The sequence below is a fragment of the Cnephaeus nilssonii genome (genome assembly GCF_951640355.1).
Source record: "Cnephaeus nilssonii genome assembly, chromosome: 13".
In the NCBI taxonomy this organism is placed as follows: Eukaryota; Metazoa; Chordata; class Mammalia; order Chiroptera; family Vespertilionidae; genus Cnephaeus; species Cnephaeus nilssonii.
The window spans coordinates 18838301-18910389 of record NC_137084.1 but is presented as its reverse complement, the minus strand read 5'-3'; the positions used below and the strand labels follow the sequence as shown (position 1 = coordinate 18910389).

Below are 72089 nucleotides of genomic sequence, written 5' to 3'. Positions count from 1 at the left end.
AGCATTGTGCATTGGAAAGGAAACAGGCTGACTTGAGTTTGAATTCCGGTCCCATCACCTCATAGAAGCAAAGGATGCACTTCCTTTTGGCCTCAGTTCCATCCTCTATAAAATGGGATCACACAATTGCTTAGAAGGTATGACTGTCATTGTAACACTATTTGCAATAACAGAACTTCGTAAATAGGGTTCAATAAATCAGAGTAGGTTCTTATTATGGATCAATACATACTCCAAAAAGAATGAGATATATACTTGTATGGAAAGGAGCACATGTCATATTGTTAAATGAGCAAAGCAAGTTGCAGAATGATGCATAAAATGTGGACCCTTTTAGAAATAAAACGTTCACTCCCATACTCTTTTTTTCTCATTTTCTTTATCTATGAAAAAGCTCGGGATGGGCTCACACTAAACTTTTAATGGTTATCCTTGGGCATGGGAATGGGGAGAGAATACCTTAAACTTATAAACTTCTTCGCCTTTTCTTTTAAAGTAGCTTAATTGTTTTAAAAAGGAAGAGGAAGAAGCAAAGTCTGCTTTGTAGTGATATGACAAAGTGAGGTGATTTATGTAAACTCTCTGGCATAGGGCCAGGCATTGCATGGGCACTCAAAATTGGTCATGATAACTCATGCAAATAATACACTAAAGACACATAATATCCATCCATCCACCCACCCACCCACCCACCCACCCACCCACCCACCCATCCATCCAATCTTTCAATCATGTGTTCATTCATATCCTTCCCAGGCAACACTCAGCCAATTTAGTTCCTTCACTCCATTACCATTACGTCACCAGGGATAAAGTGATAATTCCTGGTCTTGGGGTGGAACGTGTTAGAACTTGGGCTCTGACCCTATTGTTCCCCTATTTCACACCCTGGGATGATACATGGCTGCAGGTTACTTACATCAGAGTTGCCTCCAGATTCTCTTTCTGCAATTGGTGCAGGCTGACTACCCACCAATGTCTTTCTGTGTGTTTCCTTCTAATTGGGGGTGTTTATAGTTGGGGCCCCAGGGATCAAGACTTGCTCCCTTGAGAATCTGAAGTTCCTGGGGCTGAGATGGGATTAGAATAAACAATGTTCAGTAGTTATTTTCTGCTGAAGAACATTTAAACTTCCTAGAGGGGATACATTTAATTTATGTTACTGTCATTAGGGACTGTGTGTGTGTTGCTTTCTTAAAGAGTAACTCCTTTTAAGATTTCCCTGGTTTTGGATCAGGTTGAGCATCTTTTTATAGGTCTAAGAATTTGTGTTTAGGTCTAAAAAATTGATCTTAGCACCATAATCTGCAAAAAGCATGCCTCTCTTAAAAACAAAGAAAAGAAATCCAAAGCTAATCTAAATTTAAGGGCAGATGGTCCCTAGTGTGACAAAGAGAGTTACTACTATTTGGGCATATTTTATATTATCACTTTAACTATTGTTTATTTATTTAAATAAAAATTACTCTTGATTCTTTTTTCTAAAAATGTATATATATTTAAAATATCATCCCTGGATAAAGACAGCTTCTTCAAGTTGTGCCTTACACTCAGAATATGTCAGAGAACAACCTGTGGAACAAGAGACTGAGTTAATTGGCTATAAAAATGCTATGGTTAAAGCTTTACTTTCATCAGTGAAAGGACCAAGCCTGATGAGTCTATAGCTTTTTGATTACCCAGCATACCCAAGAAGGGGAGTTATTGTAAAAAGGCAGGTGACTTAACCCTCGGCATTACTTGCTGCCTGATCAGGGTCTGAGTTAGGAATGTGTTCCACTGCTCATGAAAGAAAACCCAACTTACTTAGGCTTAAAAACAGGGACTTATTTTTCCTACACAACAATAATTTGGAAGTCAAGACCTGCACTTTTGTGATTTGCTTAGAATTCCCATGTGCTGGTCGAATCACTGTCTAACCTGTAGACTAGATTGCCAGATACCACCTTCTCTGTCAAAGCAGGAAAGGGGATCCAGGAGGGTAGGCGTCAACCACATATATACTCTTGACTGGGAAAACCAAAGTTCTTCCCCAGTCCAGCGGACTTCTATTCACACCCCTGTGGCTAGAAATGTGTTAGAGCAGCAGAAACGTCTGGGTGTTGCCCCTCGTTCCTAAATACTTGATTTCTGTGCATCACGGTAGACAGCATTGGCTGGGCTACCAGTGGCAGGTTTCTGGTGCTATCTCTCTGCTTCTCTAACTCAGGGATATCTCATAAGCTTTGGAAGATCCTGGCAACCCCCAAGCAATGGGAGAGGGAACTAAATAAATGTCATCATCTCTTGTCCTTCAGAGGAACAGTTCTATGGGACATTCTACATAGTTGATCCAAGTCCCCTGTGAGACTGAGTTCCAGGTCCCAGGGGATAAGCCAGCTAAGTTATCCATCCTTTGTTTGCTTTTGTTCTTCTATATCTCACTCTTCCTGCTCCTTCTCTGCTGCTTGGGATAATCCCCTTCAAAACGTTCAGCAAACTGTACAGTCTGAGGGAACTGTTTTCTTAGAACTGATGTTGCTTTAATCACTGGTCAAAAGTTCAAGGGCCCAGAGCCATTCTCATTTGTATTAGACTATCAGTTAGGGGTCTCCAAATCACCTTCAGGTTCAATAATTCTCTAGAATGACTCCATGTTATGAACTGAATGTTTGTGCCCTCCCCCCCTCCAAATTCACCAGTTAAAATCATAACCCCCAAAGTGATGGTATTAGAAGGTGGAGGCCTTTGTGAATTAATTTAGCCATGAGGATGCAGCCTTCATGAATGGGACCTCGCACCCTTATAGGAGAGACGCCAGAGAGCTCTCAAGCCCCTTTCCTACCACGTGAGTGCTGAATAAGAGGCCAGTAGTCTACGACTCTGAGGAGGGCTCTCACCAGACCCAGCCATGCTGGCAACCCAATCTTAGACTTCTAACCTCCAGAACTGTAAGAAATAAATTTCTGCTGTTTGTAAGCCACTCGGTCTATTGTAATTTGTAACAGAGCCTGAGCTAATACATCCGGAAAGCACTGTACATACAGTTACAGTTCTATTATAGAAAAAGTTTACAAATTAGAACCAGCCAAAGGAAGAGATACATATGGCAAAGTCTGTGAGGGTTTCAAACTTGAAGCTTCCATTGTCTTCAGGATATGCATTACCCTCCAGGTGTCAATGTGTGGTAACATGCATGGAATATGGCCAGTCTTGGAACCTTACCTGAGCCTTTGGGATACAAAGTTTAAATTAAAAAAAATCAATTGTAGTTTACCTTCAATATATTTTGTATTAGTTTCAGGTGTACAGCATAGTGGTTAGACAATATATACTTTACAAAGTGTTCCTCCTGATATTTCCAGTACCCAGCTGGCACCATACATAGTTATTGCAATATTAACTATATTCCTTATGCTGTACTATTCATCCCCATCACTATTTTGTAACTACCAATTTCCAACTTTATTTTGGAATTCTGTGACATATTGCTGATGTGGCTGATTTTTAGTTCCCCCCCTCTCCCCCCGTCCGTCCCCCCCCCCCCCCCCCCCCGCCGCCTCCAGATGTTCTGGTAATCCCTTAGGTCTGCAGTTCCCTCTGGAGGTTGGAACTAATATGGCAGTATCCCAAAGCCCCATCATAAATCACGCAGAACATCCAAATAGCCAAAGCTTCCAGGCAAACAGACAATCCTATTAGGAGGGCATTGCAGAGACTTAGAGAGCAATTCCCAGTAGTTGAAAGCAAAGGACAGACATTTGTTTAGGTAAGGTTAATTCTTCACTATACTAGTACACACCCACCTACATTACCTGTACCCAAAACCATATCCCAGGAATGCAAATTAAGACACATATCATCCTGGCCACAATGGAAACTGAGAAATTAGTACCTACTTATCTGGTTACATTACTTTCCACATTACATTAGAATCTTTTTAGAATGGAATAAGAGGAGAATGGACAGTGGATAGAAAAAAAAGTACGTTTTGCCATTGCTAGTGAACCCACATAAGAGATAGTGCATAGATTCTTTGCCTTTCAGCTCCTGTATTGCTTTCTTCTCCATGTTATTCTTATTGGAATATTTTATGCTTGGTGCCATATGCCCTCCCCACGCCCCCCACACACCTTGGTTTAGAGTCTAAACTTTAGACTAACATTTTCTATAGTCAGCCATCTTTGCTAATCCTTGATTTCAAATTTTGGTTGAAGAGTTAAGAATCTATCATAATGTCTTAGAGACAGTTGCTGTACCTAAAAAGCCCCTATAAAACATGAGCTGCTATAAGAATAGTTAGCTGTACTGGGCTGCAGCTGGTAGTTGTTTTTCTTGTAGTGACCACAATCAAGTTTTCTGTGCACATTCTCTGTTCATTCATTCATTAAGCAAGCATTTAATGAGGATCTAATATAGTCCTGACAATTAATAGATGCTGGGGATACAATAATGAGCAAAATACAAATTATCATTGCGTTTGTAAAGATTAAATTTGAGAGTTTCTTATACATACACCTATGGCAGTATGAATCATATCCTGATTAGGGTGTTACTTAGAGAAAACAATTTACTCTGGGCAGGAACATGGTGTGCTCAATTATAAAATGGCCACAAATGCTTTCCTTAGATGCATCCACACCATTATAATGTGATGTTACAGATCTTTCCGACAAGCAGTGGAGTCAATTACTCCAACTCTTTGAAACTAGGTTGGTTGTGTGACTTGCTATGGTCAATGTGATATCAGCAAATGTCACAGAACACCCACCACTTAGATACTTCTGGCACTCAGTGTTAGCAACTGATACCCAAGCAAGACAAATTTATTCCTGATTGATTGTAGAGCTTCTTTTACTTCCTTATTTCATAGGTGGTAGATAAGAAGATTTAATATAAGAATTATAATGCCACAAAATATCGATGTTGCATTTTTCTATTCTTGAGACTCATTAGATCCATACTGTAAGAACATGTAAGAGAAGGCCTAAAAGAAAACAGTGAGAATCGTTAGGCAGAAGACATCTATGTGGGAGCCTTTTTCTTCCTTTGTAGCACAAGGTAAGCCCAGGATGGTGTAAGATATGTTTGTACAAAAGATGAAGAGCAACACAGTTGAAAATCAGTTTAACTATAGCACAGATTAACAAACATTTCCATTAAATGTATTTTCAAAAAAAAATTTTATTGAGATGATTATAACTTCATGTAAAGTTGTAAGAAATAAACTAGAGAGATCCCTTGTACACTTTCCCCAGATTCCTCCTATAAGTAGTTCCCCCCAAATGTCCATATCCAAATCCCTGGGATATGTGAATATGCTAGATTGCATGGAAAAGAGGAACTAAGGTTGCTAATCAGCAGAACTTGAGGTAGAGAGACCACTCTGGATTTTCTAAGAGTCCTTAGCATTAGAAGAGGAAGGCAGAAGAGTGAGGGTCACAGAGAAATTTGATGATGCTCTGATGTTGGCTTTGAAGATAATGCATTGATCTTATTCAGATTTCTTCAGCTTTACTTACATACTCATTTGTGTGTGTGTTTGTATTAAGTTCTATAAAATTTTATCACCTGTGTAGGTTCCTGTGTTCATGACCACAGTAAAAATACTGAACAGTTCCCACCACCAAAACTATAGGAATATCTTGTATTGGCATTTTATAACCATTCCCACCACATTCTTTCCCTCCTCCACTCCTCATCCCTACCTCATTCCAAACCTAAACTCAGGTAACCATTGAGCTATCTTCCATTTCTAAAATATCATCATTTCAAACATGTTGTATAAATGAAATCATACAATATATAACTTTTGGGATTGGCTTTTTTCACTCAGCATGCTTCCCTGGGTATTTATTCAACTTGTTTGTTATGAGTATCAATAGTTTATTCTTTTTTATTCTTGAGTGATTTCACTTTTTAGAAGGGTGTTCTCTTGATGGTTGAGCTTTAGGCTTCTGCATCATGGATATTTGCTTGGTCTTTATACTATGTTGGCCTCTAGCTACTCTTCCAGTTGCTTCTCTCAGACCTCTGGGCTGCTATTCCGAGCTGGGAATGATTCTACATCTGTATCCTTCTCTTTCCTTGGGAAGAAGGCCCCCCTCTTTTTTTTGGGGGGGGGGGTAAGATGCCTCCTAAATCTTTTGCTAGAGATGGTATCTGGTTGAGTTGTAGCTGTCCAGTGATTCTATAAATGTTTGAATTTGCAAATAGATAAATAAATGGATGTGCGAAGTGCTCATTCAGTCAAGATTAGGGTCCATAGCTCCCTGTTCTCCTCAGTCTAAATTGGGCTCAAACAGCCTAAATGGTAGCTGTTGATTTATGAAACAATGTATGATTATGCAACATCAGGCCCTTACTACTCTTTATGACATCAGAAAGGAAGGTTGTCTCTTGCACAAGTGATAACAAACCCAAATCATCCATTTCTTCCTTCACATATGTCTCAAGAATTTCACTCCTATTGTCCATTTGTCACAGAGTTTACTTCTTTTTGGGATTTCTTTCATCTCAGTATTGAATGTGGAATACTAATGTGATGCTCCACTTTGTGCCCTCTTTCCAATTAGCCAGATAGAGGTCCCAACTTGTACTAAATTTTTCTCCATTTTATTATCTTTCCCCTTCAGCTATGAGATACAATTGACAAAATTTATATATCTTTAAGATATACAAGTTGACATTTAGATATAAGTATACACTGTGGAATGACCACCACAATGAAGCTCATTAACATACCCCTCACCTTACAGAGTCACCATTTTCTTCTTTCCCTCCCTCCCTCCCTCCCTCCCTCCCTCCCTCCCTCCCTCCCTCCCTTCCTTCCTTCCTTCCTTCCTTCCTTCCTTCCTTCCTTCCTTCCTTCCTTCCTTCGTTCCTGGTGACAGTGCTTAAAATTTACCCTCTTAACAAATTTCAAGAGTTTCAACTATAGTCACCATTAGTCTCCAATTTCTCCCTCTAGGGCCTCAGGATGTCTTCTGTCTACCTTATGATGACCCTCCAGCTATTGTCCCTGGGCCTGATCTTTGAGATAATTGGACCTTCCTTGTATAGAAGATCTCTTCCTTTAGAAAGAGAGTCTTTGCTGGGGAGATTCTGGTAATCTTACACTGACTTCAAATTATTTATCTTCTCTTAGAATTTAAGTAGGATAACATATTTGAAAAAACATATCTTCATCTCTTGCCCAATTCTCCCATGCTGTTATTTAACAGTACATTTTTCTCATCAGTGCATTACACTGGCTGGTGTTATTTAATGTGAAGCTTGCTCTTTCATCTTGTTAGCATGGCATCTTGAGATTCATGTGGGAGTTTCCATCATTTACCTTCAATCTATCTACTAAAGCTTTTTTTTTTTTTTTTTAGTCAACAGTCTATCTTCCTGATTCAATGGGCTCTTTGCCTCCCTTCAATTTTTCATTGAATTCCTATAGTTTAAAGTTATTCATTTGGACTAAAATGATCAGGCAAGCCTTTCATAAATGACCATTGTTTAGGTTTTTAGATCTATCTACATTCTAGATTTTCTTTTTTTAAAATATATTTTTATTGATTTCAGTGAGGAAGGGAGAGGGAGGGAGAGACAGAAACATCAATGCTGAGAAGGAATCATTGTTTGGCTGCCTCCTGCAGGCCCCCTACTGGGGATTGAGCCCACACATAGGCATGTGCCTTTGACCTGAATTGAACCCTGGACCCATAGACTAACGCTCTATCCACTGAGTCAAACTGGCTAGGGCCATTCTAGATTTTCTACCTCTAATGGAGACAAATATTAAAAATGTTTCTAGAAGTTTCCTACTTTATGCAAGAAAGAGATACATTAAGAATAAAGTGGGTAACAAATGTCAAAAATAAATCATAAAATCATATAAAAATGTGTTTTTAAGTGCTAGAGAATGTAACTAATAGGGGATTATTAGGTAGAAAGCATAATAGCCTGAGACATAAGGTGTTTTCAAATCAGTTTATTTTATATTTGGATTTATGCAATAATTGGAACAGAACATATGTGAAGCCTCTTTGTAGACAAGTTAGGGAACTTGTTAAAATGAATGGGGAATAATGAACTTCAGTTTTAAAATTAATTATATACAACACTGGAGTTTTCTGGTCTTTATGAACATAGCCAACATATTTGAAACAACTAAGTATTTTGTAAAGTCCATACACACTTCTTAATATTTTAAATAATTTCAATAAAGCCCTTCCTCATGGGTAGTATGAGATATGTTTCTCAAACTATACTTAAGGGAAAATTAGTCCCATGAGATGTTTATATATTTTTCACATTCTAAGAACTTATCTATTGAAAGAGGTAGCATTGTTTTAAGTTGTGAATGTGTTTCTAATTTCAAAACATTACACAGTGATCAAACATCTCTACTGGATGCCTTGATGTGCTGAATTGGGGTCCAATCTAGAGGATCTTTTTCCCTATCACTTTTAGAGCTTCCTTTACTTCCTTATTCCTCAAACTATAGATCAGGGGGTTCAACATGGGAATCATAATGCCATAACATATAGAAGCCACTTTCATATTCTCCTGGAAATTATTAGAATGAGGCTGTAGGTACATGTATGATAGGGTTCCATAGAAAATGGTGACTGTTGTCAGGTGGGAGGCACATGTGGAGAAGGCCTTTTTCCTCCCTGTGGTAGAAGACATCTTTAGGATGGCAATCATGATAGAGATATAGGAAAAGATGACAACCAGCACAGTGGACATCAAGTTAAATCCCACAAAGACAGCAAGTAGCCTAATGTTGATGTCAGTGTTGGAGCATGAGAGAGCGAGAATTGGTGGAACATCACAAAAAAAGTGGTTGATGGCATTGGACCTGCAGAAGGACAAAGAAAATGTAAAACCTGTGTGCACAGAAGCATTTATGGAGCCCATGACGTATGAACCAGCTACCAAGTGGATGCAGACTCTTCGGGACATGACAATGGGATAGTGAAGTGGGTTACAGATGGCCACATAACGGTCCACTGCCATAGCAGCCAGGAGGTAACAGTCACTGGTCGCAAATGTTGCGTAAACCAATAATTGCATAACACAGCCCCTGAATGATATTGATATATTTTCTACTATGAAGTTCTGTAGCATCTTGGGAGTGATAGCAGAGGTATAGCAGATATCAACGAAAGCCAAATGTTGTAGGAAGAAGTACATGGGTGTTCGAAGTCTGGAATCTGTCTTGATGAGCAGAATCATTCCGATATTACCCACCATAGAGGTCACATAGATGACTAGAAATACAACGAAGAGAGCATACTGAAACTTGTGTTGGGCACGAAGTCCCAGAAGAAAGAACTCAGTCACTTCAGTGCTATTTTCTTGGGTCATGGCTAGAAAGGACCAAGAGGAGGATAAAGAAAAGAAGGAAAATGTTTATGACTTAGTGAAAGAAGAAAACCTCTTGCATTTCATGTCACATTTTTTTGGTATTGGATTTTCAGACAAACATTCACAACAGGATTTATTGCTTAGTAAATAGTTCCTCTATTTTCTTGAGAAGAAACCACCCCAATAAAAGTGATAGCTCCGCCATACATTCATTTTCTAAAGATTTCATAGAAGACTGACCTCTAATATGTGTTATTCTAAGAAACATAAATTAAAACATGTTTTTACCAAATTAAACAGATATCCACATTTAATATTGTAAAGCAATATTAAAATAGGACTTTGAACCCTTTCAACAACCTATAGTTTTTCTCAGTTGTTCATCAGTTTAATCCCGGTTCAAACTCTTGAAATTTGTCCATGTGGAGATAAAGCAAAATGAAAAGAAAAAGAATTGGTTAATCTAGGTGAAGGGTATATCAGGATTCCTTGTAATATATTTTTAATTATTATGAAGGTTTTATATTTAAAAATCTAATGAAAAACATAGATTATAAAGATGTTTTCATATGGACAATGGCGAGAGTTTACCATCAAGAGTTGTGCACTGAAGATGCTTTTAAAGACTGTTATTCAGAAAAGAGGAATATACTCTCTGAAGAAAGTCTCAGAAGCAAAAAGAAAGGAGCTTAGACATTGAGAAACATATGGAAAAACAGGAATAAATAGAGACAGTATAACATAATAATAATATTGTCCATGTGGAAGTGATAAATTAAACATATCAGCAAAAATTAATATATTAAATTGGAGGGTTCATTATGTTTATCATGTTCTAAAATTCTTGTCCTTAGACTTTTACTTATATGCATATATTTTCAATAATTACAAAAGATAAAAATGATTTTTTTTAAGTTTAGGGGAATGAATGAAATTTTAAAGTCAACCAATCCAGATTAACACAGTAGAGGAGATGATATGAATAATAGAAAATACCAAGATAAATAGAAATCACCTGAGAAGGCATAAATAAATCAAAATAAATTTGTAAGAAAAATAAATATAAATGGACTAAACTCATCATTAAAATTCAAAGATTATCAAATTGGATTTTAAAATGATAAGTTGAGCCATGTGATTACATAATAGACAAACATTAAAAAGAAATTAAACAACTAATGGTTAAATAAATAATGTTATAGAAAACAATATAATATTATGCATTAGGAAAAATAAATTACAAGAACTACATTTCTTAACCCAAAACTTAGAAACATAATGCTGAGGAAAAGAGCTATTGACTGACTGATTACATTACATATACTACCAGGACTTCAATGGTATTGGTGGAATTTTATATCCACAGCTATTTGTTACATGTGTTCATTTTATATGTCGTGTGCCTTTTTATAATTGTTAACTATTTTTACATGTAGTTTACACCCATAGATTGTTGTTAAGCGCGTTACAGACATACCATCTCTCAGCAAGTCAAAATGCTGCCAGTTTTATTAACTTGAAGCCTTACCTTCTTGATAAGACATTAAAGAAACAAGAGTAGTACTATTTTAGGTGTTGGAAGAGGTAAATTAAGTCCAAAGGGAAAAAATAAATTGAGCATTTTGGGTGTTAAAAACAATGTTCAGAGACTTATGGTCTAAAATAGTGAATTAGTTATACCCACAGTCCTCAAGTTCAAATGTTATAGTGATTCTCTGTGACAAAGTCAGAGTGAATAGTGTCCAGAAGGAGATACAGACCAAATGCTGTTTGACTTTAGAGGAAAGATCTCATGTTGTTAGAAGAACCTTGCCAGAGAAACTTTCCTTGAAATAAGTAACTTTAAAATTGGATCTAGGAATATAAGTTGGAGATCTATATAGCCAGGGAAGGCAACGCCAAGCAGAGAAAGTACTTTGAACAAGGTAAGGGCAAGACACAATAGGGACTTACATTATATACACTTAAGGAGTGTTGCTCTAATTAGCAGCATTTTCTCTATTAAATCACAACAGGCTTTTCCTGTATCTCTTTTGGATATATTCTATTTTCCCCCAGCTTTCATATTGAGATGTAAGTGACATATAACATTGTGTAAGTATAAGGTGTACAATGTGATAATTTGATACATGGATCTATTGCAAAATGTTTAGCATGTTAAAGTTCGTTATTACATCCTTTACCTAACACAGTTGTTGTTTTGATAAGAACAAAAACTCTACTCTTACAGCACTTTCAAGTTCACAATACAGTGTTGTTAATTATAGTCACCATGCTGTACAATAGATCCCAGAACTTATACATCTTATTACTGGAAGTTTGTATCCTTTGACCAAGATCTTCTTATTTTCCTCACTCTCTGACCCCTGGCCACCACTGGTCTACTCAAAGATATTCTTAAGCAAAGTAAATCCTGAGTCTAGACCTGACTTCTCCCTTTCCCAAAGTGTTAGCTGGTAACTGAGATGAATAATTTCAGTTGCAAAACTTTTACTGAGCATTGGCAATATCTGAGACATTGTTTTAGGACATTGTTGAATGTCCCAAGTGCTCCCCACTCACCCTTCAGCAGCTCCTGCTACTGTTTCCACTTTTGAGTTTCTGGAGGAGGATTTTCTGAAGTCTGTAAAGAACCAAAGATAAAATTCCTGGTTTATTTTTCCAACTTCCAGGCATCGATTGTCCTTCCAGACACGATAGTGAATGTCTGCTTAGAAAAATATACCAAGAGTTACGTTTCTAAAACGGTAATATTTATGTTAGAATATCCCCTTCTACATTTGCTTCAAGGTAATATTTTTGCTTTGGCTATAAACGGGGGATTTAGTCTTGAGGGCTGTGGGATTAAGACCTATTCCCTTGAGAATCTCAGACACTGGGGCTGGGCTGAGTGTGTGCAGTATTGAGTGTCCCAGTTGAGACTAATAACAAAAACAATTTTTTCCCCAAGTTTCTGTCCTTTAGGGACATTTTGCCTTGTTTACTTCCACAAGCTTAGGGACCATATCTCCAACCCGGGGCTGATCTTAGATTTTGCACACAGGATCTTCCGCTTACTCCAAATCTCGGTTTCTTCATCTTTAAAATAGGGCTAATGAACCAGATGTGGCTGCCTCAGTGGTGTTGGAAGAGCAAATGCATATGCATGTACTCATCCTTTGACTCTTGGTTCAGAGAAATTGGCATCATTCCCTCCCCACTCCCTGTGACTTAGATCTTTCCCCCTTTCTTCCCATAGCCTATGGGCATGTGTCTATCCGTTATCCCATGGGCTAATACTAATTTGAATCACTAGTTTGCTTTGCATGATGAGCTCCTTGAAGGCAAGCATACTTATTAGTATTTGTGTAGGCCATGCCTAGCATGGTGTCTGGAACTAGTTTGCATCTAAATCTTCATGGAATAAATAAATGAATGTATGTAAATGAAAGGCATGATCTCTGATAGAGAAATCTACCCCTTCTACTTTACAGTGATGACTTCTCAGAGTACAAAACCAACATCAGTAATAGTGATAATGTTTATTGAGGGTTTGCCATTCCAAGGCATTGGGCTGATAGGTTTTACATGTATTGTCTTGTTTAATCCACACAGAACCCTATGGAGTAAGTACTGTTATTATGTGAATTTTATAGAGAAAGGAGCTGAGGCTCAGAGATGTGAAGTGAGTCAGGCATGAATACATGCCTAGTACAACATGGAATTCAAATAGTAAGTCAGTTTGAATACAGAATTTGAGATCTCATTCATTAGGCTGAGCCAGACCCAAACTTTAAAAAGAACCAGAATCTTCTGTCTTCTTAAGAAAACACATAAATTCAGTGATTCTATGTTAAATGTTTTATGTCAAGGCAATAGATATTATTAGCACCTACTATGTGCCAGGCACTGTTCTAGGCACTTGAGACACATAGGAATCAGGAACATATGGGCGTGACTCATGGAATTTGCATCTTTGTTTGTGTTGAGAACACACTGCAAACAAAGAAACTCTCTAATAAACAAGACAATTTCTGTTATAAAGAAAATACAATACTGTGAAGTGAAGGTGCCTGAGAGGAGACTACCTCAGCCAGGAAAAGCCTCCTTAAGAGATGATATAGTAGGGAAAGCAAACCCGACTGAGGGAAAAGATGGCAACTGGCTGGAGCTTGCTTGTGTGTGCCAAGAACAAGAAAGAGCAGCCTGGAGGGACTGAAGGGGAACATGTTACATACACACTGGATCAGAGACCCAGCAAGGATCTTACCATATAAGGCCTCGAGGTGTGATAGGGAGTCATTGTAGCTTAAGCAGAGGAAGTGATATTAGATCATTGTACTGGACAGACTGCTCTTGTGCTGACTGGAGTATAGATTAAAAGAGCAAGAATGAAAATCGAGAGCCCATATATGAGACTCTGTGGTTTTTTGATTGAGGGATAATAGTGGCTTGACTAGGGTAATATAAAGGAAATGGAGACAATGGTACTTTAATTATGCTATTTTGAGAAGGCAGCCTTTAAAGGAATTGATTTTGGTTTGAATTTAGGAAGTAAAAGAAAGAGAGAAATAAAGTCTGACTCCTCAATTTTGGATCTGATCAATTGTGTGAATAGTGGTGCCGTTTAACTGATAGAGAAGACTGAATAGGTTAAAATGAAGTGCAGATAAATCAGATAAGACATTACCCAAAACCAACAGAAACAATCCTCGGTGTAACTGAAACATAAACATAAAACGAGTTTCAAAGGCTTTGTAAAGGACTTTGTCAAAACTGAAAATGCTGAAAAGCTGCTAACAGGGGTACAGAGGGGCCTAAGGAGACAAAGACTGGATTCTTTGGGCCTCTTTAGAGAACTTTTCAATAGCTGATAACACAGTAAACATTCCCATGGAGCCCTCTCAGCAGCATGGGCACATGGTGACGCAGGGAGCTTGCTGCAAAGGCAAATGGAAAACAAACAAACAGAGCTCCCATTCCTTGTATTTCACTCATCATCAACGAATAAAGGAGATAATTTCTTGAGAGGAAAGGACAATCTCATGATCACATGGTTAGTTAGAAGTAGATGTGTAACTATTAAAACCCAAGTTCAGGGCTATGGAAACTCCCCATTGTGGCTTAGGGCAGCCTCAACTTTCTTGTCTCTTCAGCCCTGCCCAGTTCTCTCCCCAATAAATCACGTATCAGAATGCATGTACTAGAATTCTCTTGGTGTGAGTCAGTGTTTGGGTCTGTCCCAATGAGAAGGGGATCCAAATTGCTCTTGGGCAACCTTTTTCAATTGCCTGAGCAAAGCGTTTCAAATTACAGGCCTTAACGATACTATCCACTTAGGCATTTTTTTGGGTCCTCATACTGAACAGAGAGCATCACAAAGACACTTGGCTTCTGGGCAACAATTACCAAAAATTTTTGGAATGCTTGTCATGAGGAGAAAGATTATTTACTGTTTTCATTACCAGGTAGTGACATTTTGTGATTTCTGTTGTTGCTCTTAATTGGGAGAGTTTGTAGGCCACATTGAAATCATCAAACTCAAATCAGCCCAGGGAGGTCTCGAGGTTAAATATTATTTTGTCTTTTGTAAATAAGCTGCTTTATCATTACATTGAACAGGACTTAAAAGGTATAAAAAGTCCAGCCAATGTGGCTCAGTGGTTGAGTGTCGACCTATGAAGCAGGAGGTCACGGTTCAATTCTTGGTCAGGCCAGATGCCTGGTTGTGGGCTTGATCCCCAGTAGGGAGCATGCAGGAGGTAGCCGATCAAGGATTCTCTCTCATCATTGATGTTTCTATCTCTCCCTCTCCCTTCCTCTCTGAAATCAATAATTTTTTTTAAAAAAATATACGAAAAAGTACTCCCTACCTACCAACCCAGTTATCCCCATTCTGAGGCAGTGAAGGGGTGTGTCCTGGCAGAGGGGCTGGGCATCAGGGGGACAGGAACCTAAGGAAGAAGGTAGTGGTTATTTACCAACTGATATGGTGGATTCTGTCTTTTAGTAAATGATACAGCTGATGTGGCTGGTTACTATCTCTGGCTGTAGGACTAGCAGTAAAGTCCAGACATGTCCCTTGAGGTGGGGTAGACCAGAACTTTCCAACGTGTCTTCTGGGACATCCTGCCATGCTGAATATTAATTTCCTCACTATTCAGTTTAGCTGGATGGGGCTTGGGCAGCCATAGTTCTGGGTGGGTCATCTTGTGGGATGAGCATCCTGTTCCATTTATCCTTACCCTTATGTTTCATATAAACATTCTCATTTTATGTTTGTGTCATTACAGAAATTTTTTCATGGTATCAAAATATGAAATCCTTCTCTCTGTTTATTAAAATGACACATTTTCAAACATTAGCAATATAATGCTTTCAGAATATGGTGATGACATGTCCAGTACATATTCTCCAGCCTGGATGTTTAGTTCCTTCTTGAGATGAACGCAACTCAACTTTTGCAAACCAAACAAAGCAAAATTAAATAGGCTTTGTTCTATAATGCGTTCTTTCCATATTTGACTTTGCTCATTAGCCACTTTTCTAACCCTTCTCCTCTCCCACCTTCTGCCTCATATCTTCTCTTGTATTTTTTTTGCTAGGACTCAGCTAACCATTATTTTTTTCTGGCTCATTTTCTACCCCCCACCGCCCCCCAACTCGACACTGGGAACATTTTAAAAATTCTCTGTCAAATCAAGCCTCTCCCTCTACTCTCTTTCTTGGTTATCGCTCTGGAGAGTATGTCCAAGTTAGTATATTTTTTCCTTTATTTCCTTTACCAGGTCCAGAAGGGATTTTCTCCAATTACCTGCTTGGCATCTCCACTTAGGTTTTCTTTTAATGTCACTACCTATAATATGTAAACTTTGCATTGTCTTTAGGTTTCCCCAATGTTGAGTTACTTACCATGTTCCATAGATCCAGGCTCCACACCTGTTTCCATCTATTTCTTTCTGTTTCATGTTTGTACCACCAGTTGAACTTAGGTTCTCATGATCTGTTACCCAGGTTGCTGTAACAGTCACCTTGCTGGTCCCCACCCCCATGCCACCCACTTTTCAAATCTTTCTTTTGTATGATGGTTCTTTCCAGAGACCATTTCCAATCCCCCCTCTTTCCAGCTTGAAATTCTCTGTGGACCCATTTAGTTTACTAACCAAGCATATACTTTCCAGCCTAGCATTGCAGATTTGTTTTCAATATACACCCAATTTAACTTTCCAAGTTTACCTACCATTATGCTAAATAATTAATTATTTATTAAAACATCTGTTGGACACTCACTTAATGATAAGCAATGGACTGCTGCTGGTGATAAAATGGTGAATAACAGCGTCAAGGTCATAGTCCTCATGGAATTTTCAGTCTAGTGGGTGTGAAGGCAGAAATCAATAAAATTTGTGAGGTGCACAGGCCATAAGAGCTTATAAATGGAGAATTAACCTGGTCATTTAAATCTGGGAAGACTTTTCAGAGAAAACAATGCTCACACAAATAAGAGAAAATTACTTTTGAATGCTGCTGAAAAGCCATGGCAAAACATACTTATGAAGAAATGATGTTAATTGATAGTGAGGGAAAAACCTGCTGCTTGCAAGTTTCCCTAGTCATAAACACCTTCTGTTCTGTTCTTAGCACAGAATCTTGTTCCTGTCTCAAGACTTTGCTTTTAATGATCTTGCTCACCAGAATCTCAGGGCAGGCTTCTTCACATTCTTCTCATGTTCACCTTCCCCAGATCCCTTTACCCAAACTAGTTCTCTGCTTATTATTCTCTCACAATATTCTTTTATTTTTTTTACTACAGGTCCGATGCACAATATTCATGCACTCAGGGGGATCCCTCAGCCCGGTCTGCACTCTCTTGCAGTCCAGGAGCCTTGGGGGATGTCTCACTGATGGCTTAGGCAGTCGGACATCCTTAGCACTGCCACAAAGGTGGGAGAGGCTCCCACCACCACTGCTGCATATGCCAGCTGTGAGTCCAGCTTCTGGCTGAGTGGTGCTCCCCCTGTGGGAGCACACTGACCACCAGGGGGTAGCTCCTGCATTGAATGTCTGCCCCCTGGTGGTCAGTACGCATCATAGTGACTGGTCATTCCACTGTTTGGTTGATTTGCATATTAGCCTTTTATTATATCGGATATGTAATAACCTTGATTTTTCTTCTATTTACTTGTTTATTGACTGTCTTCTCCATTGAAATGTAAGCTTCAAGAGGCTGGCTCCTGTCCCTCTTGTTCATATCACCAGTGTCTGACACCTGGTAAGTGCTCAATAAATGTTGCCAGATGAAAGAGAATAATGAATATAAATATAAGCATAAATAAAAGATGATGAAAAATAAATGTATAATGAGAAGGTTTATTCTATTTTGAGTTAATAATTGATTTTGCAGAAAGTTAACTATGTTATAGTCCCATAATGTAGCAAAATTTCCTAAAAATTCCCTCAAAGATGAAGCTGCTACACAATTTTCACCAATTCTTTATTGAAGAGAAGTGATATATTTTGTTGTTTGCATAATCTTAGGTTTATTTTTAAAAGTCAGCTCCTAGAAATTTATTTTCAAATGCATAAAAAATAAGGGGATTAATAGATAAAGAGACAGGTGGTTGGATAGTTGATAAATGAAAAAAAGTTTGCTAAGACGTTCAAGTTGAAATTTAGGTGATGGCTATACTGATGCTCACTGTAAAATTCTTTCAACATTGCTGTCTGTTTGCAAACTTTCATAAATAATGTTGAGAAAGGAAAAATACCTGAGCATATTCATGCCCACAATAGAGTTTAGGTTCAATCTCCTATATTTTTCTGCATCTTTAGAGTTAATGATTAGGTGATTAGCAGGGAGATAGAAAGTTCTTTATAATATACTGATTATGCAATACTTATTGCTTAATTTGTATACTTTATATTTGGCATCATTTCCAACCAGGATAATTGTGTACTCACTTGGTTCATCAAAAGTTTGGCAACTAGAACCTTTGGCTCTTTCCTGTTCCTCCAGCCTGCACTCTCAAAGCTGGTCCCAGGGGGTTGAATACAGTCAGACCTTGAGGGCGACTCCTGGGTCTTAGTTGTTGCAATTAGTCTCGATTGTGACTAATAAGCCTCTCATTTGGGGAAAGTCTGTCATCCTTTCATTTTAAAAATGCTTCACTACCTCTCCTTCTTGTGTTTCTGTGTGACTCTAAGGCTTCTCTTGCTTTTGGTGGGTCTAGGATGGGAGGAACCCTCACTATAATAACAATAACCAGCATCAGATGGGATGGGAGTTCCTGGCTTGTGAAACTATTCCATTTGCCTTGCCTCGTTTAATTGTTCTGACTATGCTGTGATACATGTAGGCCAGGTAATATTATGCACCACACCTGTTTTACACTTTGAAGTATACACATGAAGTGTATACATGACCTGGCCAATTTCATTGTAGAGTATTAAATTAAAGAGCTGAAATAAGAATCTAGGTCCCTGACTTCTAACGCAGTCACCCTTACTTAATGCCTAACTGAAAACACATGCAATTTCTCAGAGGTAAATTTTGCCAGGAGGAGTACAGCTTTAAAGGAAATGGTATTCATACATTAAGCCTAAACAGTGGTCATGGACAACAGGGGGGTGGGGGTATACGTGGGGAGGGGTTCGGGATGGGAATAGGGGGATGAAGACAATTATGTGATACCATAACCAATAAAGAAATTTAAAAAAAAAATTAAAAGAATGAGAAAAAAAATAAGAAAAAAAATGGGATTCAGGTAAGGCCACATAAAGACAGCCATAGGGAAAGGGTAATTTTCCTTGGGTTGAAATTATGCTAAGTCATCACAAAATCCCAAATGCATGTCTTTATCCTGTTCTTCAATGTTTGATGCAGTTAAAGGTTAAGTGAAACTTGTCTGAACTGAGTACTCTTTTAGGATTGGTGAGTAGAAGTTTGTCAACAGGAACTCTTTCCAAGTGGCCACTGTGCCTTTCATGTGCCCCTCCCGCCTTCCCCTTCCCAGGTACGTGCTCTTGCTGAGGTAGAAATACTTCTTATTTCATTAGCTTCTGGGAAGCTATTAGAGATATTCCAGAAACACCAACTGCCATGTCTTCTAATGCCACTTAATTCCCCATTACTTTGAATTTTCTGGCATGAAAATTAATGAGCATTGACTATGGAGTCAGACATCTCTGGGCCTGAAACTCTACTCCACCACTTTCTACCTTGTGACATCAGGCAAGTTGCTTGGCCTCCCCAGGCCCCAACTTTTTCTTCTATAAAATGAGATTAATTATAGGACTGTGTCATGGGACCATTAGGAGGGTTAAATAAAATAATGCCAATGAGGGGTACAGTTCAGTACTAAGTGGCTGGTAGATACTCTTAAGTGTTGGTAATAATTTTAATAATTCAGAGTTAGAATATGGAAGTGCTTTTCCTATATTAGAAAAAATTCACCTTTCTATGTAGTTAGAAAGAATTACATTTACATACATCCCTTCTTTCCTTCCTCCCTCTTTTTTTCCTTCCTCCCTTCCTCCTCTCCTCTCTTCCCTCCCTCTCTTCCTTCCTTCCTTCCTTCCTTCCTTCCTTCCTTCCTTCCTTCCTTCCCTCCCTCCCTCCCTCCTTCCTTCTTTGCTTCAGTACATCTTTACTGATTCTGCAGGCTAGGGTGGAATAAAAATTAATTAAGGAATCATACAAATGAATGTAAAATTATACCTATAGTAATTGCTATAGAGCATATCACAGTGGAGAAGCTTCCCTGGGGTGTGCCGGTGAGTGACAGCTAACCAGAGGAGAAGGAGTGAGAGCAGCGAGAGTGACAGAAAGGTTCCGACACTTGGTTCACGAGCAAAGATCCTGTTGCAGAAGAAATTGTGAGGACTCAAAAGAAGCCATGGGGGCTGCAGCAGAGAGAGCACGTGCCAGAATGTTATAAGGTGGGGCAAGGTACACGGGGAAAGGCCAGTGCAGGCAAAGTCTTAGGCATTTTTCCAGGTTGTTCTTTATTCAGAGAGCCATGGGAATCCATTGAAGTGTTTCAGGTAGGACTGTATTATAACAATCAGGAGTCATTAGAAATCTACGGTATGAAGGGCAGAATGGAATGCCCTGCAGGCTGGATCATCTAAATTCCAATTTAGTGCTCAGAGATCTGGGAAACTGTCAAAGTAACAGGCCTTGGTTCTCCTCCTCTGGGAAATTTATTGGAACAAGTAATATAAATATAGTCATGTGTCTCCCCAGATGCAATCACCAGTCACAGCAGGGTGAGATAGAGAAATCAATTGAGAGACTGAATTCAGGAAAAAGACTATTTTTTTCCATTTTTTCTTTTTTTATTGTTTAAAGTATTACAACTAGTAGTACATATGTCTCCTTCCCCCCCCCTCCCCCCCAATTGACCTTCCCCCAGCCTCCGCTATCCCCTCGGCACATGCCCTCACCCCCCTCCCAGTGTCTTGGGTCCATTGGTTATGCTTATATGCATACCTATAAGTCCTTCAGTTGATCTCTTACCTCCCCTCACCCCCATTATTGACTAGTACTAGTAAGTTAAAATGTATTCCATTATAAACTTTTGTTCTTACCTAGCACCTATTTTGAACTGTATGTGAGAGCAGGGAGAGTGACAGAGAGGTTCAGTAGCTAGTATAGTGTGTCTGTGCTTTTGCTCATATATTCATGGGTGGGGGTCGGGGTGGGGTGGAGAGCAGCTTACAGATGACCTCGGCTGCAGGGAGAGAAAGCAAATGGCATGACCTCTATTCAGCTTTCACGTTTCCTTTACATCATCTGTCTAAATCTCCCAGATTTGTTCAGTTTCACAGTAACCAACTCCATTTGGGGAAATGCAACATGGGCTAGTTTCCACCTTGAGGAAGGAATGTCTTGAGGTAGTAAATGTGTCCAGGGAGAGGACTGGTTGCTATTTCTAGTGACTAGGAGAACAAATCATGCTTGAACATCTCTGGGAGTTGGATAGAGAAAGCAACCACTGTGCTCCACTCCCACTTGCAACCCCGATTTCAGACATGAGTAATCTTCTGTAGATCCACTGGCAGGAGGATTCTTGGCTCTTATCAGATCCACCCAGGGCTTACATTATGAAGGATTATGAAGTCAACAAAACTTTTCTCCCTTTTCATCCCCTACCCAACTTCCCAATTGAATATTACTAGTATTTAAATGCTCACTCCTCCCAGATAACCCCTTCTCCTTTCTTAGCTTTGGCATGCATGGATTACCCTTAGGACATGTGAGTAATTTAATGTATTTTCCGTCATTGCCCCTCTGTGGCCCCTGCTCCCTCTGCTTCAACCCCAGTGGCTTCTTTCAAGTCTCCACACTTTTTTTTTTTTCCTGCCACAAGGTCTTTGCTTCACAACCCAGGGATTAAATTAAGAAAAAAACAAATAAATAAACAACAACAACAAAAAAAAAACCCCAAATATTTTGCAGAGTTTGGAAGAAGGAGATGTAATACTTGCTGGTAGAATGTCAGACAACAGATAAACCCCTAACGCTGAGGATGGAGGTCATGCCATTTGTTTTTGTTTTTCCCTGCAGACAGGTCATGTGTAAACTGCCCCACCCTCCGTGAATACATGAGCAAAAGCCAGACATTAAACATCACTATACTAGCTACTGAGAGTGTTGACTCATCCTTCTAGTATTGAAACTCCCTCGTCCTAAAACATGCTTCAGCAGGGTGTTATGTAACCATAAAAAATGCCTTGACATAGCCTGTGGTCTAGTTTATAGAAAACATATTCCTCTCTTGCAGTAGGGTCACCTAATAATGAGGTTTGGCAGCTCTGTTTTGGTGGGTAGGGATTAGGCAAACAAATCTTATAACCAGGGAGAGTCTATTCTTTACCAGTTGCTATTGGGACTAAATGTAGGAAGCACTTTTAAGAAATGTTATAACTTGGAAACAAATATATATATATATATATATATATATATATATATATATATATATATACACACCAATTACACATGTGCAGTACAATAATGGAAATCTGAAATGAGCATTTAAATATTTAGAGATTTTAATGTTAATTATACTCAACATTTAAAGAAAAAGAAGTTCAAGTGTTTAAAAAAGAAATAAGCAAAAAAAAAAAAATTGTGCTTCACCAGGAACTTCTTAAATGTATGATTCCCTTCAAAGAGCAATTGCCCGGTTTTTCAAAAAGTGCTCTATCTGAAGTCAGTCCTTGGCCCTCTTCTGTCTATGTCCACATTGTCAGTGAGACTTTTACCTGGCTCCTGTACTTATGCCCAGAGACTGAGATGATTTGAGTAAGGCCTGTTGGTAGGACTAAGTTAAAGATCTTTTGGAAAAAATAATAACATTGGACTCCATTTCCCATTTGACACTCTGGTCAAAGCCATCTTGTGTTCCCTCTGCTTCTTATTTGCAGAGGAAACCTTCAGAGAGAGAGAGTTATCATGTATCCTTGGAGTTCACACTCCTGGCACACTCCGGTATGCCAATGGCACTGACAGGTGAGTGGGAAGTTCTTACACATTCACCAGCCTCCCTGAGAGATGCAATTACGTGCACATCAAGGCGGGCATCTGCATCATGTTTCATAGTATGCATCCATCCAGAGGGCTGCGGATTTCTTCAAGGACCTGTGGGAGGAGTGAAAGAGATTATCAGGAGGTGAGACTCTAAGATAAAAGATGCTACTCCATGGAACATAGGCTCTTTTAATTGGTTCAGGGCCATGTTGTCATTTTCAGTGATATGTGAAAAATATCTTCTTCTGTTGTCCAGTGCGGGGAGTCAAATATACTGAATTGTGTTTTTAGCAGGTGAGGTCACCTTTCTCTTATGGAAGAGATTGTTCTTCTTTCATTTACTCTCTTCTGTATCCCAAACCATCACCTACCCTTTTCTCTAGTTTTTTTTAAACTCTTTTGAGATTCTACAAGATAAAGCATGCAACTGTATAACAATCCATCCAATATACACCTACCCATCTTATTTTATAATGTGAAAGATACTTTTCAAGGCTCTGGGGATGCAACAGTGTATAGGGGAGGGGTGGGTCCTGTCCACGTGGAGTTTCTGGTCTAGTGGGAGACACATATTAAAGAATTTATTACCCAATATGTTATTTAGTCATGATTATGACACAAGTCATGAATGCGGCAAGAGCATGTGACTTAGTCATAGGCGCCAGGGAAGACTGAGGCAGAAAAGGCATTTGAGATGAGCCTTGAAAATTGACAAGGGCAGGTTGGAAGAACATTCTAGGCAGAAGAAAAGGTGACAAAGGAAGTGAAATGGCAAGGGCAGGGGGTTATGTAACAGATGAAGGGAGGCCAGGTATCTGGAGGGCAGAGAAGGAGGAGGAGAGTAGTAGAATCTGACACTGGAGTACTAGGCAGGGATCAGATCAGAACAGGACTGGCCTTGTTGGCTTCTTTCAAGATACTGTTATGGTTTTGTTTGCTTGTTTTTCCCCCCAATCCTAAAAGGAAGTTATTAAACCCAGATCACTGGCTGTTAGTCTGATTAGCACAATGCTTTTTAGGGAATTGAATGCTTCAGGATGGGTATGAATTTTCAGTTCCCTCAGGGCTTGCCATTCTTGGTCAGTTACCCCTGGGGTCAGTCTATAGGGGATCAGTTTTCCCTGCCCGATTCACACATTTATGTCCTGCTGGACTCTGCAAGTATCTTCATTTGCAACCCTGGACCAGAATCTTCGAGAGTCTCTCCCACCACTTAAGTTGTCAAGCATGCAAAGGCTCTATAGGGGACACAAAGGCAAATAATACGCAGCCCTGGTTTTAAGAAGCTTAAACTTTTGTAGAAAGGCATTTCCACTAAGAAGTACCTAGAAGGCAGAGGTACATGGTAAAATTATTATTATTATTATTATTATTATTATTATTATTATCAAATCTGCAGTTGATGCTATTCATGTCCATGCCAGGCATACAGGAGCCCCTTAATAAATGGTTCTTGGGTGAATGAATCACAACCCAGTGAATAGTCTGGGGACCTGAAAAAAAATGAGAGCTGAGTTGAGGAGACTCTGTTATTACCTGACAATATCTCCAAATGCTTTCAATATGGGCTTATTCACATACTGCAATCCATGCTTGGCACACAGGGACCTCACCAGAGGTGCCACCTTCTGATAATTATGGCGGGGCATAGTGGGAAACAGACTAGGGAAACAGAAACAGGAGGTACAAAACTTAGACCTACAGAGCAACCGGAAAGAGGTTTCTTTCCCCATTACTAAATAAAATTATGTCAGCAATGCAGACCCAACCTTGACTTTGCACAATACTGCTGCAGGAAGTTAAAAAAAACAACAACCTCTTGCCAAACACTCTTATCTTATCTCTTAACCTTCTGTGAGCCCTGTGGTTGGCAATGTTTGGGAGGAGCTAAGAAAATAAATATTAGCATCATAAAAAATGTTTATAGTTGGCAGCTCAAATGAAAGTATGGATTTTTTCTTTTCTTTTTTTTTTTTTACCATTCTAAATTATCTAGAGAGCTGGAGATATTCACCTTCCATCTCTCTCCGTCTGTCTGTTTCTCTATCCATCTAACTCCTGCATCACGAATAGATAAGTTCTAGTAATGGCATGTAGGGAAAAGTTCTAGGATAGGAGTAAGAAGTGAGGACAGATGGGCTTTCATCCAAGGCTTTAACTAATCAGCCAGATGACTTTCTTGGGTTTTTATCTCCACTTTGATAAAATATAAATAATAATTATATCTTGTTTTGCTGGGATTTTAAAGAACTAACATGAAAGAAAGGATAAAAAAAACCTATGAATAGGTATAAGATCTCTTCCTTCACTATCACAGAAATGGCTTCGATAAAGAGGTTGTGGAAAGTCTCTCCCCTGAATATTCTGGGGAGATTAACTCAAAGGATTATCATTTACTCTTTCTGTAGGGCACGTTTGCCTAACTGACCCTTTGGTAATGTATTTCCAGATGCCATTTGGAAATTGCAGCAGAGACTGGATTTCATTGTTGATTATTTTGTAACCTTAGCTCTAAAGATATAGATACAGCTAGGCATTTAAATTAAATTACAATTAAGTTTCAACACAACTTGGTTACCCAGGTGTCATGATTTTTCTTGGGTTTTGCCAACAAAACAAATGCAAAGAAAACAATCAACAATTTCTAAATCCAAGGGAATCTGGAAATCAAATCACTGGTAGTTTCTAAGATTTCACTCTATTTACTCACTATTGTTGTACCTCCTTCTTTTCTTTTTCTTTTTTCTTCTTTACCCTTAATGTTAGTAGAAAGATAGCAGTCTTTAAAGAATTCTGGTTCATTTTTTCCCCTCTGAGATCCCAACCCTATGGCTCTGCTCTGGACAGTATGGAGGTTATTATAAGTCAGATCCCCTTCCCCTTCATGGATTGTTTCTATTACTCACTGGTGCTCGATTTGGAAGTTCAGGTGCCCAGTGAACCAGTCATTGAAAAAGGACTGTTCAACATTACAGGTGGCCAAGACCTGAAAAGAAAAAGTTTACATTAGATATAAATAAGCTCAAGTGTCAAACAGAAAATGTTTAGTTCCCCCCTCCCCCAGGCAATCATTCTACAAGTGCTCATTGATTACCTCTTTTGTGTAAGAAACTATGAAGAATAAAAAAAATAGGTGGTCCCAGGTAAATAAATAGCTTACAATTTAAAACATAAATAAGACATTTTGCTAAGAAGTATATATAAGGCAATAGATATGAAAAAGTGCATAGAATTTGAGGGGGCTAAGTCACAATCAGCTCTTAGATACAAAAGACTAAAGTGTCACCAATGAGGACCTTGGCAGATAAAAAAGTGAGAATAGAGGAGTTTGGTAGAGATTGTAGGGGTTAGAATCCATTTCCATAGAATGGAATTGAAGGGCTTCTCAATGGGGAATAAGGCATTCAAGGATTTTAACCAAGGGTTCAGTGCATAGAAGTACATTTATGTAAATATTTTCCTTTGTAATCTAATGTATTTTATTTTATACATTGAAAAGTATCATCATGAGGAGTTTGTAGGCTTCTTCAGACTGCAAAGATTAAGATCCTTTGTGAATGTCATTTTATTCAATACCTTTCTAAGGTTTAATTCCAGTTGAGTTGACATTTTGAATATTATTTTTGTGGTTGTTCTATGTCAGCATTTCTCAAAGCATTCTTCAGAAAACCTTGGGGTTCCCTAGGACATTTTTCAGGGGATCTGCAAGGTCAAAATTATTTCTGTAATACTTCTAAGACTTTTTTTTTTCTTTTCATTCTCATTCTCTCATGCTTGTACAGTAGATTTTCCCAGAGGCTATTAATATAGGATGGCACCATCACTCTGATGTGTTGCTTTGATTCTTATATTAATTAATAATGAATTCATAATGAATTCATAAATGTTTGAAAGTGTTTTAATTTCAACTATAGTAAATATCCATGAATATAAATAACCGATATAAACACAAGCTCTTTCAGGTTCGCAGTGACTTTTAAGAATGTCAAGTGGTTCTGTAACCAAAAAATATGATAACCACTACTTGATACCCTATGGAAGGTCCACTGAACTTGGAAGTGAGTTTGGAGAAGGAAGTAGAATTATGACTGGATTCTCCAGTCAATCGTGGCTCAGCAGATGGAAGGCCGAGGAGGTAGGGCTGTTTTGCGCTGGTTAAAACTCTGAATCATTCACAGATGCTTGGAGAGCATGTCGTGTCTCCTCACTGAGCCTCTCTACCTATACAAAGAAATGAGGTGCATTCCAGTGTCCTCTTGGGTGTTAAATTTATTCTGTAATTGAAAGGCTGTGTCATGTGGTCAGCAAATCTTTTCTATAAAGTATCGAACTGCAGATATTTTAATTCTATGTCAGAGCTACTTAATTCTGCTGTTGTAGCATGAAAGCATTCATAGATAATATAAAAATGTATGAACATGGTTGTGTTCTAAGAAATTTTTTTTTACAGAAATAGAAAGTGGGTCAGATTTGGCCCTTGAACTGTAGTTTACTGACCCTTGGTTTAGAGCAAAGGCCCTGAAATCAAACTGCCTGTGTTTAAAACCTGTTTGTACCACCTATTAACTATGTGATCTTATGCGAGTTACTCAACTTCTTCATTCCTCAATTTTATCATTTGCAATGTGGGAGTAATCATAGCACCTATCTCATGTAGTTAGATGCACAGTAGTTGACAGGGCTTAGTTTCTGGCAAGCATTGGATAAGAATGAATTCATATTACTGGAGGTAACCAGACTCTAAATCATTATGCTTTGAAGGATCCTCTCCCAGGAACTTCATTACTACCTGAGTACTGAGCCAGTCTCTGTTCTCCTCTCTGCTCATTTTCATTGGTATGTGGCTCATCTGCGTAACACATGCAATCCAGGGACTTTCAAGAAACCTTTTGGAGAATAAAAGGAGGAATTGATGACTCCTTGAGGTGTTAAAGTTCCAATCACTGGGCTTACATAATTACTGACAAAGTTGGCTGAGTATTGGAGGAAGTAAAAGTGACTCCAAGGTTCCAGTAAAATAGTGGTCATTTATTTTCCTCTTTAAATCTAGAAATGACACACTAGGTATTTGGTCACAAGACCTACATTGCTGCCTAATGTGCAGAAGCAGTGCCCCAAAGTTTGCTGTAGCATTGGTGCAAGGATAAAAAAAAATACCTAACTTAAGGGCATACACAGCCTGGGTTTTGTCATCAGCTAGAGCTGGGTTCAAGTTCTGGTTTAGTACTGCCATTGGACCGTAAAAGCTCTGTAGCCTTGGGCAAGTGATTTAATCTCTCTGAGCTCCAGCTTCCTTAGCAGAAAATAAGATGATACTATCTACAATACAGGATAATGTGAGGATTGCAGCAAATAAGAGAATGCCTATTAAGCCTTTAGCAAAGTGCCTAATGCAGAGTAGATATTATTATCTTTATTATTATGTAGGATTTAGAATAATAAAGTAAAATAATGAGGGGGGTAAATTGGGAATTTGAAGAGTGCTATTCAGTGGGAAGTCATTTTGGTTTTGGGAAAATTCCTAGTCATAAAATAAGTTTTAAAAATTTCTTCTCTTCCATTATCTTTGGAAGGATTATGATGTCCAACTGGATTACAGTTTTAAAAGATTTTGGGGTCAGGTGAAATACTTAATTGGGAATTAAGCAAGTGGGAACAAAGAGAGAAGATGGGGCCAATATTTTTTTCTAAGGAGCACTTCTTACTCAAATATTTCAACTTTTGTTTTCTTCACAGTTACAGAGAATGGGGCATGGTGCCATAATCTTATGCTAATCACAAATGGATTAGATAAGGAAGATAAGAGAATTATCTAGGGAATAAAGTGGATATTCTTGCTTTCTTACTTGACCAAATATATGAGCAATATTGTTCCGAAGATTCCATAGAAAGGGCCAAATGCGATGAAATATCGGATGTAAAAACTGCTGACCCAGACAATGTCCTGCAGAGAGAAGTGTTGAAAGTTAGATGCTCTGAACACAATCTCATTTCCCCCTCATGGGCTAGGGTCCCTTCATGTACTGGCTAAATCTTACGTCTCTCTATTCAAAGAAGCTCTATCTGAAAGAGACTAAGCATTTTCATTTCCCATTTTCTACTTGATTTAGCTTCAGAGAATGAGTTGTTACTCACCCTCCAATATCTTCCGAGGTACATCACTTGCATGGATTGCAGGTTGAAATATACAGGCATGAGGAGGGGAAGTGCAACTGAAAACAACAACAATAACAAAAAATATGTTGAATAAATGAGTAGAATGTGTCCTCAGTGCGAGTCAACAGGGCTCTATCTCCTTAACATGCCACCCTGCAATGTTGCCTCTGAGAAGGGCAGCAAGCTTGAGATCCAAAATGGGATTTTTGATTCTATGAGGCAGGAACAGGAATTTGGTTCAAGCTTCCTCAAGAAGACTAGGGAAGCACTCAAGATTTGAGTCATTCTTGATGGAGGCATCCTAAAAGCGCTTTTACTGTGAGCTTTCAAGTTAGCTTAAGGTCTATGGAAACCTTCCATCCTTCACAATCCTTAGGATAGGGCCTGGCCACAATATGTCAAGGTGGCAGAAATAAAGAAGCTGTACTCCTTTCTTGGCTTAAGAATCATTTACCTGCCTTTCACCCAGGATCAGTGAGGCCAGAGCACAAACAAGTCTTATGGAGAACCTTTGGGTTTTGACAGACTCTCTCCTTGACCACACTTTAGTCAGGTCCTCTGAGTCCTCTTCTAGAGTAGGCTTGTGTCTGCCTGCAAAGTCTCAAACTATGTAACCCCTCAGCACAAATGACTTCATCCATCCCACATACTAAGAAACTTGAACAAATACTAGCATACTTTCTAACAGCTCAGGGCCACATCCCTGGGATGCCTTTCTTTTCTTAGAGCATTTATGTTAGAAATCTTACAATTGTAAATGCTTTCTCTGACCCACTGAGATATATCTTAGATGACCCAGAAATGGCTTCCTTAAGGACTTGAGAATCATCCATTTGAAATATAATAATGAAGGTTAGGGCCCTGTCTCCTAGTTGCTGTGGGAGGGTAGGAGCCTAACTTCCATAAGCACCAGTAGCAGACACAGATGGCCTAATCACATTGACCATTTTCTCATCCCCTCAGCGTCTTTCAGTAATATCCATTAGCATGCCCCCATGTTTTAAAAGTGCCCCACTTTTTGTTCTAGCAGAGTTGAGCTCAGTTTACATTGAAGCCCTCTCCCTTACTGCAATAGCTTGAATAAAATATGTCTTGCCATCTCTAACAAATGTCTAGCTCTGTTTCCCTTTGACAGTTTTAGTATGATTCATATGTACCTGAGATGCTAAGTTGGCATTTGAAGGGAAAGGACACAATGAAACAGCCCCTGTGGGCAGTGTGGTTTGGGAGGGGGAGATTCTGCAGTGATTCCACAGCATTCATTCATTTTTCATACGCTAAAGGCATATTGCCGCATGAGAGATGGGGAGAATTCAGAAAAGAAATTTTTATATGAACACACATCTAGGTTGGAGGTTAGCTACCTTTCAAAATGGGGCACCAATGTCCTCCTTCTTCTTTTTGGTTGTGCAAGAGAAAGAGCAGGTGATTACTATGGGATGGGCTGCAGGATTCCAGCAGTGGAAGGGGCAACAGTGGAATTAAGTCCCTATGTCTCTAAAAAATTGGACCACAGGCCATCTGTTCAGGCATGTTACAGATGACCACTGGCAGCAAATATTTGGGAAAATCAGATAATCTGCAACAGAGTTTCTTAGCTTTGGCCCTGTTGGAATTTTGGGCCCAATAACTCTTCGTTGTTTTAGGGGCTGTCCTGTGTATTGCGGGATGTTTAATAGCATCCTTGGCTTGTACCTCCCAGATCCAGTACTATCTCTCCCCTTCTGCTGTGATAACCAAAAATACCTCTAAACATTGTCAAATGTCCCACTGGGAGCAACATTGCTCCTGGTTAAGAACCCTGATCTACAGAAAATGTTTGTATCCTTCCCTGATTTTGGTTTATTTCCCAAATGTTTTAGATGAACATTTTGGGGTTCCACAAAACCTTTTTATGTGAGCTGTCATGGTTTTGATTTTGGTTAGGATCAAAGCATTTGGCTTCTGATGATCTTTATTAGTATTAGCATTATTTAGCTACCCTGTTTTCTTTGTAATTCTCACCCAAGGAGTGAGGATATTTTTCACATTGATTTTTAGAGAGAGTGGAAGGGAGGGGGAGACAGAGAGAGGAAAGAGAGAAACATTGATGTGAAAGAGACACATTCATTGATTGCCTCCCACAAATGCCCTGACTACCCTATTTTCTTTTAAGCCTGGACCCACATCCCACATTTCTATCATCTATCTATCTATCTATCTATCTATCTATCTATCTATCTATCTATCATCTATCTATCTATCTATCTATCTATCTATCTATCTATCTATGTATCTATTTATCTATCTATCTATCTATCTATCTATCTATCTATCTATCTATCATCTATCATCATCATCTATCTGTCTACCTACCTATCATATAGCACCTATCTATCATGTATCTGTCTATGCTTACTAAAATACCATATCTTCTACAACCGTATGTAAGCCATGGAAACAGCCAGCTTTCTTTCACACAGAAGCTGTATAAGTGCCTTTTGTTCCTGGGTCTCTACTTTTTCTGGCATCATACTGTCAATGCTTTGGCATTCTTTTCCTGTCTCTCTTCCCTCCCTACCCAAATGCCACTATGCTTTTCTTCTTGTAGGTGTTTAGTCTTTCCACAATTAAGAGTCCTAGATTCAAGATTCCTTGATTGGCATCCTGACTTCCATCCTTCTCAGAGCATTTCCTTCCCTACCCAATATCCAGAGTGATGAAATGCCTATTAAAGATTCCTATTTGCTTCTCAATTTTTCCTTTTCAGTTTTCCACCACAGTAAGTCTGAAAGAAGGCATTCTGCTTTCCTCAGTTATAAGACAACATGCGCTGGTCTCTCTGTTAGAGCATTCCAGTCATGTCTTCTGGCTTGACTACTGCTTGCTTCAAGGAAATGGAATGATAAGGAATTTGGCTTCAAGGAGACTCACCCAGATAGAAGTAAAGGTGCTGCTTTCCATAGTCAATGTATTTGATTTTCTTCTTGCCATACTGAATGGAGAGAGAATAAAACTTAAATAAGAGACAATACTTCTGGCCATTACACTCGAGGACATCTGTGTGTTTGTGAGTGTCTAAAATCTCTATGGAAAGAGCCATCTGATCAGAGTTCATTGGTTGTTGAACTTAAGGCACTAGAAGAAGCATAAGTGGAGTGGGGGAAATATTGTGGCATCTTTTTGCCTTAATTAAATATGAGCAATTCTTGTATAGATGGTTTATTCCATTTGACTACTGTATGTGGATTGTGATCATTTTTTAAAAAAATTTATTGACATAGAAGCCATTTTGAGATTTTTTTTGTTCCTTCTGTGGAGTGGTGATTGAAAAGGCACATTTCTGATGAGTTTTTAAAAATCTTTTTTATAGTTTATTGATTTTTTACAGAGAGGAAGAGAGAGGGATAGAGAGTTAGAAACATCGATGAGAGAGAAACATCAATCAGCTGCCTCCTGCACACCTCCCACTAGGGATGTGCCTGCAACCAAGGTACATGCCCTTGACCGGAATCAAACCTGGGACCTTTCAGTCCGCAGGCCGACGCTCTCTCCACTGAGCCAAACCGGTCAGGACTGATGAGTTTTTCTATCTCTTCTTTAACAATGGTGTTTACAATTCTGCTTGAAGCTCAGTCTCTATCTACATTCATTCAATAGATATCTATTTAATGGTCATGTGATAAAAGATATAGGCATGGCCTCTCCTATCTGTTCCATCTTTCCTCATTTGTGTTCTGACTATGGATCTCATGCTGTAATTTACTATTTGTAAAGCACAGTGATATTATATATATCAGTACTGGAAATTTGATTTATTTTCTAGGGGTCTCCTTCATTCATTTAATCTGTTCTCAGTGCATGAAGACAGAAAATATCTTGAGAGGAGAAATAAAAGTATTGGTTATATCTCCAATAACTAGCAGGCACTCAATAAATGTTTAATTGAATGAATGAATAGCAATTCACATCCCACTGTATATTTTATCTGTATATTCACTCAGTTACACGATGGGCAAGGTTTGACTCTTGCTTTCCCCATTCTTTTAATACTTTCCCCATTCTTTTAATACTTTCCCACCTACATATAGATTTCTTCTCTTATTTGGAGAGTAGGTCTGATCCTTTCTTCTCGTATTGTTATAAATAAAAAGAAATATCATGGTGATGACATAATAATAGCTATTTACAGTTACTCTCAAACTCCCAAATATTTAAGTGGTGGGAAAATGGAAAAGGAAATACATGAAGAATGCTTGGGAGTTAGCAAACCTAGGAGAAAGGCTGTTTTGAGCATCCGAAGGAGGATGCTAAGTCTTGCAGGTGCATAGGAATTGGCACGTAGAAGATTTAATTAATGCTTGTTGAAAGAATGAATGTTTGAAGAAAGTGATAGAAATATTGACAATAAAATGTGAAAAAGCAAATATTCTAGACTCATCAAAACTATTTTTGATGTGAAACAACAGAATTTTAGAGTATAAATAATTTTAAGTAATGTTTTGTGCAGTAGCTTTGAAACTATGTCATATAGATCCCTAAGATGCTAGGGATATGTCCCAAGAGCAACTGTAAAACTTGGAGAGGTGGCCCTGATAATTTGTAACGTTCTAGAGAAGGCCCTTCTGAAGAAGGTCAAGCTGCTTCATGAACTTCAGTGAGACAAATCTCTCTTTGTCAGGGGGGATAATGATAAATCAAATGTCACAATTTTAGTGATGAGCATGAAGTTCACAAACATTAGAGAGGTCCGATTTGTTTGTGGAGCCATGGTCAAAAGCAACTGATTCACAATCACAGCCATGAATTTTTGTCTTTCAAAATATAGGCAAGAGAATTTGTTTCCTAATTCAGATGGAAAAGAGGGTACTACAAGGCCCAGGCAGCAACTGACAAAGCTAGATTCTTATTTTTATAAAACTCCAGAATAGTCCTAGGAGAAGATAGCAGAGTCTTCCTAGGATCCATGTCCTTAGACCTCCTCTATTGAATGAAGACTTCTAAGAAACTTGTTGATTGTCCTTTACATGATGACATTAAGTTGAGGTTTTTAAAAAAATCAATAATTGAGAAATTCTGGAGTTGACTTTTTCCTTCCTTTTTCTATATTTTAAGAAATATAAATTAGAGGTGGGGTCTCTAAGTGTCTTAAAAAAACATTTGGGCTCTGGCTCATGTGTAAATGTACCAAAATAAACATGAAATAAAAAGAATAGTATTGTCTGAGCTAGAATTAGTTGAAATAATTAGAGATTTAGATGTTTGTGCTTTAGTGCTTATTGAATGTACTGACCTGTTTCCCTGAGTGAATGTCTCCATATTCTTGGAGAGTCATTGCTGACCTCACATCACCTAGTTTTACTACCTAAAATTAGCATATGTTGCCTGAAAGCTAGTGACAGGAAGTGGGCAGGTATCTGCTTGTCATCAGGATTGCTCAAACAGGGTGATATGAGTTATATTTCTTACACTAGGAGGTTGTACTGAATAACTTTTAAGGACATAGAGTCATGTACTCCACATCTCCTAATTTTACAATCCCAGGTTCAGTTATTTAAAATCTATATCCTGGACTTAAAAAGAGAGATATTCTCAGGACATGTGTGAATTTGGAAGCTCTAGCTTGATCTTTCCAAAACAAGGCAATAGGCCTGTCTAAGAACCTCTTCTAGGAACTTCTAGAAACCACTTCTAGGAACTTTTGTTGGCCAGGACTTCTAAACGTACCTTGATAGGTTGCAAATCTCCAACCAGGAAAAGTGGACCCACATCAATATCTGGGTCTTTTGGGTAAATGTTTGGTTTTATGTGATGTTGGAAGTGTCGGTGATTCCACCATTTTACTGACAGGCCCTGAAGAGAAGAGAGGGTTCATTAGTGGTGGCAAGATTTCTCTTTTGAAATGCCCTTCAGAATTAGAGTTGTTTTTTTTTTAAAAAAAATATTTTATTGATTTTTTACAGAGAGGAAGAGAGAGGGATAGAGAGTTAGAAACATCGATGAGAAAGAAACATCCATCAGCTGCCTCCTGCACACCTACTGGGGATGTGCCCACAACCAAAGTACATGCCCTTGACTGGAATCAACCTGGGACCTTTCAGTCCGCAGGCCAACGCTCTATCCACTGAGCCAAACTGGTTAGGGCAGGATTAGAGTTTTTTACATGCATTTCCAAAGTCAAAACAAGACATTTGAGCTTCTCAAACTTGCTCCCACTGCTGGGTCACAGAATGATTCATTGGACAGAGGCTCTCAAAGCCTACAAACAAATACTCATCTGAGTCAGGAACATAAAATTCAGGCTCAAATAACACCGGATGATGAAAAATCATCAGAACCTGGTGAAATGAAATAATTTTCTATCTTTCTATTTTGATTCTCATTAAAAAAAATTCTGGCCCTAGGTGGTTTGACTCAGTGGATACAGCAGTGGCCTACAGACTGAGGATCTCAGGTTTGATTCTGGTCAAAGGCAATTACCTTGGTTGCAGGCTCCTCCCTGGCCTGGGCCCTGGTTGGGGCTTGTGCAGGAGGCAACCAATCAATGTGTTTCTCTCACATCGCTATTTCTCTCTGTCTTTCCCTCTCTTTTCCACACTCTCTCTCTCTGTCTCTGTCTCTGTCTCTCTCTCTCTCAAAAAAGAAAAAGAAAGAAAAAAAAGAAAAAATATCCTTGGGTATTAAAAAAAACACACAAAAACTATTACAAAAAAAATTTCTGGATGTAGGTGGGGCAGAGAGTAGTTTTTCTATTAAAAAAAATAAATAAAAGGAAACCTCAGCTCTAAGACTTTAATTAGTTGTGGAGGAAAAAAATGGCCCCAGGAATTTTACTTCAATGAACATTTCAAAGAATATGGATTTGAAGTGATCTCCTAGGGGAGCTTGGCTCAGATCATTGCATGTCCAGGCTTCAATGGTCTCATATATAAAAATAAATGAGAACAAAAATATTTTAGCTGATGTCATGCTTGAATCATCTCTGATTAGGTTGCTTATGATTTTATCTCTCTGAATTAAAGTCTGAAGGTCTTAGCAGAGCAAAGGGATTAGAGGCATGTCAACCTAGTTTCATATACTAGATGTATAAATATTACTGTGTGGTTTGGGCAAATTACCTGCTCTCCTTAAAGCTCAATTTCATTTACAGTAAGATTAGTATGATAATATTTACCTCCATAAGTCATTTGGGGAGATATGAGAAGTTTTATGCAAAATGTTGGCATATTGAGATATTTAATTTCCCCTCCTTTCCCCTATTGTGTTAATCATTCACAGAAGAATAAGCAGCAGTAGGTTTTTTATTGTGCATTTGACATCTCTCAATAACTGACCAATACATGTTTTAGATCTTCACTATCTAATTCAGTAGCCATAGTCATATGTGGCTATTGAATATTTGAAATGTGACCAAATTAAGATGGATTGTAAGTGTATAATACATACTGAATTTTAAAGATTCAAGATAAAAAAGAAATACAAATATCTTAATAATTTTCAGACTGATTACCTATTGAAATAATGATATTTGAATACACGGAGTAATAAAATTACCTTTTAACATGTGGCTATTAGAAAATTTAAAGTGACTTACCAGGTACACACTATACATCTATGGTACAAGAGATGGCTTTGTTTGAAAAATCTGTTAGCATTGCCTTCCCATAGTCTTCACTGCAGTTTTCTCTTAGCAACCCAAGCCCTCAATCATCAAGAGCAGTATTTTCTTCTCACTTCTAACATTCCCTAATGTCCTTCCAGTGGAATCTCTCTCCAGTCCAGTGCTCTCTCCTGAATTTCATGCTTGAATGGGAGATCACTTTCAAAACATTTTCTTTGGATGTCTCATGACATCTCAAACTCAACATGGAGTCATCAATTTCTATTCCCCCTTTTGGGTCTCCAATAGACTCTGCATTTCTCCTATTAAATTGTACACCACCCACTCACTCTTACAATTGTGTACTCACTCATTTATTCACCCACTCATTATGTACTTTGAATTATGTCCCATGTATCAGATACTGAAGTAGGCAGTATTTAGAATATAAAGATAGACACGATTAGATGGGATTCCCACATTTATGAAACATATAATTTAATAAGAGCAGGAGACAACTAAACAAGGACACTGTGATAAACAATGGTTCTCTTTTTCAATTAAATCCTCTGACAGCCAATACCTTGGCCTCTTCTACCAGCTTACTATATCCTTCAGCCAACAACTATCTATGGAAATTGGTAATATGACAGACAGGGTTTGATTCACGAAGGTCAGAGAGCGTCTGCTCAAGGTTGTGGAACTTAGAACAGTGGTCAGAGTGGTGTGGGTGTTATCTAAAGCAGCTGGCTCCTTCCTGGCTCCTCTGTCTGGAAGTTACAATTTCTGGAGATAAGGGAGAGAGTGATCCCTGGGGAAGTAAGGATTATCAACTTTGTGCAAAACAGGCTACTGGGCACCTAGTTCCATACAGGAACCACCCTAAGTCATTCTTCATTTTCACATTATGTCCTTTCTTAGGGCAGAAGCCAGGGTTTGAAATGAAACCATCCTGAATCTAAAGTCCTGCTACTAGGTGTGTGCCCTTGACCAATTTCATCAACTGTAAAATGGATGAGGTTACCGGAGGGATTACAGGAAATACCATGCTTGACACTCTTGCCCCCAAAATGTTTTAGGATGTAGGCATGGAAACAACATAAGCCAGATTTTTAAGGAAGGTGTTAATTTCAACTATTCTGCTTCTTTATCTCTATAATAATACTTGATTCTTATAGTTTGCAAAATATGCATATGGGGGGTGAGGGGTAAAAATATGCTACAGGGAGTCCATTTTGATTTTCACATTGCACAGAAGTCCAAAATGTATGCAGACATTTTGTGGTTTATTTTCAGAAACACTATTTTCTTATGCAAGCATGGCAAAGACCAGAATGTATATATTTTTGCACAGCTGGTGGATGAAAATTTCAAATTATCTCAATATCTATGCCTTTTCCAGGTGGGAGGAGAGTAAATTAATGTGAAATCAAGCTTTGAAATTTAAAATTGTCATACATGTACAAAGTGGGGATGTTTGCTGTTTATAGGATAATTTTCTTTGTTACCCCCTTCCTCTCCCCAGCCCACCTTTCTTCCCCACAGGTAACTCTCTCCTGTGCATAGTTGAAGCCTATATTAGTTGTGCTCATAAATCACTAGTTTTGCCTGAGTGCACTTGATTTGCTTTTACTTACTTTTAAAATCTTTATTGTTGAAAGTATTACAGATGTCTCTCTTTTCCCCCATTGATCCCTTCTAGACCACTTTTGATTTGCTTTTAGAGCCATTTACCATTTATTTACTTTGGTCATGAGTCATCAAGATTATATTCAAAATTGTTTCTGGAGACAAAGTTTATAACAAGAGAGCTGTGTACAAATTTGGATCAATGGGAAAGCAATAGTTCTTAAAAAAAGTACCAGCAAGGGTGGAGTTGATTGAAATATTACATTCACTGGCACTAAATCAATTGTCAAATATCTCCAGAGCAGATGAGTCTCATTTTTCCTCTGACTTCCTCAGAGTGAGGGAGGGAGGCTGAGAGGGTACACTACCTGAATCCCACAATGCCATAAAGAACCATCTCTGCTTTATTTCTGTTTTAAAGATTTCTGAGTGAATCCCAAAACACTTCATCTAACACTAGTGGATAAAGGGCTGAATAGTGTACTTACAGGAATTTTCTCATTAAACTTGTTGCATAAAATGACACTATATTATTCCTTCTAACCATGTGGGGGAACAGATATTGCTGACCTTAATCCTGACTCAATTCTCTGTTATTTTAAGACATTTAAGCCTCATTTTGCTCAACTGGAAACGGGGTAGGATCAGATGGTGATTCTAACCAAGTATCTTCCAATTCAATATGAAATCACTTCAGTAAGAAAAAACAAATAGGCTCTGAAGCAGGGCTTATGAGTTTTTCCTATGAGGGTCTGGCTTGTATGGAAGGATTCGGCTTAGTGAAAGGCTCAGAGGCATTTCCTATCCTCTTGGGCCAGAACACATAGTCATCAAATCCTAGAATGTCATAGAAAAGCAGAAAACAAATTTATCTCCTAATATTACAGATGACAACACTTGAGGGCCAGAGATAGAAAGTGACTCCCTCAAGGTCACACAGTGAACTTTATCAGAGTCAGGACTAAGAGCCATTCTTAGCAGTCCTTGGTTGGCTTCATTCATTCATTCATTCATTCAATCAATCATTAATTAATAAATAATTCATCCATCCATCCATCCATCCATCCATCCATCCATCCACTCATTCAACAAATGCTCATTGAAGAACTACTATGTGCTGGACACTTTGCTGGGTGCTGCATTGCAGTTGTGCATAGGGCACTGTGCCTGCCCTTCTGGAGCATATGTTAGTGGGGATAAGACCAACTGCCATCATGGGCACCTCCTTTTTCCAGAAGTCTGGGTTTTGCAACCTTCAGCTCTTGACCAAAGCCACCTGAGCTTCCTTGGCCACTCTTCCTCTTTCTCTTCACTTTTTTTTTTTAAATATATTTTTATTGATTTCAGAGAGGAAGGGAGAGGGAGAGAGAAATAGAAACATCAATGATGAGAGAGAATCATTGACCAGCTGTCTCCTGCACGCCCCCCACCAGGGACCGAGCTCACAACCCGGGCATGTGCCCTTGGCTGGAATCGAACCTGGGACCCCTCAGTCCACAGGCCGACGCTCTATCCACTGAGCCAAACCAGCTAGGGCTCTCTTCACTTTTATCTATTCTTCTGCACGGTTTCCTTTATTTCTTCACAGCCACACCCTTTCGGAACTATTCAGGCTTGCTGGATTCCCCTAGCTTCCCAGCAGTAAATGTGCAGAGCCCTCCTGAGAATATTCCTATTCATGAATTTATAGGACATATCTTCATTTTTAAAGGCACAACCCTTCTTCTGTGAGGAGTTCCTTAACCGGGTGCCAGGGATTGGGTCAAAAAGCTTACTTGGGTAAGAAAAAATGTTAGAGCTTCTTAAATAAAAATAAATCCTTATAAAAATTTAAAATTCTATTTTCAGCATATATATTATAATGTAATCTTACATATTTGCATATATGCATAGTATCTACATTGCTATTATATTTACATTTATTTTCAGGGTGTGCACAAACATTTTTTACTGATCTGAGTGCACAAGCAAATTTGGAAACCACTGCCTTAGGAAATGACCTTTGAGAATTTCCTCATACTCCCTGAACATCCTGTACCTTGAGATGACACATCACAAATCTGTGCATCAGGTGGTTCCACTTGGACTTCTTAAATATGGAAAGATGACCGGTGTCATGCTGCAAAAATGAACTCTGGGCCTGGAAGAGATAAAGTTGTTAGAGGAGCTGAGAAGGGAAGAAGAAATTAACAAATGAGTCCACTAGTTGATTCAGGGGCCCTTTTGAGAACAGTGGGAGATTTCGTCTGACCTCAAGGCAAATGCACTTTCTATTTCCCACACATAGCACATTCTTTCCCACCTCTGTGCCTTTGTGCAGGTGGTTTCCTCAGCCTAGAATGCTTTCTTTGACACCACCGTCAAAATCTTCCAGTGTGGAGTGGAAAGAGCATGGCCTTTGGAGTCAGGAAGATTTGGGTTCTAAACCGTTCTTCACCACTTTTGAGCTGCAGGATTCTTGGCAAGTTATCAATAGCTCTGAAACTCGTCCTTCATCTGATAAGCAGGGATAATAGCACTTTACTCTTTGGGCTGTTGTGCAACATAAATACATGTAAAGTTCCCAGCCAAAGTTTGATTATTTTCTTGCTTCTAAAGTTGCTTTTCAAGGAATCATGTAATGTGGCTTTCAAAAAAAAAAGTTAACATAAAATATTCTGGGATTAATATTGATGTGAATTCCTTATAAAACCTTCCCCATTTGTCCCATTCAGAATCAAATGCCCCTTTCTGCTCCAAAAGCACATGCTTGTCCCTCTCCTTGGCATCAATGCCATTCGGTCATGTAATATGTTTAGATACTTCAATGGCAATCTTCCTCACTGGATGGTTCATTTCCAAGGGCAGGGACCATGTGCATTTCCCTTTGTGTCCAAAGCACAGTGTTGTGCTCATAGAAGGCTATGTTCAGAGATTCATACTTTAGTCAGCAAAGATTTATTGAGTCTACATGCCAGGTGTTGGTTGTCATTTATGGCAGAATCTATATGTTCTTATTCTCATATATTCAGGTGAATATATGTTCTTATTCACCTCTAGGCCTGGTGAATGGATTCATGCACCAGTGGGGTCCTTCTGTTTGGCCTGTGGGGATCTGGCTCTCTGACATCCCCTGAAGGGTCCTGGATTGAGAGAGGGCGGTTCTCGGGTGATGCACCCCTGAATGAGGCTCCCTCCTCTCTGGTTCTGGGTGCGTCACCCAAGAACTTCAGCTGCCAAGTCACAGCAGCTTGGCAGCTCCTGTGTTGAGTGTCTTCCCCCTGGTGGTCAGTGCGCATAATAGCTACCAGTCAGACGGTCAAACGGCTGGTGGGCCGGTCACTTAAGCTTTTATATATATAGATAAGATGTATTCTCTGCTCTTGAAGTATTCATGGTCTATGCATTGATAAATGCTGGTTGGTTAATGAATGAAAGATAAAGATGAATGTTACGTGACTGAAAACTGAACTTCTGTGGACAAAATTGGGTAAAGAGTAGCAACTGTCATAAATTAAATATTTGCACTATGCCAGTTATTGTGCTAGGTGTTGTTCACATTAACTTGATTAGCCCTCCTCAGAAGATTTTTGTAAAAAAATTGTTATCCCCCCATTTTACAGGTAAGAGAACTTGGGCCCAGCAAGGTTTGATAATCTGCCGGGTCAGACACCAATGAGTAGCTTGCCAAGAAGTATCCAGCAGCAGCTGACACCAATCTAAAGAGAGAAGACATTCTGAGCCTTCTCCCAAAGCTATTGCCTGGGGTTAGGATACCTGCTTACCTGAGAAATTGTGAGAAGAAAGGAAATACATATTGTAATTGGCCAGCCATTGCCAAAATGCCACAGCATTAGCCAAGCCAGGGCTTCCAAAATCAAGATCTGGATGAGGTGAAGGGAAAAGAACCCCAGGCTGGCACTGAACATGTTCATAGCCTCTAATGTCCTCCGCAGTTCTTGGAAATCTTTCACCAACTGGGCCTGTGAAATATTCAAGGAGGAAATTCGTTCTTTCAGGAGAAAGAAAGCTCAAATGATCATAATTACTAATATATTTTATTAACTTATTAATACCTTAATTTTATAAATAGAAATTTATTAATATTAATACATTTAATAGGGCAGAATTAAAAACAAAAAAAAAACAATAAGGAAAAAAACCTTTGAAAAATATTATGATAATTTTTTTTCTCTAGAAAAGAGAAAGATGGGTAGTGGTTTGTCAACTATCCTCAAGCTGCATGGAACTTAGAATTAATGTCTTTTTTTGAGGGGTGGTGGTGGTCAGTAAAGATATACAAAAGTCAGCCCAGTCAGTGTGGCTCAGTGGTTGAATGTTGTCCTATGAACCAGGAGGTCATGGTTCAATTCCCCATCAGGGCACAAGTGGGCTCGATCCACAGTGGGGGGCATGCGAGAGGCAGCCGATCAATGATTCTCATCATGCTTCTATCTCTCCCTCTCCCTTCTTCTCTGAAATCAATAAAAATACATTAAAAAAAAGATATACAGAAGTCTAACAGTTGTTTTTGAAACCATCAGTATTATTTCAGGTGTTGACTGATTTCTGGTTATGCTTTGGAGAACTTTGTTGTCTATATGGATCTATGTTACCATAGATACTGGTACAGTTTACAAGTTATTTTTACAGTTTTAAAAAAGTATTTTTATTGTTGATAGTATTACAGTTATCCCCCATTTCTCCCCCTCCCGGCCCCTGCCCCACCTCAGGCCTTCACCTCACTGTTGTCTGTCCATAGGTTATGCCTATATGCATATAAATTCTTTTTTTATGCATATAAATTCTTTAGTTAATCTCTTCCCACCCTCCCACCCTCCTTCCCTCTGAGATCTGTCAGTCTGTTACATTACCAGTTGTTTATATGTTCAAAGGGTTGGTTCATAGAAGATGATGAAGATAAACAAATATAGGTCACTTAGAATAGCTCAATGGATAAATTCCCTGTGAGCTGCTCAATAGATCCCCAGAAACAAGACAGATCTCTAGTGGCATTAGAATTTCTGCTTGTTGGAAAGGTCCTGGTTCTGTGCACATGCACCGGGCATATGTGCATGTGTGTATATGTACAATACTAGCCTCCATTGTCACATCATACTAGAGAGCCAGTGCAAAGACTGGGCAGAAATATCTCTTAGCTTAATGACTATTATGGGGTTGAAACCAGGCCTGTTGAGAAAGTGACCAGAGTAGAAGAAAGAACCGGATTGTTCAGATGTAAGAAAGGAAGAAATTTGAAATAAAAAAGAGCTAAGAACATAATTCTAGAAGTCAAACAATTTCATTTAAAAATTCACTGATGCAACATTTAAAGGATCTACTGCCTGGGAAAAGTCTGGATGGGCTCATCGATCAGGCCCTCATCAACCCTGGAATCTGGAGGCCATAGATAATTTTAATAGGTCATTTCTAGAGTGCCTCAGAGCTTGGTCATGTTTTCCAACCTATTTATTTACAGAGACAGGGTTGCCAAAGCCCAGAAGAGTGATTGGTTTGAAACCATCAGCAAGTCAGTGACAGATGCTGGATTTAAACTTATGTTTCCTGACACCCAGTTTTGTGCTTAAACACTAATTGTCTGTCTACATATATATCTGGGTAAATACAAGATAATCATTCATTGTCTAAAAGAGTGTTGATCTCTGGGAGTAACCCTAAATTTTCTTTAGTTTTATATCCATCTGTACTTACATATGTATCTTCACATAGATGCACTAAAGAAAATTTATGGTAGATCGTTACCTCCTTATAGCTCTTAGCCATTAGTGGGAGTTTCTTTTCCTTAGAGAATATTTTTGGGAAAAACAAGCTTTGCATCATCTTCCTCTTTTAACCTAGGGCCTCCTGCCCTAAGTGATATTGACTTCATAATAATGATAGCATCTAAAATTTATTGAGCATTTACTGTGTTCCAGACACTGGTCTGAGCATTTAAATGCCTTTAACTCTTTCCATACTATCCCGATAACTCTAATGATGTTGGTTCTATTGTTGCCATTTTATAGAGAGAGAAGCTGAGCTGCAGAGATTTTTGGTAACTGGCCTAAACTCATACAAATTATGGTAGGGCTAGGTTGTGAGTCCAAGCTGTCTACCCTCAGAGCCCACCCCTCTGAACACAGAGCCATGCTTCTTGACACACACAGCCTTGTGGGATGCACATGGATCTAAGGGGTGAGCTTAAGTGTTTGTCTCAGGTCTACACATAACCAGTTCTATATCCTCAGATTCTCCCTGGACCTCTGTGAGTTTGATTCCTCATTTCTTAAAGTGGAAATATAATCCTTATTCTATCTGCCTCACAGTGATAGATGGGGTCAGCACTTTGTACAAATTATTTCCAAAGAATTATAAAATGTAAGCTGTCTATTATCTGAAATCCCTTTAAGCTTTATGTAAAATCATCCTGGTGAATTTTTAATCTTATAGAGACCCTGTCCTTTGGAAGACAATGTTCAGGTAGCCAAAGTATTGGAGAAAGAAAGAGTGATGTCTTTCCTTGGGAATCCCTAATGGATAGAGGTCAGAAAAGAGTGACTTGGAGTCTCGGTTCAACACACCAGCTGTGGGCCTTTCAGAAAGGAATTTATTTTCCCTGGACTATCATTCCCCCAAATCTCACAAGGGCAGTAGTTAGAATATGGTCACATCTCTGATTCAACAGCTATTTATGTAGTTTCTATTATATGTCTGATCCTGTGCAGATGAGTCCTGAGGACATAGGGATAAGCCAAATAAACACAATCTCTTCTCTCATGGAACACAGTGTATCAGGGAGCATAGACATAGACATTAAACTAATAATTACAAGCAGTCACTGACAAAAATTATATGTATAAATTACCTGGCATGGAGTAGGTATTTAGAGACATGGAATTACTCTTTGGCACAGGATCAAAAATTCTATTCCTTTGTTTCACAGAGGTTTCAGAGTTCTCAGTGGGAGGAGAACATTGTTTGGCAATATGTGGCATCCACTTATTCATACTACTGCAGGTCCACCCAGGCATGATGGCTGGGTGCTCACAGAAAATGATAAGTTGAACCTGAAATGTACCTTGGCCCCATCCCTCCACATATTCTTGAGGCCTGAGACATCACTCACGTTTTTGTTTCTCTCCTGGCTGGGCTCCCCTGGGGCAAGCTCTCCAATGAGCAGTGGCTTAAGGTACAATCGTGCAATGTCAAGCTCCAGGTGCATAGCTCTGAAGACATCCTATAAACCAGAGGGAATTGTTAGAGGCTAGAAGAGACATGCTTATCTACAGATTAGTCCCCTTCCTGACCTCACCCTGTGCCCATCTTGAGAACCAGTACAGACTCTGTTGTAGAGAACTTGCTTATAATTCCTGGTTGATGCTTCAAGTGGACTGAGCAAAATTACCCTTGGAAATACTCCATGAAAGCTGGAGATCCACCTACTGAATGCGCTGATTCACTAGGCAAGTCCAATGCAGCCAGATTATCCCCAAGAATTGGAAGAGACCTCTGTTTATTTTATTGAGAACCAGAAGAAATAGTGGCTTGAGTTTATGGGCCATGATAAATCTTTCAAGTCCAACATCATGCTTAGAGTTGAAGTTGCTTACACTAGCTAAGGCATGCAGCAACCAAGACTGGCTATGCAGATCACGTCTTCCATCCAAGTCTGCCTCTGGGTTCTTAGCCAAGGACCAAAGGAATGGGGTTCTTGAATTAAGTAATTTAAAAACAAAAACCACAAAGTTGATAATGGTTGTTTAAGAAAAATATGGAAGAGTGTGTGGGAGTATAGCCCTTGAGCTCTGGGTTATCTGGAGTAGCACGCTCTTGGCTAAATTTGTCGCTGATTCTAAAAACACGAGGCAGTGTCTGCAGGGGCTTGTGGCAGCCAGGCACAGAATTGAGTTTATCAATGTTACTTTTCCATCTCAGGTTCCTTGCTAAGTAAAGATTTCAAATGTCTATGAGAAACAGAAGTGGTTCCTATATCATGCTTATATTTGGAAGCGAGAGACATCCTCTTCCTTTGGGGATTTAAACAGTTTTAGAGGGAGGGTGATTTTCTAAGAGGAAGATGCTGGACTTTCTGCTATTATGACAGAAAGGGGGTGGGGGTGATTAAAATTGAAGAAATATAAACAAGGTTGTAACTTGAATACATGGAAACCATACACATTACTCTGAGTTATGTTGTTGCATCGTACTAACTAAGTAGACACAGGAGCAACCTTCCCACATATTAATTCTAGCTCTGCCACTTACTAGCTGTGTAGTTGTGGACAAGTCTCTTGACATAGTTGTACTTCTCTTTTCTCTAACATGAAAGTGATGATAATAGCTGCTCAAGTCAGAGAATGATTTTATGTATTAAGTGAATTAATTAGAATATGGTTGGCAGATAAACAATTCTCAATATATGTTAGCTATCTTTCTTATATGTATACCTCTAGCGATAAGAACTTTCTACTTATCTTCTCTGCATGACAGCAATTCAGATATTTTATTCCTATACTCCAATTCCTAATGTGTTGTGAGCTCTGAATTATTTTGGTAAATATGATAATTCACCATCTTTAAATCATAGAGCCACTTTAGATATAGCCAAAAACTACATACCCTACTTATAAAAAGGTGCTTATATAATGAATAAGGTTAATTGGAAAGCTGCAATATCAACTCTTTGGACTTATTTCACCTAGATTCACTGATGTGAAAAGAGATTTGTATCTGCTAAAACCAGTCCAAGCTCGACTGTCCATTCTGCTTCTGCACACCTCCTCTAAGCCTCTTGGAAAAGCCAAACTATATAATTTTAAACGTGTTTTTAATTGTCACACTCAATGATTCTGAAACTTAGTTCCCTTAATCATGAAGAGAATCATTTAGTGATTAAGAAGGTGATTAAAGTATTTCCTGATGATCCATACTGAAAAATCATGGTATGCTTGCTGTTTGGGAGCAGATTAGAATGAAAAACATTCTGATTGATAAAGATCAGAGTGTAAAGGAGAGGCAAGCTATTGAAATTTTATCTTAGTCTGAGCAGTCATCCAAAGTCCTGGAACAATATGCTGACAATCACTTTCCTCTGGGTTCACTGTTTCTTTTAACTCCCCTGCAAGCTTCACTAGTCAGTACTGTGATAGCACGTACTGAAGACCTACCACACAGTGTTCCAGAATAGTAGGCATTGCCCTTCTCTGTGGAATTCTTTTCATTGTATTGATGGGCAGTACAATAAAAAAGTTTAGCTAGTCTTAGAATATTTGATTTAGAAGAATTTCCTAATAGAGACTGAATGTTGAGTCACTTATGAAATCCCCTCCTGAAAGACCTGCAAAAACGAGTTCTGTTACCAACATTCTTGGGCAAGTATGTTCCTGCTGAAGGAAGGAGAGGGGATAAAATGAAGGGGAAAAGAGATACTGCCAATATTTATGAATGTATCCTATGTACAAGGTGCTCTATGGGCCAATTCACAATCATCATCTTAGTTCTGTGAGGTTTCATTGATTCTGTTGTAAAGGTAAAGAAACCATGTCTCAGAGGGGAGAAATATCTGGCCCCAAATGCCACAGTGAATAGTAGAGTCAGGATTTGAATTCAGGGCTTTGTGACTTTAAAGCCACAAAGATGTAAAGGGCCATTCCAGCCTTAACATGTATATATATTTTTGAAAGGCCTCTCAAGAGAGGAGCAACATCAGATTTTTTGGGGATGGTGCTAAAATCAGAATGTTTCTGCTGAGCATAGAGTAATGGTGTCTCCCCACCTTAGGTTGTAATCATGTGAATCACTTTGCCTCGGGTTTCAACCTCTCTCCCTAGGCTTAGCTTTCATCAGACCCTTCATGAACCATGTTATTCACCGGATCTCTCCCAATTCAATAAACATTTCATGCCTTTTCATGGTTCTGCAGTTTTGCACATACTGTTTCCTTGCCTTCATTGCTTTCCTCTGCTTTCTCTACACAAAAGCTCTTCTTCACCCTTCACGATCCAAATGAAATATTTCCACCCTGAACCCACCCAGGAAAATTATTCATGATCTCCTCTGGGCTCCTATGACACATTGTTCCCAGAACTTTTCAAATTATATTGTAAGCAATCTGTGTCTCCACCCCTTCTCTAGTGGCCTTTGAGTTTTTTGAAGATTGGGACCATGTACTATTGATTCCATTATATATACCATCTATCAGTATGCCTGGGGTATGGCATGTGATCATGGATGTCTAATGGATAAGGGAAATGAATGAATGAATAAACGAATATAGGGTTTTTCTTTTTAATCTTCACCTGAGGATACTTTTCCATTGATTTTTAGAGAGAGTGGAAGAGAGAGAAAGAGAGAAACATTGATGCGAAGGAAACACATTGATTGGTTGCCTCCTGCACATGCCCCGACCAGGGCCCTGGCTGAGGAGAAGCCTGCAGTGAAGGTACATGCCTTTGACTGGGGTCAAACCCCAGACCCCTTGGTCCACAGGCCCATGCTCTATCCAATGAACCAAACCAGCTAGGGCTGAATATAGAGTTTTTCTAACAAGGAGAAAGTTGGGATTATCAAAGTGTTGAACTCAGAGGATATAGGTCTTAAGCACCACTGTCTCCTTCCTATCCTCTGTATCTCTCATTTTCTGACCTTTCTGCTGCTTTAGCCTCTTTCATTTTCATCTGTTAGCCTTTTGAATTTCTTCTCAACCATCATCTGTACTCCTTAATCTATTAATAAATTTATTATTTTCAAAACAGTATACACACAGGAAAAATGTGATTTTCAAAACTAGCTTGGAAATCCTGATAATTTTTTGCTGCTTTTTAATGGGGGACAAAGAGATGCTTTACTGTAAAAGCAGTATGATTCCTAGTGGAAGAGAAAAGTATGTAATGCCAGAGACAAAATCTTGCCTTTACAACTCAAGTACTGTATCCAGGTTGTGCCCTGCATGAAGGCACCCAGCCAGGAGGGAATGTATTGGCTGAAATTCAGCCAGCACTCTGCTTGCCAGCTCTTCAGCTGTAACCACCCAAAGTCACCATGCAGGCCAGTAGGGGAGCAGGCTGGTTTATATTGGAAAGATGACTTAATTTTTCAAACCTTGGTCTTTTTTCTAAATGTGAATAATACTACTACTCAGTCTTCACTATAGGTTCATTAATTCCTATGTTCACTTATTTAGTCATTCCAAAATCTACTGAGAAGCTAGATAAGTGGTTAAGTGCTTACACTTTGGAATCAGACATCATTAAATGACTGCATTTTTATATTACTTAATTCATTGAGGTGGGTTAAAATTTCCCAAAATTCAGGAAAGAAAAAACTGATGACAAATATATGCATGAGTCACAAAACAAAATAACTAGAACCTTGATTTACTCACTTCAGAAAAACTCAACAGAATATTCAATACCCAACCACAGACACCCATTACCACCTCTTTGAGTAATTTCTTCTCTGCTCACCCTTTTCAGATTTCATCTGCTCCAAAGCAATGGCTAGAACCAGTTTGCCTCATATTTTGGGTAGAGCATGAGTTGTGAGTAGGCCGATTTGTGAGGAGAATGCAGTTTTTGCTATTTTCTTGGGAGAGAGCCAATTTGGAGTAGAGAATGTCACATGAACTCACCCAGATTTCTTTTCATCCTCAGGGATAAGCAGAGAGTTATTTTTCTCACTCACTGTGTAAACAAAAAAGAAAAGGTGCGCACTCTGGACAGGTGTAGTCATGAGTCCAGGGCCAACACAAAGAGACCATTTTTGGGTCCACATTTTCCTTTCAGGGCATCCTACCTAATAAAAAGGTAATATGCAAATAACCATCACTCAGCTACACCCACGATTGGGCCGGCGGGAGGCTGGGGGGCGGGACTCGGGGTGGCCTCTCAACGGCCAGATCGGCCGCCGCTGAGGGGGGACTGATGAGGCCGAGGGGGGACCGATGGGGCCGGCGGGAGGTGCGGTGGGAGTGGCTGCGGCGCCCGGTCCCGTGCCTCAGCGTTTGTGGGTCGAAGCGGCGGCGGCGTCCGCGTCCCTCCTATCACTGAGGGACCTGGGCGGTGGCGGCGCCCCAATCGCGGATGGCGGTGTGGGACCGGGCAGCTCCCGCCTCATGCTGCCACCGCTGCCGCTGGGGTCCAAGCCCCCACCCTGAAAGAAGGCGGAAGGAAAACTGGTGCCAGTAGCCAGGTGAAGGAAGGTCTATTGCACGATTCTTTGTGCAAAGGGCCTCTAGTAACCTATAAAGACCTCTCAAGTTGTAGAGAGAGTATTGGATATCAAGGCCTCTGACCTTGCTCTGACCTCCTTCCCTAGAGAGCATGGTGCCCTCCACCTTGTACCCGCTGTTTCCAATAGATGGCAACAAATAGAATCAGGATTTCTAAGCTGGTAGTAAACACAAAGTAATAATCATACCTCGGAGGCTATGGATGTCAGATATGAATAGTTGTAGCTATAATGGAATGAAACTTTATTAAAGTGTCCAACATTTTTTCTAAACACTTTACAAGCATCCGTTTCATTTACCATAAACCAGTAAGTTGGGTAATTTACCATAAACCAGTAAGTTGGGTAATGCTGATGGGGAAGCTGAGGTGCAGGGCATTCCAATAACTTTCCCAGGTTCATAGAATGAATCCCAAGTCCCAGGCTCTTCATACACGGAGTAGTCACCACATATTGTGGTTGTCAGAATTTTCCCAGCACCCTCTCAATCATCTTGAGCCACCTTCCCTTGGAGAATCTTTTCTTTGAACATTTTTTTGGATTCACTTTCCTAATGTCTGAGGTCCATGATTGAACATGCTCAGGATTTTCATTCTCAGGATATGAATCCCTGGGGTTCTGATAGTTTCTATTTTATTAATCAATTCTCCTTGTTGGCTAAAATTAGATCAGAATCACGGTCTTTTCCTAACTTCTGGGAGGTAAAAATTATCAGCATATTACAGATTTATCATCTGAGCTGCCTCTAGCTTAGAATTTATCCGTGATTTTCATGGTGGCTGAGACCCATGTCTTTTCCAACATATCCTCTGAGCTCATTCTATGACTTGAGTTAGGAAAGCAATAACCATATTTTCTCTGAGTTGTGGGAATAAGGGAAGGGATACACAGGGATCTATAGTATTTTTTATTCCATTTTATTTTTGTTATCTTTCTCTTTCTATTCTTGTACACATTCTTTCCACCTCACTTCTGTCCTCAGCTCTCTGGATTCCTATCCACCATCTATCTTCCTGATACAAAGGTACTCCCATCTCTTGCTACAAGTACATGCTCATTTTCTCAATAAAAGGTTGAACTTTGTTTAAAAAGTATCATGTCTGATGGAAGTGTTGGGGAAATAGCAAGGTATGTTCAGAAATGTATTTGGCTGACCGTAGAATCAAGATATGAAGATGGTAGAAGAAGAACCTGCTTCACATATTAATTTTATGATTTTGAGTTAGTTAGACCTTTTTCTAATATGTTTTTATTGATTTCTAGAGAGAGAGGAAGGGAGAGGGATAGAGAGATAGAAACATGAATGAGAAACATCATCGAACATCTGCCTTCTGCACGCCCTCTAGTGTGGATTGAGCCAACAACCTGGGCATGTACCCTGAACGGTAACCTCTTGGTTCCTGGGTGGACACTCAATCGCTGAGATGGAAATTTTATTTGTACGGACTCAGCTACAAAGGTTTTTATGGTAAAACACCTCCCTGATTTCAAAATGTGGCAATATTACTTGGTGGCTGTGTGCATCATTTGCCTCTTTGAACATTAATTTTCTCATCTGTAATATGGAGATGGCATCTACCTTCCACATGGTGAGGTTTAAGTGAGGTGATGCATTTGAATGTATCTAAGGTATTCTAGGCATCCAATAAATGTTACACTATTTTTTTTTCTTTTGCTGCTTTGGTGGGGGAATGTGATGAGGAGAAGTAGTGAAGAAAAGTGGAAGATTGGAAGCTAAGAAAGATAAGGTTTTTGAATCTGAGCTCTGCTGTTGGATGACCTTGGGCCAATCAGTTATCCTCTCTGATTTTAATTTCTTCTTCCATAAAAGTGAGTTGTATTACCTTTTTGACACTGAATGAGCTGCAAAACACAAAAGAGCTCTGCAAAGTCTAAAAGCCTATGTAATTGTAGGCTTTCATCATTGTTATTAACAACATTTTTATGCCTAACCGATGAATCACCGACTTTCTTTTTAACACTCCAAATTAAAGAGCCTGAGAAATTTACTCTTGCGTACATTTTTTTTTCAGATTTTACTCATCTATTTGCAACTTTCTTCTTATAAAACAGCAGCTCCATTTCAAAGGAAAACACCAAGAGCAAAACGAAAACCAGAATACACAAATATAGTACCCATTGCCAATATCTGAGCTCATCCAAACCTGATTCAGATAATAGCTAGACCTTGAGGCTTAAGTTGCTTCCGAATCCTTGCTGGATAGGAATCCTGAAAAATTAGTTTGGGAGGAGATGAGCTGTTGTGGAGCTTGAGCACCTACTTGACATGCTTTTGGGAAGAGAGTCAAGGTCCCACCCACCCAGCAGCTGGAACAGAGAGGATAGAACTTGGCGTCCCTTACCGTGGCATCTTCCCCGGCATAGTGGTTGAGAACACGACGGCCACCTGGATGTCGGTCCGCCCAGCTAGTAACATCGTAGACCTTGCGATTGATCACCAGCCACTGGTCGGCCTCCTGATTGTGTCTCTGGATCTCCTGCCAACTGTACAAGTTGAGGCTCTTTCTAGGTGTGTCACCTTTCCCATCTGCCTCCTGCTTTGGGGAGACCTCTGCTTTCCCATTTGCTTCTGGTTTGTCATTTGCCTGATGCTTCTCCCCTAGGGGCAGCTGACTCTTTCCTACAAGGCTCCCATTGCCTGCGTGCTTTTCTCCAATCTTCATCATCATAGAACGCCTGAGATTTTTGGGTTGACTCCTGAAACTTCTAATCCTCACCTCTGATTGGATCATAAACTAGTCCCTCTCCCCCTTTTATTCCATTTGTAGTATGATGCCTGCACAGAACACTTCTTTTTAGCCCACTTTTCTCTTCCCAAACTTGATGGTGAACACATCCCCAGCCTCTCACTTCTGTCTGTCCTGAATCTTTTCTACCTGGATGGAGGCTGAACCACCTTTCTCTCCTCACTTTTCTCCCTGCTGGCTGGTCTCTTAGCAGCATCTGTCATCATTAAGTCCTTAAGTAAAGAGTTGTGACCAATGGTAGTCCAGTACAATGGTGTTGCCCGCCCCCCCCCCTCCCCAGGAGGAGGGGCTAGGCTCTGTCAAGAAACCTCCGGCTCTGCATCAAGGTGGGTTGGGTTCCTAGCTCTCTGAATGAACACCTTCAGATTTACTAATTCAACATGTGAGCAGAAGCTTTCAAAATCTCCAGGATGACATGAATGCTTGATGGACTTGGGAAATGATCTTTTTGACAGCTATTTCTCTCCAGGGCTTTTAAACATTTAAAAAATACTTTTTAAAAAAGGTTTATATTTACCAAAAGAGCACGTCAACAGTAAACCAGTTTCTCTCTTTTATTTCCCTTTGAAAGCTGTCCAAGTCTTTCAACACACCTGAAAGTAACAGCGGCCGCTGTTTGTTAGAACACATGATTTATTTACAAAACCCTGGTCACGTGCTTTATCTGGTTGAATCCTCACATTAACTTTTTGAGGGAGGTGCTGCTAGTGCCTCATGTTCCAGCTGAGAAAACACTGGGTGAAAACCTCAGGTAAGATGAGCCACAATCATCTTATCTGTGAGAAGTAAATCTAGATTTTCTGATTCCAAGTCCCCAACTCTTTCCATTTGGTTCTCTGAATCTAGGGTATGGACTCAGTGGTTTAGAAATGAGGTGAAGAAGAGATTACAGTGTGGTGGTGGTGGTGTTGTCTTAATGTTAAAAAGAAATAATAGAAAAAGTCTATTCTCATATTTAGAAATCGGTACTGAGTAAATCATCAGTGTTTTATCCCAAGATTTATGTACTCAGGTATTTATTCCAGTATGATTTATAAGTGTTAAAAATCAGAAATGGCTTAAATGTCCAACTATAAACAAGGCTTATATTTTGATGTATAAATTGAATATTTTATATATATAATATTTAATGACATGGACTGATGTTTGCAATATAACAAGTAAAAATTAGTCAATAATATTCTGCTTATGATTGGAGAAAAAAATGCTAAACTATTGGCATTAGTTTTCCCTGTTATGAAAGTTTTTTTTTCTTTCTTTATTCTGTATGGTCCTTCTCAATTTTTTTGCAAATGAAGACATGTTACTTTTATAATTTAGATAGAGCAGGATTTTGTTTTCTTAAATAGGGAACCCAAGAAAGAAAGAAAATGCAGAGATTTTGGAGCTAGAAGAATCTGGGACCATATTTGAGCTTTACCACTTATTAGTTATACAACATGATGTGAATTACTTTACTTCTTTGGTTTTTCATTTTTCCATCTGTAAAGTGAAAAAATAAACACAATTCTCAGAACTACATTAAATTAACATAAGTGTTATGGTATTTACAGAAACCCTCAGTAGTTTCCATAATTTCTGTATGGGAGTTTTGTAAATCCAACATAAATACATTTGGTATTCAGAAGCTATATACATAAGTCCAGGATAGCTCTGGAATTTCAGTATAAGTGAGGTTTGAAGACAACAACCTGGTTGGAGGAGGGGTTCCAGGGAGTTGTGCCTGCTTCGATATCAAATCTATATATATAAAAGGCCTGTGGCCATAACACCATAACAACCAACGACAGGACTCACCAGAAGGTGCGGGACTCTGCTCTGGGTCCTGCAGTGCTGGTGGGACTCTGGGTCTCGTGCGATTTCATGCGCTGGGCCTCTAGTAGACTTATAAAGACAGCTCCTCATTTCTTTAAAACATTTGTACTTGTTTTGTACAGTCTCTCTGAAGGCCAGGAGACTGTTTACAATTCTGGAAATAACAAAATTTGGAGCCAGAAATATCTTAGCTGAATATTCTTACACAAGATTCTTATTATCTCTGTGACTCAGCTTTGTTAGTTTATAAAATGGGGTGAACAGAAACTACACTCATAAGTTTGCAAAGGAGATTAAATTCTATTATATACTAGAAGCTTGCAGTATATCCACGAGCCCTCAGGGCATGTATGCCTGCTGGCTTAGGTCTGCTTCCTCTCACAGTCTGGGACCCCTCATTCCTTACCGCCCACCTGCAGCTGAGGTGGGAGAGGCCATGAGCCCGGCTTCTGGCTGAGCAGTGCTCCTCCTATGGGAGTGCACTGACCACCAGGGGGCAGCTCCTGCATTGAGCATCTGCCCTCTGGTGGTCAGTGTGTGTCATAGTGACCAGTCATTCTGCCGTTCAGTCTATTTGCATATTAGGGTTTTATTATATAGATGGAAGAAGTTAGCATAGTACCTAATATCTAGAGGTATGCAATAGATGAAACAGCTGTTATTATTGTTATTGTAGATATTTTTATTTTTGCTTTGGAAGGTAGTCACCTGTGTTTGTTATTTTCTCAGGCTTCTAAGCCTCACATTATTTTATTTCTTTTAAAAGAAATATTATAGAAAAAACTTTCATTATTAAGGTGCAGGAAGAGAGACCAGAGGTGTTTGATTATGGAAGGTGAAACTCTTTTGATTCTGCCTTATGTCCACCCCAAAATAAAGGGGACATCTGGGATTTTTTAGGCTAGGAGTTCTGTTCTATCTTCTTTCAGGAGGAACTGACTCCCCATAATTTTATTCTTGTTTTACTCAATTCTGTGGAATAAAGAGAGAGACAGGGTAGTGGGAGAGAAATGGATAAATATGAAGGAAATTATAGCCTACCCAGTTGGTGTAGAGGGGTTAAGAACTAGGAGAAAGCCTACATAGTTACCTAAATATTTGCTATGCTTATTTGACTGATTGATTCCTACAGGTGCTTGCCTGAGATGTTTTCCTTCAAGGCCAGAAGGTAAAGGCAAGAAAAGCTGCTATCCCAGCTGGTGTGGCTCAGTGGTTGAAGGTCAACCTGTGAACCAGGAGGTCATGGTTTGATTCCCAGTCAGAGCATATGTCTGAGTTGTAGTCTTGATCCCCAGTAGGGGGCCTGCAGGAGGCAGCTGATCAATGATTCTCTTTCATCATTAATGTTTCTATCTCTCCCTCTCCCTTCTTCTCTGAAATCAATATATTAAAAAAAATTCTAAAAAAAAGAAACAAGAAAAGCTGCTAGAAAACCCCCAGAGATCAGTTGAAATGGCTCAGAGGACACTTCGATGGTCTCAATTGGAATTTCCTTATTACACCCTCATAGTAATACTAAAATCTTCCCCCAGGTGAGGGCTTACCTGCTGTTTTCTGTGCATGTGATGCATATCTAGCCATGTCCATTTACTGTGCATGCTCACCCAAAACATACCTCAACATGCTATGATGTAAGCAACAGCCCTATAAAACCATCTGGCCTTTTGTTCTTGGTGAGAAACAGCTCGGGGAATGACCCCCAGTGCATTCCTTGCTCGCTGGCCAGCAATAAACTTTCTTGGAATGTGTTTTTGGTTGACCTCTACCAAGTGGCTGGGCCCCATTCGAGTCAGTAACAAAATGAGATAAAAAAAAGAGGGAGCAGATAAGAAAGAAGGAAGTGGTATGGAGTAGAGAAAGGAAGTGCCTATTACAGTGGTAAAAACTGACTAGGTGACTAGGATGCTGGTTACAGCATGGTCCCCAGCTAACTGCTTGCCTTGTACCTTCACTGAGACTGAGCTTCCTTATATGTAACATTGGAAGGTGAAATTGAAAGGGCTCCAACAATGCTTTAAGTTTAATAGTCTATGAAAAGATAAGCGAACCTTTCTAACCTAATTTTATAAGAAAGTGTAACAATAGGCTTCTGTGTAGGTTGTGTGTAAATATCTGTAGAGTGTTTCTGGTCAACAGGAATGAACTTGCCCTTGCCCTTCCCAGAGGGACCTCTTGTGGTTTTGGAGCAGCCTAGAGCTAGTTCCTACACTGGCCTTGTCACAGATGGAGTGCTCACGACCTTTTGCTTGTTGAGGGCCAGTCTCTCTCTTCTCATGCAAGGCTCAGAAAGTATTGGTACTGGAGGTTTTCTTAGCAAAAGTCCTCAGCACACTGGGCTCCCAATAAACATTCCTTTTCAGAATAGATGCAAGTTCGTCAGAACCTGGGTATATTTTGGTTGTGTGCAAATCGTTCCCAGATCAGCCTTCTGGAGAGCTGATTCCCCCAAAGCAACTCATCTTCCCGATGATGTTCTAACTCTGGGGGAAATGAGGTAAGTGCCTCATCTCAGAGGTAATGCTGAAGATTTTCTATAAGGATAGGATTCTGGATATCAATCCCACACGGCGCTTTTTGAGAAGCTAGCATCTTTCACCAGTGGAGTCATTTCAGATCAATAAAGTTATTTACAGATCAATCTGAGCCTGAGCCTGTTATTGAGTAGCTTCCAGAGGGCTGGCATTGTGCTCCAGGGCTTCATCAGCTTTTAAAATACAAGGTGAGTGTTTCTGACCTCATTTTTTTTTTTTTCATAGGAAGTCAGAGTAGGGGTTAACCACGACTTGAATATATGTATTCACTTACTCAAGAGATTTTAGGTAGTATCCTTGGGCCATACAGGTTAGACCAAAGGCAGGCCTTCGGAATCCCAGCACCCTACCTCTCAGCCTGAAGCTTGTCAGACCCATATAGTAGTTTCTCCTGACATTAAGGACCTTTACAGAATTTATCAAAGGTTTACAAAGAATTTATCATTTTCTAGTTGCCATGCTAAATAGCCTGGAGATGAGAGGTGAATAAAACTTCCTTTTCTCTGGAGAGCATTTAATTTCTTTTAGAGAGTCAGACTTCCAGAGTTCACATCCAGGACTATTGCTTCTAGCTCTGTGAACTTAGACAAGTGTCTTAACCTCAGATTTTTCTAAAATAGGGATGATGCTCATAATACTGAATACCTCATGGCATTTTTTTGTGAAGATTAAATGTGTTAATTCATGTAAAGGGCTTAGCATGTATTAAGTTCTCTGTAAGTGCTAGCTACTAGTATTACTCTATAATCTCTGAGTCAGCATATTATTCAATTGTTGCAAATATCTGATGAGCACTTGCTATGGCTATATACAGTATCTTTACAATAATTCTGTTTTCTTTTTATTATTATTATTTTTTCAATTACAGTTGACATTCAATATTACTCTCTATTAGTTTCAGATGTACAGCAAAGTGGTTAGAAAATCAAGTACTTTACGGAGTGGTCCCCTCTGGCTTTAAGTACCCACTACATAGTTATCTCGATATTGTTGACTGTATTCCATATGCTGTAATCTACATGTCTGTGGCTATTTTGCAACTACTAATTTGTATTGCTTAATCTCTTCTCCTTTTCACCCAGTCCCCCAACCTCCCTCCCCTCTGACAGCTGTCAGTCTGTTCTCTGTATCTATGAGTTTGTTTCTTTTTGGCTTATTTGTTTATTTTGTCCATTAGATTCCACATAGAAGGGAAATCATATGGTACTTGTATTTCTCTGACTGGTTTATTTCACTTAGCATAGTATCCTCTGTTTTCTTAAAGGAAGTAGGAAGACAGTGAAGTGGGGAAGAAAAAGAGACAAGCGTGTATCAGTTTGGTAACTGAAGTAGTGGGGAAAAAAGTATCCAAGTACAAATCACAGACTGAAGAAGCAGGTTGAGTTTTCCTCCTCACACTCTTATGGGCTTGGTTCTCTAAATCATCTTCTACCTCTTGGAGTCTCATCTCCAGGCTCCTTGTCTCCTTTCAAATCAATACGTGAACATTCTCCAACTCTGTGATGTCATAAATCAACATAAAAGGTCCATGTTATGCACAATCTTATAGTCATGTCCTCAAAATCAGAGCATTCTCTTTTAGGTAAAATATGAAAACATTTAAAAAGAAATTCTACAACAGTCTATGACACTTTTTGGTCCTGAGGATTCAATCTTTACTAATAAAGAAAGAAAAACTTTGAAAACTGCACAGAGATTGAGAAAGCTCTGGTTTTGGCATCAGCAGGACTGATCATGCTTTTCTTCTTAAAAGCTGAGAACATTTATTGAAGTCACTTATCGTCTCTGAACCTCAGTTTTCTTCTCCATTAAATTGGGTATAATGATACATATTCTGCCTGTATCTTAAAGTGTTGTGAGCCTCAAAAGAGATAATGGAGATGGAAATATAGTTTTAAAGCAGAAATTTGTTACAATAATTGTGATTTTACAGGAAGTGCAAGATTTCCCAAGGTCTCCCTGAGAACTCTTCCAACTGGATCCATTTTTCCTCAGATAGAAAAATATAATTGCTCTCCTTAATAACAGAATCATGCAGAATGTGGGACTGAGTGTAAGGGGATTCAATTCTTCTTTTGACTTGGTATGATTAGTCACTATCTACCTACCTATAATAAAGTGCTTTGAGCTCCTTGAGGACTGACATTATTTATACAAGTACCTGTGAACATACCTATTCTTATCACGGGCTGATCGGCTTTCCGGAAGGGTTCCTTTGGCTTGGGACACGCCCTGGCTCTGTGCGAATGGAACGCCCAGTTTTCCCAGGGCAACTGCTCTGGGGTGCTTCTTTATCATTCAACAAAGTTTGTTTAAAAAACACCCCAATTACCTCCTGGTGCTTTGGCTTTGAAGAGTCTCATTATCTCAATGTGGACATTCAGGCAGGACTGCTTGAGTCACAGACGCTCCCAGCACTCACCTGGTCCCCTGTCAGCTGGCACCTGGCGGGCCCAGGCCCTACCATGGGGAGGATCCAGGTGGAGCAGCACAGCCTTATATTCTCACAAACTCAACACAACCACATTCTTGTGGTGTCAGCTACTGCCTTATTTCATAGAGAGATAAAAGAAATGAAGACCTATTTCTGAAAAATAAGCATGGACACCTAAGACTTTGTGTTCACCTAGTCAAAGAAGAGATGAGGAAGGCTAGAGGACAGAGTAGAAAATCACATTCTGAGGTCTAGGAGGGCAGGATTTTTGATTGTTTGGTTCATCACTCTATTTGTAGAATCTGACATAGGATCAGCTCCTCACTAAATATTTGTTATAAACAAGTGAATAAATGCATGAATGAATGAGCAGAGGAATGGGACTGAGTTTCAGGTTTGTCAGCTACTTTGTTATTGTCATTATTATTAATATAGTAATAACAATCTTTTTCTTTATATTATTAGTTTGTTATTAGTGCCATTTCTCAGGCAGGGGAAATCAGATTCAGAGAGATTAAATAGCTCAGAGGGATTAGATAGCTCAAAAATGGTAAAGATGGAAATCACTCCTTAAATTTTTTCTCCTAAAGACTCTCTAATGTTCAAGGAAAACAAATAAATGCCCTGGTGGTCATGCTTCAAGTGGCTTCAAGTGACTGGTTAAAAAAATTTATTTTAAAACTTCATGGAAACTTTGCTTTTTGTTCAGTTTTATCCAGTATCTCATCTCAATTTTGGAAAATCCTGTAAGTTTACCATGTGGTTTCATGAGACCATTGGCCCATGAAACCCAGATTTGGTGAACCTTAAGGAATGTCATGTGGCCTCTGGGACATGAAAGCCACATTTAGAGGTGTTTATATACCCTTTCTACATACCCTGTGGATGCATGGGGTCAAGTGTGTGGGAAAATATTACTTTAACATGTTGATATATTGAAACAGACTCCATCCCACAACTGATGTCTTAATCTTTCTTCCCTCTTTTTCCTTCTCTTCTTCACTTTGCTATATCTTTTCCTCCTCTTTTCTTTATTCCCTGTATTTGCCTTCCTTTCTTGGACCTCTCAGAGATTAATAAAGTATGTCTCTTCACCATGTCTCTTTAAGAGAAAAGATAGATAGCATTGTGTTTTTCAAGATCTCAATGGTTCTTTCTCTAAGTCATGTGTGTGAGTCTCTGTCTCTATCTTTGTCTTTCTTTCACATTGAAGAAGGAAGATTTAACTGGCCAGGGGAAGCTGCTCTGCAGGCAAATTCTAGACAGGTCCCTGTGAAGGTAGCAATCCATTATGGTTCTCCATCCAACATGTGAGTAAAGAATACCACCTGTACAGTGACTGGCAGATTTAGCAGGAAGAGCGTTATTTGTACAGAAGAAGCAAGCCTGAAAAGGCCAAGCCAGGAGAAAATGTAAATAGAATTAGCAAAGGATGTGGTTCTGGGGTGAGTTTTCAGTTCAGATGTTACTGTCCCCATTGTTGGTATTTGAAGAGATAGAGAAATGAGAGGAAGAAATTAAAAAAAAAATTCTTTAATTCCTACCCAAATCTAAGGGGGTTGGGCACTGATCACATCCTTTGAACCAAAGTCCTAAGAATATGTAAGAAATAGTTCCAAAGTTGAAATTTAACTGTCCACGTGATGTGGTGCTATGTTTTCAAGACTAGTTCATGCTCTGGAAAAATGTGGTTGGATTCTGGTTCACATGGTGGGGTCTGGGCTGAATGAGAGGTGTAGTCAGCAAGAGTCTTTAACCAAACACAGTAGAATTGGCACCTTATGATTAGAGTATACAACTATGCAAAAGCAGCATGTTGTTTTGTGGCGAGTGAGATTACACTGGAATTTCCTCTGCTAATTCTGTAAGATCCACCATAACCTTGTCAGCAACATAATGCATGTGATCTTTCAATTGACTACTTTGTACCCTGGGCCAAGTCCAAATCACAATGACTATGGCATGATGATAAACAAAACGGGGTCTTCTCACACAAGTAAAATGAACTCACCCAGGAATAGCACATTTGTTTGAAATAATGACGATGATGGCAACATTAAAACATTTATTAAGCACTCAAGATATGTCAGTACTATTTTAAACACTTCACATGCATTGCAAATGTTAACTTGCACAACAATCCTATGAGATATGTACAGAAAATCTGACAATGTGCCCAAGTGCACCCACCTCCCAAGTGGTAGGGCTGGGAAGACACTTATAAAGTGACTAATCTTTCAGCTATAGTTACTACTTCACCTCTCACCCATGAAACTTCCTTCTGCTTCACAGACCTTAACTTTGTTTTTACAGTATGTTTTGCTTGGGAGCCTCCTTACTCAGTCTAAGCTGGAAAACTCCTTTGTGTCCATTAAGACCCATTTCAGGAAATATGTGAAGATTTCTATGACCCTCTTGTGTTTGTTTGGTGCTTGGTACATGACTCCGCCACAATAAATGATCATTTTGTGTCTACATGTGTGTCTGCTTTAGTAAAGTGTAAGCACCAAGAAAAGCACATTTATGCTTATTTCTTCTTCTTATCCTCAGGACCAGGACAAGGTCAATGCCGAATAAATATTTTATGAGTGAATCATGAAAGAATGACTATAATAACCTAATTATCTGAACAGAGCTAAAATTTGGACAGTAAGCAGAATAAAACTCTAGCCAACCCAAATGAATGGTATAGCATTCAAGCACTGAAGTACATGGATGGCCCTCAGAGAACTGTGGTTGAAATGTATCAAATTGTATGTCCATTATCTCTTTCTAATGGACTTTCCCCAATCTCTCTCTGATGATATAGTTCCATTGGAGCAACCATGCCCTTGTAATGAGACACCTCTTTTCTAGGCCACAGTGGCTAGTCCAGGAGACCTACCCAGCCCAGGTTGAGGCAGTGAGCTTTTTTGGGGATTGACTACTTTCTTGAATGGAGGAGATGTATAGTTAGAGAGCTGTTGTCAATAGTTATTTCCCACCATCGGGACCAGGAAGCCAATGCTTCTTTGTAGCAAGGGTGAGAAGTAAGGAGATACAAGGAATGAAAGTCAAACGCATAAATTCAGAAAAATATCCTGGATAGAACTCTAGTAGTACTCACCTGACTGAGATATATGGGTTCCATGAGAAAATGGCCATTTATATTGTGTTCAGTACTCTATTCCCTGGTCTAGCATGATAAGCATTTAATAATAAGTTTTTTTTTTTTTTCAGAGAATGAATAAGTAGGGTCCTGAGCAGAGAAAACATCCGGAAGAAGGAAAGGGACAGCTGGTGTCAGTTACTATGATGCCAGAAGTTCTCACATCTCATGTAGGATTTAAAAAAAAAATTATTGATTTTTTTACAGAGAGGAAGGGAGAGGGAGAGCTAGAAACATTGATGAGAGAGAAACATCAATCAGCTGCCTCTTGCACATCAGATGTGCCCGCAACCAAGGTACATGCTCCTGACCAGAATCGAACCTGGGACCCTTAAGTCTGCAGGCAGACACTCTATCCACTGAGCCAAACCAGTTAGGGCTCTCATGTAGGATTTTAATTGATTATCGTTGCTGATTCCATCATTTCAACTTAGAATCTTTTGCTCTGAAAAATACGTCAAGAGTTCACTTTGAAAGAACTTTTGTAAATGTTGAATTCTGGGTGTCAGCTTGTGGAAATTCCTATTTAATTAGTCTGGGTGGGGTTCCAGAGTCTGCATTTTCCAAAAGCTCCCCAGGTGATTCTGCTGAATCCCCACACCCTGTGATTTACTCACCTTCCAGTTCCAAGCTAGACTATTGATTGCATTAGATGGGTGTTTTAGGTAACATCAATTTATTATTCATTCAACAACTACTTATTAATTATCAAATGTGTATAAGGCACAGCATAAATTGATTGATTGCTCTGCTTTTAAAATTCCTACTAGGAAAGCAATTTCTACCTCCTTTAAATGGATAAAAAAAGTAACACTTACACCTAAAATTAATAACAAAATAACGTTGAATATAAACTCTAATTGAAAAATAATGTTTAAAAAAGCAATACTTACTTTAGGGTCTGAAGTTTCATGGTACCATCTCATTAGAAATCCTTCTTATATGTATGAAGTCACAAATTCTGACATAAGAGAGGGTCAGAGAGTATGGATTTTTTAAAAAGCGAATTTTACTATCCTAAGCTGAAGTAATTTATCCTGATCTTTTCTGCTTGCTTCTCAGAGAGGTGAGGCACAGACCTTGTTCAAGCTAAACAGGAAGCTGAAACTCTGACCATAAAATAATTTGCACCATTGTGAATTATGAACTTGAATCTGTACTTAAAGATCCTGAAAGTCATGGGACTGGTGGATGCCTATTCAGAGGCGTGGTAGCTTAACTATGACTGGGAAAACATTGATTCAGGCATCTGGGGTTCTAGTCCCCATTATGGACTAGCTGAATGCATTACAAAGCCATTTCTCTCTGGTTTTTCATATCCTTATCTTCAGGAATTGCAGGTCAAGTTGTTATCAAATTTGAGGGCCTGAATTCCAAAGAATACTGAATTAGAAGTAAAAAGTTATCACTTTGGCTGATCATGTGTTAAGATGTTCAAAACAACAAACACAAAACTTGAATGCCAAAAGGCATGGCAAAACTTGATAGCTGGCTCATCACTCTAATATATGTATTATTTTTGCAATTTGAATGAAAACAAAATATTTAATAGAGTAGTTGAGGATGCCGAGTTAAGGAACACTGCATTAGATAATATCCAGTGGAAGATAAAAAGAAGCCATGTCTGAGAGTTCTTCAGTTCTCTTATCTGACCACACACAAAGTATACTTCTGATTCTGCTCTGTCACACAAGGAGATTAAGTCTACAGATAATACGAGATTGATAACAACCACTTATCTCCTGAGAACATATGTGCCAAACATCATATTAGGCATTCTTAGAGAAACACAGAAAGGGATAATGTGCGATAACTATGCATCAGAGGTTCATCATCTGCTGCTCTTCTGTATTTTCTCTGCTCCTGCACTAGACTATGTGTAGAGTCCCAAATAGGACACTGTGCCTTTGCATGTGCACACCATGCTGACTTGGGAGGGTACTCATGTTCATTCTTCAAAACTCAGTTTAAGCAACACTTTTATTTTTTCATGGTCAATCTTGATAAAACCGAAACTCTTCCTTTGTGTTCTCCCTGTCCCTTGGGCATGTGTGATTCTAGGTCTTGTCATATCTTGCTTGCATTGTCATCTTTCTTCTAGTAGAGTATGAATTGTTTGAGGACAGGAATCATGCCTTTTAAAAATATTTTATTGATTTTTAGAGAGAAGAAGGGAGAAAAGAAAAAGATCGATATGAGAGCACAACATAGATGGGCTGCCTCGCACACGTCCCCTACTGAGAATCAACTCAGAACCCGGGCATGTGACCTGACTGGGTAACGAACCAGCAACTCTTTGGTGCACAGAGGGATGCCCAAGCAATGGAGCCACACTGGCCAGGACAGGATCATGCCTTTTGACTTGTGCATTTCTATTTTTTTTTGGGGGGGGAGGGAGGTTTGAAAATGATCTTTATTTACTTACTAGAGGCCTGGTGCACGAAATTCATGCATGGGAGGGGGGGGGTCCCCTCAGCCCAGCCTGGACCCTCTCCAATCTGGGACCCCTTGGGGGATGTCTGACTGCTGGTTTAGGCCCGATCCCCAGCAGTCGAACATCCCTCTCACAATCCTGGACCGCTGGCTCCTAATCACTCACCTGCCTGCCTGCCCGGTCATCCCCAACTGCCTCCCCCCCCCCCCCCCCCCCCCCGCTGCTGGCCTGGTCACCCCCAACTGCCCCCCCCCCAGCCTGGTCACCCCATGCAGCCTGCTTGTTTAGTTGTTTGGTCATTCCTCACTAACCCCCTTGCCAGCCTGGTTGTAAGCAGCCATCTTGTGAGGGTGTAAGGGTTAATTTGCATATTACCTCTTTATTATATAGGATTGGCAGGGCCTTAACATAATTTTATTATTATTTTTCAAATTTTATCTTTATTATTGAAAGTATTATAGATGTCCTCTTTTTTCCCCATTGACCTCGTCCACCCTTCCCCCACCCTCAGTCCTTCACTACATTATTGTCTGTAACCATGGGTTATGCATATATGCATATAAGTTCTTTGATTAATCTCTTCCTACCCCTCTTCCCTCTGAGATTCGTCAGTCTGTTCCATGCTTCTATGTCTCTAGATCTATGACTCCTGCATTTCTCAAACATGGAACTAACTCAAGCTCAGTACTTCATTACAGAGTGGATGAATGGATCAATGCTTAACTAAGATGCAGAGATGTTCACATTCTACTTTATCACTTATTCCCTGTGATGGAGGGGCAAGGTGGATAGGTGCATGTCTCAGTTAAAATAAACCCCAAGATCTCTGCTCATCTTAGCAGTGCTAGGCTTTGGGACTTATTTTAGTGTCATCCCTGATTGTTCTCTTCCACCCTAATTGGAAGTATCTTCAGGTCTTTCATTCCAGGTGCACTCTTTTTTTTTTGGAAGTGCTATTTACACTCATGTCATTGGCATCATCTTTAGATCTGATGATAATTGCAAAGCCTGAAAAACAAATTCTCAAGAAAAGATGCTTTCTGAAGGGCTAATGAATTCTTGAGGTGACAAGATGAAGACCCAAACCTCCATCTTCTGAGAGATGTTTGCTACTGCATGTGGCAGTTTCATGCCTCTGGAGGCTGATGATCAGTAATAAACACTCAGCTCTGCGATTGATTTTCTGATTCTTGTAGTTGCTGTTTTACTTTTTACTGCGTAACTACTATGTCCAAAAATGTGAACTGCAATTTCTCAAGCAGTCTTCACACCTAACTCTTACCCTCATTTGGCAGGTGAGATTTAGAATAAACAGGAACCTGCTCAAAGTCACACAGTTTCAGTGTTATTCAGTTAATTTTATTGCATGCCTATTTATTGTCAATCTGCATGTTAATGACCCTCCATCTTTTTCCCTCCATTTGGGCAGAGCCTTTGGATAGTTCATGAAGAAATTCTCTTCAGTTTCTGACCAGTTCACATGGGTTGATTCTAGTCAAGAGGAGTTGGTACTGAGGACCTCACAGTCCTGTGCTTTCACCAAATATAGAACTGACACTCATTGTGCTCCAGGCAGTATATTAGGCCCTTTAGGAGATGTAAATATGAATAGGTTAGTTCTGCCCCCACAGAGCTCATAATCTACAATGGGAACAAATAATTTCACAAAGAATGACAACACAGGCAGCATCTTAAAACTGCCACAGAAGTGGTATAAACCACCTAGTATGAGGAATCAAAATTGAAATGATAATTGTTTGCTTGACATGACCAAGGAGGCTTCATAGAGGAGGTGATAGAGAATTAGACCATGAGAGATGAAGAAGCTTTCTTTTTTAAAAAAATATATTTTATTGATTTTTTACAGAGAGCAAGAGAGAGGGATAGAGAGTTAGAAACATTGATCAGCTGCCTCTTGCACACCCCCTACTGGGGATGTGCCCGCAACCAAGGTACATGCCCTTGACCGGAATCCAACCTGGGACCCTTGAGTCCGCAGGCCGACGCTCTATCCACTGAGCCAAACCAGTTTTGGCAAGAGATGAAGAAGCTTTCTAATGGCAGGGGCCAGAGGAGAACATGTGGGCAAATCTACATTTGCAAAAATATAGAGCACAGAGTGGGAATGAGAACTTTCTGGATCACAGAATGAATGAGAGCCAGAATTTGGAGTAAAATGGGAATTATAATGTTAGTGAAGGATTCTGAAAGGGTTTGAATGCAAAGTTTAGGTGATTGGATCTTAACACTCTTGGAAAGTCTGTGATTTCTACAATTTTATTTGGTAGAAGACCCTCAAGGGAGAGTGTTTTTAAGAACTTTATTAAAAGATTTAAGAATTGGGCAAGACCATGGAGGACAGATTGGACACAAATAGAACATCAGAAGGTTTGTGCAATGGCTTAAAGTGAGAGGTATTGAGGACTTGAGAACAGATGGGGGTGGTGGGGATGAAGGAGAGAGGTGGCTGCCACCTCGTAGCTTTTTTGTTGCAAATACAGGCATCATCCCTTAACACTTTTATTGAGATACCAGAAGTCAATTCCTAGTGGAAGCTTCAATTAGTAGAATCATAGCTGCAAAAGATTCACTTTTCCCTTCCAAGCTTCTGTTTTGGTAAATGGGGAATTCATTACTCTGAGCAAGTTCTACAGCTCTCTATCTTTGTCTCATAAGATGGATAGAGAATAGAAATTGATGATAGTCTTCTTTCAACTTCTCTATGTTTTAAAATAATATCTGAAAGAAAATTTATTGGAGATTAGGAGTGAGCATGACATGGAGTACCAAAGGAGCCCTAGAGTGGGAATCAGGAAGTTGGAGTTCCTGCAGTGGCTCTGTCCCTGTCTACATGTGGCTTTGGGATAACCATTTCCTCTTTCTGAGCTACCATGTCCTCCCAGATTAAATGACAGGGTTGGGGTTTATGGAGTTTCCAACCTTTCCCAGAGATAGAGCCCTTGGTTCTAATATTCCTTCGGAGGAATCTAAGGTATGAATCAGATGCATGAAACATGTAGCAATGAGGCTGAGGCTGGAGTGAGGAGCTTCAGTCTCTGGAGCTCCATGAGACAGGGTCAAAAACCCAACGGGCATTGCAGATTATTAGATGATTCCAGATGATCCCTTAAGCTCATCATAGTGACTCCTGAGTTGCTAGGCAGAAGTCACATAATGAGCTCCTTACCACCTTTGTGCTCCTGAGTGGTTAGAAAGCAGGAGCAGCTGGTGAAGCTACATTCTGTACATGGGGTTTTCTTTTAATGACTCATACATCTCAAATTTGTTCTTGCTTCAAGTTTCTGCACTAGTGGTTCTCTCTTCCAAAGATACCCTTTCTCCATACATTTGCATGATTTACTTCTTTTGCCTGGAAACCTACCACTTGGATTGGTCCCTTTCAAGGCTCTGGGAGATACCCTAGCAGTGTGCTCACATGATCACTGTATATATATATATATATATAATTTACACATGTAAGATATTTAAATTATAGTGGATTATAACCACCATCTTTCTTCTCTCACTTTTTCCTCTGTCACACTTTTTCTTGGGTTGGTGACTTTTGAAACTTTCTGCCACACTGTCTTCATCTACATAATGAAAATGACAGTATCTACCTCTTAGTGCTGTGAAGGTTGAATAGGTTCACACAGAAAAAGTGCTTAGAACAGTGAGTGCCTTGTATGCAGTAAATGCCTATTATTTTATACTTATCACTATATATAGAAATTGACAACATAGTAGACATATCACCAGATTCAAGGTCTGGCCAAACCATTGTAGACCATAAGTAACTTACTAATTCTAAGAACATCAAGCAGAAAAGGTCCAAACTTCTTCTCCTGTAGTTAAAATAACTAAGGCCAAAGGAAATTACCAGTAAGTGGTTTCTCCAAATCTTATAGCTAGGAGGGGTCCAAGGTAGGACTAAGACCTACATTTTCTAATAGTAAGTGAAGTGGCTCTTAAGCATGAATCACGTGCCTAGGCTGCCTAGTGCAATTGATCACTCCCTTCTTTAGTGACTTTTACACACCCTAGTCATTTGGGACCAACCCCAGAGAACAGACTGGAGAAGAACAGGATGTCCCCAACAGCCTGCCAAGAAGCCTGAAGAAACCTGTGATGCTTGGGGCCAAAAAACTAATTTTAAATGGGTTGTATATGTATTTTAGAATTCGGGTAGATTTATCTTTGAGGCTATTCTCTGACTTTAAGGTCTGGCCAAAGAGCAAAGGCTAATCTGAATTTAAGTCCCAGTTCTTGAAAGTTAAAGCCATATCTTGTTACCATATGCAAGGATAAACTTTGGATATATTGGATTATATAAATGTAAAACAAAACAAAAATATTGGTTGAAGAATACATGGGTGATTTTTTAAAAATATAATCTCCAATTGGAGAGAGTCTTTGTAACTATGACACAAATGTCTATATGCCATAACAAAAGGATTGAAAAATTTGATCACCTTAAAGAACAAAAATATAATAAATGACAAAATTAAATCTCTGCATGGCAAAAAACCAATAACCACACAAAACAAAAAATAAACAACAACAACACAAAAAAGTCACAAGTAAAATTAAAAAACAAATGACAAATTGAAAAAATATTGCAACTCATGTCCAAGATAAAAGGTTAATGATTTTTTTAAATAAAGAGAGCTGCCAGAAGATAACAATACAGAGATAACATTCCTCACCTATCAGATGGGCAAAAGTCCAAAAGTTTACAAAACCCTCCTTTGATGAGCTTTTAGAAAAACATAACGGAATTACTGGTGGGAGTAGAAATCTATTACCTCATTGGAAGGCATGATGGCAACTTTTATCAATTATTTGACCCAGTGGTTTCACCTACACAAAATGTAATATGCACAGGTTTTTTATTGCTTGTATAGCAAAGATCTAGAAGCAATCTAGGTTATCATCAAAGAAATGATCACATAAACTATTTTTCACTGCTACAGGGGAGGATTATATGGCAAAATGAGAAGCTTTTTAGGTACTGTCATGGAAACATCTTCAGGAAATATATCTATATATATAAAAGCCCAGCGACTGGAACGACAGAATGACCGGAATGACCAGAATGACCCGTCGCTGTTGCCCACTGCGGCAGCCAACCGGCTGATTGGGCCCCCGATTTCCCAGCCCGCCCCCCGTAATAGTTTACATTCCCACCAGCAGTGAATGATGGTTCCTTCTTTCCCTCCCACAGCCTCTCCAACCCTTGTTCTTATTTGTCTTATTGATAATAGCCATTCTAACAGGTATGAGGTGGTATCTCATTGTAGTTTTGATTTGCATTTTCCTAATATCTAGTGAAGTTGAGCATCTTTTCCTATATCTGTTGTCCATTTGTATGTCTTCTTGGGAAAAGTGTCTGTTCAGATCCTCTGCCCATTTTTTAAAAACCAATGAATGTCTTTTTATACTGCTTTGATGAGATAGAAACAATTTGCCTCTCCAAGAAGTAAAAGTAAATGTAAAAGAATTCCCAGCAGTGGCAAATATGTGTAAAGTGAGTTTGGACAAGTTGTTTAAACTTCATGAGTCTCAAATTTTTCATATACAAAATGAGGGAAATCAGAATCTGCCTAAAGCTTTCTTTCAGGAGTTTGCACAAATCAAGCTCATTCTTGACTCAAGTCATTCACATTCTGTGCCTTCTGTGTAGAATGTGCTACCAGGAGGTTTTGGAGAACTCCAGTTCTCACATCAATTTCCTCCTCAGAAGTCTTCTGCGGCCACTCTATATATTATAGTTCCCACTTTACTGGCCTATTTCTTTATCTTGATTTTCTTATAATTTCTCAATAGGTAGCTGAACTCTCTCTCTCTCTCTTCTTGTTTATTTGATATTTTGCATCTCCTTCATTTAGGCTGTTGGTTTTGAATCACAATAAGAGAGTTTGTTTGATTCTATCACAGTTGAGACCCAAGTACCCAGAACCATGTTTCATGTCTGAGATGTATTTTTTTAAATGAATGAATGAATGAGTATTTATACCCAATGCAAGATGCATAGAAGAGGTTCAGTGGAGTTTAGCTATTTCTAGCATGGGCTACATATCAGGGATTAGGCTGTGTGGGGCACTACCTCCCCACCTGTTATTCAAATAGCAGTTTGTAAGACTGTATTTCTTTGTTTAACTATAACAGTAAGACTTAACTTAATGGATAGCTAGCATTTGGAGGAAGAATTTAAGACAATTAAAAGACATTTTAAAAGAAAGTCCACTCTCCTGCTCCCTGGATTGACCTTTCATATTTAATTAGACTTTTTGTGTCCTCACAGGATCATTGTAATCTCATTCTTATTTTGTTCCCAAATAGACAGGAACCAAGAAGCTGCCCTGTGCAGTGCAGGCTCAGAGTGAAAGCAGTTCCTCAGCTGCTGGTACCTTGGTGTCAGGTTAATTGCTCATATTTAGTTTGCATAGCTAATCAAACAGAAGGAGCCTAATTATCTCCTCCCTCTGGAAGTCTCTGGAGAGAAAGCAGTGTGTGTTTTCTTTTCTGCACTTCCTTAA

General features: G+C 39.3%; 2 protein-coding genes across 2 annotated transcripts; both read right to left on the bottom strand.

The window, feature by feature from the left end:
* Positions 1–8409: 8409 nt before the first annotated feature.
* On the bottom strand, positions 8410–9342 carry LOC307109733 (putative olfactory receptor 5AK3; the record flags this gene model as incomplete). Its single annotated transcript, XM_079788600.1, has 1 exon — positions 8410–9342. Exon 1 carries the CDS (start codon positions 9337–9339, stop codon positions 8410–8412), a length of 930 nt encoding a protein of 309 aa, XP_079644726.1. The 5' UTR covers positions 9340–9342.
* Positions 9343–22908: 13566 nt separating this feature from the next.
* LOC307109688 (fatty acid desaturase 2-like protein FADS2B) lies at positions 22909–53173 on the bottom strand (the record flags this gene model as incomplete). Its single annotated transcript, XM_079788555.1, has 12 exons — positions 22909–22960; positions 24386–24511; positions 25756–25835; positions 27639–27735; positions 28696–28793; positions 28985–29061; positions 31919–31979; positions 34712–34837; positions 40252–40353; positions 41978–42175; positions 45319–45429; positions 52784–53173. 12 exons carry the CDS (start codon positions 53171–53173, stop codon positions 22909–22911), a joined length of 1518 nt encoding a protein of 505 aa, XP_079644681.1.
* Between the last annotated feature and the right edge of the window lie 18916 nt (positions 53174–72089).